This window comes from Odocoileus virginianus, chromosome 1 (assembly GCF_023699985.2).
Source record: "Odocoileus virginianus isolate 20LAN1187 ecotype Illinois chromosome 1, Ovbor_1.2, whole genome shotgun sequence".
In the NCBI taxonomy this organism is placed as follows: domain Eukaryota; kingdom Metazoa; phylum Chordata; class Mammalia; order Artiodactyla; family Cervidae; genus Odocoileus; species Odocoileus virginianus.
The window spans coordinates 95,074,136-95,146,224 of NC_069674.1; the positions used below are offsets into that span (position 1 = coordinate 95,074,136).

At 36.7% G+C, this 72,089-nt stretch overlaps 1 pseudogene; it reads right to left on the reverse strand.

The window, feature by feature from the left end:
• Positions 1 to 15,042: 15,042 nt before the first annotated feature.
• Positions 15,043 to 51,846, reverse strand: LOC110133942 (large ribosomal subunit protein uL6 pseudogene; annotated as a pseudogene).
• Between the last annotated feature and the right edge of the window lie 20,243 nt (positions 51,847 to 72,089).

The following is a 72,089-nucleotide window of genomic DNA, read 5'->3' on the forward strand; positions in this document are numbered from 1 at the left end:
TTTTTTTTTTGATGGAGGGGGGGAAAAAGCTGATTCTGTAGGTATATAGATAGGAATACAAAATTTTAAAGGATCATAAAATGCTATTAGGTTGGTGCAAAAGGTATTGTGGTTTTGCATTGTTGAATATGCTGTTTGATATTGGAATACATTCTTAAATGTGGTTAATACATTATTTTAATGTACATTACTTGCTTTAAGTTTTTTTTTGCTAATGACTTATTATTTGCTGTTTATTTTATTTTATTTTAGCCTGTAGAAGTGATGTTAGACAAAAAACAAATTCGAGCAATTTTTTTTAATTAGAGTTCAAAATGGGTTGTAAAGCAATGAAGGCAACTCTCAACATTAACAATTCATTTGGCCCAGGAACTGCTAACGAACATACAGTGTGGTGGTGGTTCAAGAAATTTTGCAAAGGAGACAAGAACCTTGAAGTTGAGAAGCATAGTGACTGGCCATCAGAAGTTCACAACGACCATCTGAGAGCATCATCGAGGCCGATTCTCTTACAACTACAGGAAAAGTTGCTGAAGAACTCAACATCAACCCCTCTACAGTTGTTTGGCATTGGAAGCAAATTGGGAAGATGAAAAGCTCAATGAGTGGGTGTCTCATGAGCTGACTGGAAATCAAAAATTCACCATTTTCAAAGTGTAGTCTTCTCTTATTCTATATAACAACTACGAACCATTTCTCAGTTGGATTGTGATGTGTGATGACAAGTGGATTTTGTATGACAACCAGGGATGACCAGCTCAGTGGTTGGACAGAGAAGAGCTCCAAAGCACCCCCCAAAGCCAGACTTGCACCAGAGAAAGGTCATGGTCACTGTTTGGTGGTCTGCTACCAATTTAATCCACTATAGCTTTCTGAATCCTGGTGAAACCATTACATCTGAGAAGTACGTTCAGCAAATTGATGAGATGCAATGAAAACTTCAATGTCTGCAGCTAGCATTGGTCAGTAGAAAGGGCCCAATTCTTCTCCATGACAATGTTCAACCACACATTGCACAACCAATGCTTCAAAAGTTCAATGAATTGGGCTATGAAATTTTGTCTCATCTGCCACATTCACCTGACTTCTCGCCAACCAACTGTCACTTCTTCATGCATCTAGGTAATTTTTGGCAGGGAAAATGCTCCCACAACCAGCAGGAGGCAAAAAGTGCTTTCCAAGAGTTCATGGACTCCCATGTGGATTTTTATGCTATAGGAATAAACAAACTTATTTCTCATTGGCAAAAATATGTTGATTGTAATGGTTTCTATTTTGATGAATAAAGATGTGTTTGAGCTTTGTTGTAATGATTTAAAATTCATGGTCTGAAACCACAATTACTTTCGTATCAATCTAATACTTTAAAATATTTCACCTTTTGAAAGTACTTTCACACACATTATCAATAAACTTTCAAAGAACCTGAAAGGTGGAGCAAGACAGCGATCTCTTTCATTGCCAGGGATGAAAACTAGAGAACACAAGAACCATACAATTTGCTCAGTCACAAAAGTAGCAAGTCCCAGATACCAACGGATAACCCATATTGCCCATCTCCTAGTAAACTGCTTTCACCCCACTGTGTCACACAATCTGTCAGATATATGTGCATTATTCCCTTTCCCATATCAGGTAATGTTCTAACTTGCAGTATACTTTCTCTGAGGGGCTTTTGGAAATTAGAGAAATTATAATCATGAATATTTAAGATTCATGGAATGTAAAAATCATTTTTATAAATATTAAATTGTAGGTGACTAGGAGTATGAAATAATTTTGGCCTAAGCTGCTAGCAATGATTAAACATAATTTGAAAGAGCTGCTTTTTTGAAATTCTACCTATTTTTAAACCCAGTACTTGGCAAGGCCCTTTTAATGTTGCCTTTTGTATTGCTTGCTTCCTCCTACCCATAAAATCTGTTACATTATATTGACATAAATCAAGATAGAAGACATTATGCTAAAAAAAAATGGTGTTAATTGGGGACCACACAAAGAAAAACGGTAAGAATGAATGTTGCAAGGATATTTTAAATCCAAGAGAAGAACTGGTTTTGCTGATTGTTGGGAATAGTCTGTCTGTAAGGAAGAGTGATTCCTAATGAGGATGGATGTATCACCTAAGTGTTTACGAAACAGCAGCAGCAAGGAAGAAATTGTGATGCATGTAGAGAGCCTTTTCTTTGAACCATGTCTGTTATAAGGCTACGTTTGAAGCGAGTAGAAAGCATTCTCCTATGTATTGTACAATAAGCAAATGGCATGATGGAAACAAATATCATCAAGCACTAAAAGGCTAGAAATTGTGAGTTCTTTGTTTTCCAAACAAAAGAATTTTCCACTGTCCAGTTGTCTGACAAGCAGTCACTGAATTTATTTCCATTTCATAATCAAGATGAATTGATGCAAGGTAAGAAAATTATTTAGTAGAGGGATAAACACATGTATGGGGTCAAGTATATTAACACCTAATGGTTTAGTTCAGATTTTACTGAAAACAATTAATACAAATAAAACAATAGATGTAAGAAAAGCATTTCTATCTACCCAACAGGAGTCTATAAATAATTATGTATATCTATTTGTTTAAAATGTAAACATAAATGTATAGAAAATTCTCATTTTCAAAATGAATATTGTATGTAAAATTTGCACAGAGGAAAAAATTATGGTATTCAAGTTTTTTGTCTGTCATGCTGTTATAAAAGGGTAAGAAATACTATTTCATTTCCAAATAACAATAATATCACCTTATGGTTATATGGTACATTTTGTCTGAGAGCTTAAAAGGTCAACTCAATGCAAGTTATAACAGGATTTTATCATTAAAATTAATGCCTTTTCTGGTGGTGAAAATTCAAAAGTGATAAATAGCATCTGATTTTTGCTGGGTTGGCACAATGCAGACATAGGAAATTTAAAAATTTGTTACTTTGTATTTTCAGATATTTAAAGAGATAAAGAGAACCATCTGGATACTTCTACAACATTTATATAAATTTTTCAGGAATCCAGTTTGAATCTTAAAGGTTAAAAACATGCCATATGTAAAAGGTTCAGTTCAATTTGAAGTATTCTTTTGAGATCATTTAAAATATTTTCTTGGATTTGAAAATCTATGACATGGATAAGTCTCCAGGAATATCAAAGAGGAGAATACTTACTGCAGTATAATCTGAAATTCTGACACATATCATCTATCATAACGTATTTCATTGATATTTTAATATATTCTCAATATATTGTTGAAAACAATAAATTCAAAATTATACTTCAGCCCCAAATTGGTGCAGCCACTATGGAAAACAGTATGGAGGCTCCTTAAAATAATGGAATTTCTATAGGATCCAGCAATACCATGCCTGGCTGTATATCCTGAGAAAATCATAATTTGAAAAGATATATGCACCCCAGTGTTCATTGCTGCACTATTTACAATAAATAAAACATGGAGGTGACCTAAATGTCCACTGACATGCGAGCAGATAAAAGATGGAGTATAGATACACGATGGGATATTACTCAGCATAAAAAGGATGAAAGAATGCCATTTCCAGCAATATGGATGGACCTAGAGATTACTAAGTAAGGCAGATAGAGAAAGACAAATACCATAATACTCCTTATATGTGGAATCTAAAAAAAGATGCAAATAAACTTATTTATAAAACATAAATAGACTAACAGACATTGAAAACAAATTTATGTTTACCAAAGTGGAAACAAGGGGAGAGATAAATAAGGAGTTTGTGATGAAAATATATGTAATAATATACATAAAATAGATAAACAATAAAAGCCTACTGTATAGTATACAGTGCTATACACAATTTCTTGTAATAATCTACAAGGGAAATGAATCTGAAAAGAAATATACATGTATGTAAATCTGTGTATATACACACACACACACAAATGGCCACCCACTCCAGTATTGTTGCCTGGAGAATTCCATGGACAGAGGAGCCTGGTGGGCTGCAGTCTCCTGCGTGACTAACACTACTGCTGTGAGTAACTGAATCATTTTTGTACACGTGAAACTAACACATTATAAATCAACTATACTTCAATTAAAAAAAAACACTCGGTCCCAATCACAGGGTTATCTGTGATCACAAGTCTCCTAATTAGTTTATCCATTGTAATTCTCTAGAAAAAGATATAGCAATATATTGTTTGTAAAGAAGATAAAAGACAAATGATAATATATTATATGTGCTTCCTGTAGTTATCAATTATCAATGATGCTTAGCACTGATTACACTATAATTTCAGATGACATTTTAAAATACATAAACATATTCTCGAAAGGTATATAACAACCACCTCTTAGAATTTCAGGTGAATAATGGATGCTAAGAATCATTCAATCTTTCACCCGATTTTACAGCTTAGGAAAATTGGAGCACAGAGAAATTGAAGAGACTTTCCCTTAGGTTATGCAGTATAAGTTGTTAGTAGAGCTAGTTCAAAAATTTAGATCTACTGATTCACTTTAGTTACATTATTCTATGGACTGAAGAGTAAATTAAGACATTTATTTGCGTTTATTAAGCAGATAGAAGTCTTAGAGAGCCATGACACTTTCAGTAAAGGACTGTAAGTTTTAATAATTTTTTGATGACTGATTTAATTAAATCAGTACTAACATTGCAACTAGCATCACTGTGACCTGAATAAACTGTAACTAAACTTCAGTGAGTAATACATACCCACTCATTCATTAAATCATTATAAAATATGTTTCTACTAAGTGCTAGGCAGTGTTCAAGGCATTCACAGCATAGGAGTCAACAGAAATAAGTCCGTTTTCATGAGATTAACTTTTTTAGGAAGAAATGACACAAAATAAATATGTTAGTTGATGATAAGCACTTTGGAAGAAAAAAAAAGCATTTTGAAAGTAAGCATGCCTAAGGCAGGATGGAGTTTCATTTGAATAGGGTGTAAAGAAAAGCCTCAGTTTAGAAGCTAAAATTTGATTTGTTAGCAGGACCCATGAGGGATAGCATTATTGGCAGCTGGAATACCAAGTGTGATGATCCTTAATAATAAGTATGCCTGATGTCCTCAAGAAACAATGAAAGATCTAGAGCAGTGGATATGCGAGTGAGCTATTTATAGAGAAGATAAGAGCAAGGAAGTAAGCAAGCCATGGATTGGTGAAGACTGTTAGGGGTCTGAGGCCGTGGAAATGTATTGGACTTTTAGATTTAAAGCCCTCAAGTGGTCTGAGCAGAGAAATTATCTTATCTTACATTTTAATAAGATCACTCCGGTTGCTGTGTAGAAGACAGATTTAGTGGAACAAAAGTAGAAGGAGGGAGAACAACAGGAAGTCAGTGCAAAGCAGACAAGAATTATACTCTAATTAAATTAATTAATTTAAATTTTTTAAAAAGTAGACAAGAGATGATGTGACACTGAAGATTATTACACCATGACTAAATTCTCTGCGAAATACATTTCCCACACTGTAATAGAACAGTCAGGAAACAGATGGATCATTAAAATGGGATAATTTGAGAAAATTTTAAAAAAAGAATATTTCCATGGGTGGATCAAGGTTTAAAGATGTTATCAACAAATAGTGTAATACAATGAGTCTAGTTATAACAGGGAAAAATACTACCATCTAGACCCAATGAGTGGATGCAATGGGCGCAAACTATCACTGGAACCTAAATAGCAGAGTATGGACCTAACAGTGTGGACCTAACAGAAGCAGAAGATACTAAGAAGAGGTGGCAAGAATACACAGAAGAACTATGCAAAAAAGATCTTGATGACCTGGAGAACCATGATGGTGTGATCACTCACCTAGAGTCAGACATCCTGAAGTGCAAAGTCAAGTAGGCCTTAGGAAGCATCACTATGAACAAAGCTAGTGAAGATGATGGAATTCCAGCTGAGCTATTTCAAATCCTAAAGTATGATGCTGTTAAAGTGCTGCACTCAATATGCCAGCAAATTTGGAGAACTCAGCAGTGGCCGCAGGACTGGAAAAAGTCAGCTTTCATTCCAATCCCAAAGAGGGGAAATGCCAAAGAATGTTCGAACTACCACACAATTGCACTCGTTTTACATGCTAGCAAGGTAATGCCGAAAATCATTCAAGCTACGCTCCAACAATATATTAACCAAGAACTTCCAGATGTACAAGGTAGACTTAGAAAAGGCAGAAGAACTAGAGATTAAATTGTCAACATACACTGGATCATAGAAAAAGCAAGAGAATTCAAGAAAAAAAAATCTACTTCTGCTTCATTAACTATGATAAAGCCTTTGACTGCGTAGAATAAAACAAACTAGAAATTTCTTAAAGAGATAGGAATACCAGACCACCTTACCTGCCTCTTGAGAAACCAGTATGCAAGCCAAGAAGCAACAGTTAGAACTGAATATGGAACAATGGACTGGTTCCAAATAGGGAAAGGAGTACGTCAAGGCTGTATATTGTCACCCCGCTTATTTAACTTATATGCAGAGTACATCATACAAAATGCAGGGCTGGATGAAGCACAAGCTGGAATCAAGATTGCTGGGAGAAATATCAATAACTTCAGATATGAAGATGACCCTACGCTTATGGCACAAAGCAAAGATGAACTAAAGAGCCTCTCGATGAAAGTGAAGGAGGAGAGTGAAAAAGTTGGCTTAAAACTCAACATTTAGAAAAACAAGATCATTGAAAGCAGACCCATCACTTCATGGCAAATAGATGGAGAAACAGTGGAATCGGTGACAGACTATTTATTCGTGGGCTCCAAAATCACTGCGGATGGTGACTGCAGCCATAAAATTAAAAGACACTTTCTCCTTGGAAGAAAATTATGACAAACATAGACATCATATTTAAGAGCAGAGACATTACTTTGTAACAAAGATTCATATATTCAAAGCTATGTATTTTTACAGTCATCATGTATGGATGTGAGAGCTGGACCATAAAGAAGGCTGAGCACTGAAGAATTGATGCTTTCAAACTGTGGTGTTAGAGAAGACTCTTTAGGGCCCCTTGGATTGCAAGGAGATCAAACCAATCAATCCTCAAAGAAATAAACCCTGAATATTCATTGGAAAAACTGATGTTGAAGCTGAAGCTCCAACACTTTGGCCACCTGATGTGAAGAACTGACTCATTGGAAAAGACCCTGATGCCAGGGAAAAAAGAGAGCAGGAGGAGAAAGGAATGACAGAGGACGAAATGATTGGATGGCATCACCAACTCAATGGACATGAGTTTGGACAAACTCCAGAAGATGGGGAAGGACAGGAAAGTCTGGCGTGCTGCAGTCTATGGAATCTCAAAGAGGTAGATAGGACTGAGCAACTGAATAACAACAAATAGCAGAAACATCACTTTGCAGACAAAGGTTCATGTAGTCAAAGCTATGGTTTTTCCAGTAGTCATGTATGAATGTGAGAGACCATAAAGAAGGCTGAGCACTGAAGAATTGATGCTTTTGAACTGTGGTGCTGGAGAAGACTCCTGAGGGTCCCTTGGACAGCAAGGTGATCAAACCTAAATATTCACTGGGAGAACTGATGCTGAAGCTCCAATACTTTAGCCACCCAAAGGGAAGAGCCAACTCATTGGAAAAGACCCTGATGCTGAGAAAGACTGAGAGCAAGAGGAGAAGTGGGTGAAAGAGGATGAGATGGTTGGATAGCATCACTGACTCAGTAGTAATGAGTTTGAGCAAACTCAGGGAGATGGTTGAGGACAGGGAAATCTGGCGTGCTGCAGTCCATGGGGTAGCAAAGAGTCAGATATGACTTAGTGACTGAACAACAACTACCAAGAGGAGAGCTATACAGAGAAGGCTTCTAAGTGGGAGTAATAGCCAAAAGGGACCCTGGTCACATGCTGGCAGAGAAGCATCCAGGGGAATTATTAACCCTATGTCACTCTATTGTCTCCCTTGACCAAACCCAAGGAGAAACCAGATGGCAAGAAATGCTTTGATGAGGCTCCCACAGGTTAGACCTTTAAGAATAGAACAATAAGGAGAGTAAGCACTTAAGCAACTACAGAAGTTGTCTTAACTCATTCCAAGAATGTTCACACACTGACTGTTAAGAACTTACTATACCTTAGAGAAAACACATGCAGAAATTTGAAATATATATATTTCTGGTAATAATTCATGCATACAACCAATTTATTAACATTGTTAATGTGTTCTTATTTTTGGCCAATGAAGTATAATGTTTAAATATTATTGATTTTAATGAAATTATTCCATTCAATAAATCAGTGAAAAATAATGTACATTTGCTCATCTCTATATGATCAAATCTGACATTGAGAAATTATTAGGAGGTACTGAACATGTGTCAAATATTTAAGAGATTTTCCAGAATATGAAAACATACTGAATTCACTCAAAGTTCTACTTCTCTTAACCAGTTTCTCTTTTTTCTGTCTTGACCCTCGTAGTACATGCATTTTAAACAGGTATTTCAGATGTTGAAAACCATCTCATTTTCCAAAATTAGGTAATTTTGCAAGGTATTTCCTTCTTCTGGATTAGTTCAGAGTAAAATTAGTACCTCTTGGACCCGTAGAGTTCTTAAACATAGAAAGTAACAGTTTACAAAAAATAAATATTATATCTTATAATGTTTTTTAATTTCAAAGCATTTTTGTATTTAAGAACTAAATTGTTAAGGAAAACATAAATAATAAAAAATATACACTTGGCTGAGGAGGGTTTTATGAAAAATTTTGAGGTCTTATGAAAAATTAGCTGCTGTCAGCCATCTAAACAATAAAAAACAAGAGTTTAACTCAAGTTCAAATGAGTTCATTTCTTCAGAAATCACTTCTTGTCTGTACAACTCAGTGAAGATTATTGTTTTATGGCAGAAAGACAATTTTCTCTGCTCTCTCTCTTGAATGTTCACATGATCTTCTGCTGTGGTTTGTAGGTGTATTTCCAATTATTAAGCAATTAAACTGATCCAGGTGAATATGAATAGAGAATGCATTTCACTGATAACTCACTGGAAGGTGTTATCTTTCATCCACTTCCTGTATTTAATCAACAAGTAATCTTCAACCCACATCACATGAAATATCTGATACTTATTTTTGCTTCTATAATAAAATATATTCAAGGTTCTGTTATGATGTGCAGTCATTACTTTCTTGGATAGTCCACAGAATTCTATTTGCTTGAATAGTAGTATTACAAGGATTATAATTGCTTATTTTTCTCTGGGAAAACACATTATCACTTCTAAGAGTAGAGTCAGCAAACTGATGTGTAGTTTGGGCTGGTGAGGTGTAAAGCATATTGCCTCAAAATCAGAGTTTTATTTCATTTTACAAAAGCATATATTGCTCACCATGAGGTTCTAACTACTTTATAAACACTAACTTAAAAAAAAAAAAGCCTGCAAAGAAGTTTATCATCCATGGATCATCTTTCTCAATCACATTTTATGAATAAAGATACTGAGGCTTAGGTGGTTAAATAACTGACCAAAAGTCATATAGCTTATAAGTGGGATATTGAATCAGTCAGTCTCCAGTCCCAACATGGGGGAAACATATCTTACTTCAGAACATTGTAAGGACTCGATGAGATATTTAAGTGCCATCAGCGAAATCTGCCTGAAACATGGCCAGGACTTAGTAAATATCAGCTACTGTTTGCTATTTTTATTTAAAAAATAAGTGCCAATTGTAAAGCAAGTTTGGAGAAAAAGAAAGTGAGCCAGGCTTTCAAACAGAGAAAAATTTATTATAGGAAGAAAGAAAGTGACTGGCTTTAGAGAAAAAACAGTGCTACCCTTTACAGCCAACATTTCTTATACCCTATCAATGGGAAATTGTGCCCCAAAGGGAGGGGGCCTTAATTTATCTTTAGCATGCAGCTGGGGTCTTATGATCATGTAGTCAGAGGGGCCTGATGGTTGGGTGGGCATGTAGTCTTGAGAAATTCACACCAGTGGGGAAAAATAGGTATCACCTTAAGGGAAAAAACAGGCTGCCACTAGGGCAATGTGGCCACTGTGACTTTATCGGTCACCACAATGGGCCATTTTTAAACTATGAGTCCCTTGTGGACACTAACACCAATATTGTCAGCTTTATTTTCCTTCCAGTTTCTTTACATTTAGAAAAGACTGCACTGTAATTTCCTCAAAATTCATGAAAAGGGTAAAGAATATACTTGACCCAGCACCAAGAACTGGAAGTCATTCATCTCCCTTTACCCATTGCCCAAGTTTAGAAGTGCTTTCATCTTCTTCCTCCTTTTGAGTGTCTGCTTTCCCTCTTCCTTAGGACTGGCAAAAAAAAAAAAAGTAGTGGTCTTCTGTGCTCAGAGTAAAAGGCAATGAGAAATTCACAAACAGCAACAAAATTACAACTATGACTCCTTGACTCCTTCATATGCAAAACTTATAAAAGCCTCAGGTTGTTATCAAGAAGTTTGGAATTCTTGGTGGCTCAGATGGTAAAGAATCTGACTGAAATGCAGGAGACCTTGGGTTCGATCCCTGGGTCAGTAAGATTCCCCTGGAGGAAGGCATGGCAGCCCACTCCACTATTCTTGCCTAAAGAATTCCCATGGACAGAGGAGCCTGACGTGTGAAGGCCACACTCCACGGTGTCGCAAAGAATCGGACACAACTGAGCGACTAAGTATACAAGCACACACGTCTTAATGTGATGCTGGAGAAGACTCTTGAGAGTCCCTTGGACAGCAAGATCAAACCAGTCAATCCTAAAGGAAATCAACCCTAAATATTCATTGGAAGGACTGATGCTGAAGCTCCAATACTTTGACCGCATGATGGGAAGAGCCAACTCATTGCAAAAAACCCTGATGCCGGGAAAGATTGAAGGCAAAAGGATAAGGGGCAGCAGAGGATGAGATGGTTAGATAGCATTTCCTACTCAAGCCGACTGGGAGATAGGGAAGGACAGGAGAGCCTGCGCACGTGCTGCAGTCCATGGGGTCACAAAAGTCAGATACGACTTGATTAGGAACTAAACAGCAACAACAAATTCTTAATTCAGTGCAAGAGGAAGGGGTATTACAGGTGATTTAAGCCATCACAGCGTCGCCATTGTTCTGATGCAAATGAAGACATTCAATATAATGACAGAAGAGTAAAAGACCATGAATATAAAGGATGTGCTTCTTGCCAAAATGGACCATTCAACCTCTGTGACCTTCAACAAGCAGATTAATCCAAAATCTCATTTTTTCTTATTTACGAAAAAGAAGACCTGATGCATTTTCTGCTCACCTTTCAGTCTATGAGCAGTATTAACTACTCTCCCTGTGTTCTGCTTCCTTCCCCAGGCAATGAAATGTGCTCAGTATTCTTTAAAACAAATGATGTAACAAACAAATAAAAAACTATTGTTTTACTCCACTTTCTTCTCCAAGATTTCTTGATTTCTCTCTGATTCATTGCCAATTTTTTTGAAAGGACTACAGCTGCCGCCTCTATTTCCTCATCCATCCTTTACTTTCCCACTTAGAGGCTCCTCCACTCTCTCTCTGGGTCTTCTCCTCTTCACAAAATCTGTTTCTACCATGGTCACTAATGACTTCCAAATTTCAAGTTCGGTGGAGATTTTCAGTCGTTAGTTGAGTCAAAGTCTCCATTGAACTTGAAATTTGACAAGACACAGCAAAGTCTATTCATTTGGGTAAAACAACCCCAGAAAATGAGGACACAGGGAGCAGTTAGGCCCCCACAGTATCCACAGGGCCTTGAGACCGAAGAGAGGGTGTTCAGTCCCTCACGCTGGAAAATCCCTTATATTCTTTTCATACTCTTGATTCAGAATTCAGAGATCTGTCCTTTGCTCCACTTTTCTCACACTACATACTCTGCAGAAATGATAATATCCACTACTCTGACTTCAGTTTCCTTGTATGTAGATTCTTTGAAATATCCTGGGCTCCAGTGTGGTTATGTCTTGCTCTAATGCCCAGGTGCCATCAGCTGCTGGCGTCCAGAGCAAAGAAGCCTATCACTCATTTCCTGATCTGTCAGGCTAATCATGCTTTTACTTCGTCCAACTCTGGAGACTTCTGTTTTGCCATGTTATACAGTCAGCAGTCTTTAGGAACTCACCTGGGCACCCTCTTCAGTTTCATGGCATTGTGGATACTGCAGAGGCATAACCACTCTCTTTCTCCTCATTTTCTGGGATTGTTTTACCTAATTCGATAGACTTTGTTGTGGGGTGCTAAGCCAGGTCACATCCCAAGTATCTCCTGCCTCCTTCTCTAGGCTTAAAGAAAAGCTAAGAAGTTCTGGAAAAAATTGGGAATATGGCTTGGCCCTTTTTCAACTGGTCATGTCACTGCTGTACATATCACCCGGGTGGCCACGTGTCGCACTGGCTGTCCCTCTAAGCGAACTTGAAATTTTCCTAATATGTAGCTGGGAAAGTGAGAAACAAACCCCCTTGTTCAGAACTCCTGAAAAAGTGTCTGGTTGTTTCTACTGTTGGAAACACAATGTTGTTGACTGAAAAAGAGAAGAGAGGAGTAAGAATATTGTTTTATTCTTCACTTTCCGTCTTCACACAGTCAGCTCCCCTCTGGCAATGGGATAGCTACTTTCATTTTTACATTCCTTAACTTAGAATTTGTTCTTCCCTTTGCTGTGGCTAAGATATAGATATCACTGATACAGATATAGGTTTGGGAATGCAAGGTCCATAGATCCTTTAGTGCTGGTTGACGGATAAAAGATGGTTAAATGAGAGGGAGAATTAAGTATGTTTCTAACTCTGGGGAAGTGTTCCAATGGGTAATACAGGCCCGTATATTGACCAGCATCTGTGGACTCTGTCCACTTGACCCACCAGACACTAGGGGAGAATCCGAAAGGAAACATTGCTAATGCTCTCTATGACACAAAAGGATAATCCAGGAGAGGTTTTTATGCATAAATCCACTACATCTCCAAAGACAATTTTAATGACTTCTATTACAGCAGTTTGAGATATGAAATGATATGGTTTCTGACTATTGCTTTTCTGTGGGATTCTGGAATCTGTGTTAAAGATCACTGAAAGTTTAAAAATAATATCTCTAAAACTGAATAGCTGTGGTCATGTTTATTTGCCAAAGGCATGGTTGATGATATAAAAATATGATCTATTTCAGCTGGCCAGGCAGTACCTTAATAAATGCACTGATTCATGCTGTGATTTCAGTCACTTGAGATGAATTTTTTTGATTAAACCCTTTCCTCCTGATTTCAACTTATTTTTGTCTTATATTTACTACTTTTAACAAATTTATGTAGACAACCTGTGTAAATGGAGGAAGAAGGATAAAGAAACCTCTTTTGCTTTGTAACTTTGCATTTTCATTTGTGTGCTGTTAAAATGGTTCAGAGGTGGTTAAAAAAGGGAAAGCATTTACCCAGAGGTTAGAACCTGAGCGAAAATGAGAAACAGTTGAGGGTATCCAGATAAATGGTTTTCTTATAAATATCCATTAGAATTATTCCATGTGAAAGAAGACAAAGATTTAGAAGTCTGATATACCAAAGGGCTCTAGAAATTGCTTAAAACAGATCTTTTCATGCTAAAAGTGGGAAATAGGGAGTGTTAAGAAGGCAGTTATCACCTGTAATCTAAATATCAATTGACTACACATGGTACCTACTGGATTCATAAACTATGAAAGTGAACTATTGCATCTGCAAGGAGTGAAAATAGCATATTCACCCATTCATTCAAAAATTATTTATTAATAATCTAATATATGACAAAGACTTTGGGGTTGCAGTGACAAACTATAAATTGGTGAGACATAAAATAAGGAATGAAATACATGGATAAACAAGATACCCAAAGATCATGGTAGGTTTTATAGGAGAAATAAGCAGATGTTGTCATAGAAAAAACAGAAGTTCAAAGTTGGGAATCTATTCTACATAGAATGGTCAGGAAATACCTCCTTCAGGGTGTGACATTTTCAGAGCTCTAAAGAATAAGAAGAGCCATGGAAAAGTGGTCCAGATAGAGGTGAGAGTGGATCCAAGGATCCAAGGCTAGAAAAGCTCCATTTCTTCAAAGAAGACAAAGAGTAACGCAACTGAAGAAAAAAAAAACTGGGGGGGGGGGGGGCACAATGGGTTAAAAACCCAGACAAGAATTAAAGCATGCAGTATCCTTATAGATTAGGATAAAGTTTAAATTTTATTCTAGAACAACAGAAAGCCATTAACAGGTTTTAAGTAAGGAAGTGATACGATCTGAATGATCTTTCAAAACTGTTTTGTGACAAAATTAGAAGGATGAAATGGGAAAGTCCTCAGACTAATTAGAAGACTACTATAGTAATACTGGCTAGAGATGATTGACACTTAGACTAAGGAGGAGCAAAGGAGTTAAAAGTGGATTGAATAGACATGTATTTCGGGGTTTGTTCATTTTAGTTCAGTAACTCAGTCCTGTTTGACTTTTTTTGACCCCATAGACTTCAGCACAACAGGCTTCCCTGTCTTTCACTATCTCCCAGAGTTTGCTCAAACTCATGTCCATTGAGTCAGTGATGTCATGCAACCATCTCATCCTCTGTTGCCCCTTTCTTCTCTTGCCCTCAATCTTTCCCAGCATCAGGGTCTTTTCCAGTAAGTAAACTCTTCCCATCAGGTGGACAAAATATTGGAGCTTCAGCTTCAGAGTCAGTCCTTCCAATGAATATTCAGGACTGCTTTCCTTTAAGATGGACTGGTTTGATCTTGTTGTCCAAAGGATTCTCATGAGTTCTCCAGCAAATTCGGAAGTAAAACTAACAAACACATCATTAAAGAAACACAATTTAGAGAGAATGTTGAAATAAGGATGATTCTTGGCTTGAACAAGTGATGGTTCCATTATAAAAACAGAAAACAGCTTGCAGATAGAGAGGGTAAACAGATGATCTGGATTTTTGGTTGGTTTCTTTAATAGAGCCTTTACTTCATCTTTAAAATATCACAAGGAGATTTTAGTAGTCGCCAAGCATCTTATTGTTTCCATAGGTAGACAACTCTTAGATATTATTCATCAGCCAGCTGAACTTTTCCTTTTTCAGAAACATAGATACCATACCCAAATTTTCTGATATTCTCACTTATAACTGTCCTGGCTTGCTCAATCAAAATAGCTAGGTTTGATACATGTTCAATGCCATTTTCTTTAAGAATTACCTCATCATTCTGAACTTGAGATGGTGAACAAGGAATGCCTAGTCTCATTCAAACACTGCGGATGTAACTTTCAAGTAAGAAATTTCTAATTTCAACAGGAGACTCATTCTAAATAATGAGGTTGACTGGCAAGTGGCATAAATCTCACCTTGTAAGAGGAGCCTAGTGCGACAGTCTTGATCATGTTCTATGCTTGACTATAGATAATGCAAGCAGTAACCACTTCCTTTCTATTTCCCTACCATTTGTCAGGGTAGAGTCTCTTCATTTCAAGGAATCTGAATTCTACACTGATGTGACTGAAGTTTCTCCACAGAGTTCCTACGGGGTCCTTGAAAATAACTGTACTTCCTTTCAGAGTGATGTCAAGATTTTCTGAAATATTAACAATCTGATGAAAATCATCTTCTTTCTTACAGTAGAGGTAGCAAAAAGTGTAAATAATCTCTTTTGAATGAATTATGTTTGAATTACCCTAAGGGAGATATCTGGAAGATAGCTGAATATATGTGATTGAAGCTTAAAGAAAAGATCTGGATAAAAGATACAAATTTGGAAGTCATCAGCATGGAGGGTAAATATTACTTATGGTCATAGTGAGGCAGGAGGTAGATGTACCCCCCCCCTCCTCCCAGGGTAAAACAACTGGAGATTCATTCCCTATTGACCAAAACTCCAAGAGGAGAATGTGAAGTGAGTGAAGTCGCTCAGTCGTGTCCGACTCTTTGCGACCCCATGAACTGCAGCCTCCCAGGCTTCCCCATCCATGGGATTTTCCAGGCAGGAGTACTGGAGTGGGTTGCCGTTTCCTTCTCCAGAAGAGGAGAATAGCAGGACAATTAAGGGAGGAGGCTGGGCCCTGCCCAGGCCACATATTTTGCATTCTTGAAGTCAGGAGACCTCCCTGACCACACATGCACAGAAAGCCCCCTTGAAGATCAAAGTGGAGTGATGTTAACTAATGTCAGGCTACCCACAGGCCTGTTCGGTAGAATCCATCTTGGCTAAGAGATGCATGTACACACATGGAAAGATCCTGAGATACCAAAGATGGACAGTGAACCAGACAAATCAAAATGATTGGCCAAAGGAAAACCAGAAGAAATGCCTCATAAAAGTAATTCAAACTGCCATGCGGGTGTGACTCAGGCACTCTTCCTCTGAGTCAAACCATGTGTCTAACCACGTGTTCCGTATTCTTCACCTTCTTAATAAATAATTGAGTTGCTTCACTACTTTCCACCTTTGTGGAAATTCCTTTGTGCAAAGCCGAAAGGCCAGGGCCCTTGTCACTGAACTGGTCTAGTGGCTAGGATCTAGTGCTTTCACTGACACAGCCCAGCCCCAGGCTCTGGCTGGGAACCCATGCCCCACTCCAAGCAATTGCAGGTTGAAGCCACTCAAGATCAGTAGGACTAGGTAAGATTATCTAAATGCCAGCTGTTAGATACCAGGGGTAAATCACACATGTGTAGAAATCCTAAAAGCCTTTTGAGGATAAAATCTGAAATGAAAAACCATTTTTGCTAAAGAAATCATCATAGAGGAAGACCCACACTGAATTTGGGTTTTGTTTCTTGATTCTCCTGTGTCTAAAATTTATTCTATTTCGTTGTACAAGGCTTCTGGCATTGTTCAAAGAAACTCCTGTGATTCTATCATTTTAAATACTATTTTCAAAGAATGAATTAGCATGTTAAATATGCTGGTGATTTACATGAGAGACTTCCTTGAAATAATTAATTCTACACATGACAAAGAGCTGGCTAATGAAAGTGTTGACAAAGGTCTAAGTCTTAGGTGTTGAATGACAGAATCAGCTTTTACAAAAATGCAGTTCAGAGTGATGACTTGGAATGTTAGAAATAAATGATATTAGTTTATAATAAAAGTTACATGATTCACAGACTCACAGGATGGGAAAGCAAACTTCTCTTTGCCCAGTGGGGTAAAGTGAGGATGAGGGGAAGGGATAGTTAGGGAGTTTGGGATAGACATGTACACACTGCTATATTTAAAATGGAACACCAAAAAGGACCTACTGTATAGTACAGAGAACTCTACTCAATGTTATGTGGACAGGGGAGGAGAGTTCGGGGAGAATAGATACATGTATATGTATGGCTCAGTCCCTTTGTTGTTTATCTGATACATTGCTAGTCAGCTATAATCAAATACAGAATAAAAAGTTTGATAAAAGAAATTTAAATATATCAGTTGAAACAATTATTAAAGTAAGAGATGTGAGCTACATCTCTATGTAATAGTTTGTTTTTTTTAATTTGGAGGTTCAAAAAATAAAGACTAAACTTCAATTAATGATGTGATATAGGTACTTAAAATGTAAATTTAAGCTGTGTGGTTATCAGTGAAAAGCAGATAGACCCGAAGTGTAAGACCATGCCATCACTTTCCAGCAATGGGTCTTTGGAATCTTAATATCTATGCCACTTGTCAAATTGTCTTAATAACAGTCTAGAATATAAGGAGCTTCTCTTAAAAATTGTTTGAGGGGATTTTTCCATGTTACTAAGCATACTGGAAAATTATTATAATAGTTGCACAATAGTCCATTTACTGAAAGTTCTAAACTGTCATTTCTTATCATCTTGTTGGATATTTAGAACCTTTTTATTTTACATTATTATCAGAAATTTTTATTTGTTTTGAATCTTAGCCCTTGGTATTCTGCAGAAGCCCTACTATATACACCCCACACACCATCTCTCTACTTGACCTTCTCTTTGAGGATGTTTAAATGCCCTCTACTCTTTCACTCTCATACCTCCAAGATCTCTTCTGCTTTCCCCCTCAGCAGTTGACCTTGCTTTAAAAAAAAAGAAAAGAAAGGAAAAAAAGGGAAAAAGCAAAGAGAAGAAAATGTTCCAAATTGCTACAATCAAGTCACCTATTTGTATCTGTGCCTATACATTCTGTTTTCCCTTCTGTTGCTTTGAATGAACAGCCTGTGTTTTTGTTGAAGGACATTTCTTCCACTTGTGCACCTGCTCAAGCACACTGCTCCAGGAATTTTTCTTTGTCTTGGACATTTTAATTTTCCCTCCTGACTAATTTATCCCAAAAGCACACAAGCATTCTGCTATTTCTCCCATCTTGAAAAAAATAAGAAAAAAAAATCTCAATACCACATCCTTGTCCACCTTATTTGCTCTCCTTTAGAGGCAAACTTCTAAGTGTTCTTTATAAGTTTCCTTCAGTTCCTTTCTTTCCAGTCTCTTGACTCCTGCCCAATTAGCATTTCACCCCATATGCTGCCAGAGCTTTCCTCAAGGTTATCACTGCCTCGGTATTTTAAGCCAATAACAAATTCTCCATCCTCATCTTATCTATAAGGCCAGCAGTACTAATAAGGCTCAGGATAGTCTTCTAAATATACTCTCTTTTCTCAGCAACCAGGTTTTCCTATGTTCTTTCTCTCTGTTTTTCTAGCTTCTCCTTCTCATTCAGTTTTGCTGGGTTTACCATATCTCATGACCTCCAAACACTAGAACGGCTCAAATCTCAGTTCTAACCTTAAAACCTCTTGAATTCATACCATAACTTCCCTATGATCTCACGCGTGAATTTTTTATGCTGAAAACTTCCAAATATATATCACAAGCTCAGACCTCTCTGGACTCTAGACTTAGCCATACAACTTTCTAGTACATATATCTGCTGAGATGTAAGTATCTCAAAGGTTAAACTTATGACCTGTACCTCCAAATGGGCTCTTCCCACAATCTTACTAAAAATCAATAAACTCAATCTCCCTAAAACCAATCAATAAATCAATACTCTGTCTTTCCCACTGCTCAGGCCTAAAAAAATAGTCATCTGTAAATTTTATTTGTTTGTTTGTTTTCTCTTATACTTTTTCTCTGTCAGCACATCCTTACCTTTCACCTTCAAAATATGCCTGGTATCTGAATATTTTTCATCATTTCCTTTACTCCTATCCTAATACAAGCTACCACTATCATTCACTTAGATTATCATAATAACCTTCTAGTTCAAGCATGTGTACTTTTTCCTACAAGGATGAGATAGTGAGTGTTTTAGGTATTGCAGGCCATAAGGTCCTGTTGCAGGTACTTAACTCTGCCAAAATTTGAAAGCATTCCATCAACAGTATACAATTAATGAATGTGCTGTGTCTCTGTAAAATGTTATTTATTAAAACAGGAAGGTAGCCAAATGTGATCTATGAGCTGTAGCTTGCCAACACCAATTCTAGTTTGTCTCCTTGACTCATCTTTCTTTCCTAATGTCTGTTGTCAACAATTCATGCTCCCCATTTCACTCATAGTAAAAGCCAAACTTTTTCATATGGCATACAAAGTTTCTAAACAATGTTTCCTGTTTTGCTCCTGTGTTTTAGCTACATTGATCTTTCTGATGGCCTTTGAACTTGCCACATGCATGAAGAGACCTATCTTTTCTCTTTCCTGTCTGAGAACCCATGAACTATAAAACTCACTCTCCACCCTCCTCAGGTCCCTGATCAAATCTCTTATTTTCAATGGAGCCTTTCCTCCCTAAGAAATCAACATCGCCCTCCTCCCAACATGCCCCATTCTCTTTCCCCGCTATATTCTTTTTCTACCCTCATCAGTTAGTATGCTAAAAAATTTTATTTTCATTTGTCCCTCCAATCAGAATATCTCCCATTAAAATACTGGTATATACATGAGGATATGTTTATTTTCATGGTTTTCTATTTTACCTCCAGAGTCTAGAACAGTTTCTGGTATATAGTTTAGAACTAAAAATTAAAGAGTTATTGAATGAAGCACTCCCTAAATGAACTCAGGGAGGGCAAGAGAAAGTTCTTGGCTTAGATGCAACAGAGAAATTACTGTATCACATGATAGAAGTTATTTAAAACTTCAAATGCAATACACCAAGGTTTATCTCTAAATTTTTTAACATAACATTTTGATGCCCTTTTTTCTCCTCTGTCTCTATGATGCTTAATTTTTTTGTGTCAACTTGATTGAACTAAGGGATGCACTGAGAACCAGTAAAACCTTATTTCTAGATGTTTCAATGAGGGAATTTCTAGAAGAGATTAGCATTTGAACTCAACCGAATAAAGCAGATGTCCCTCCCCTATGTGGAAAGGCATCGGCCAATTCCATTGGGGGCACACACAGGGCAAAAATGTGGAGCAAGGGTGGATCTGCTGTTGATCTGAGATACCCATCTTCTCTTGCCCTTCTGGTTTTCAGAATTTCTGACCCAGACCAGTACTTACACCCTTGTTCTCCCAGTTCTCAGGCTCTCAGACTTAGACTGAATTAAACCTCTGGCTTTCCTGGGTCTCCTGTTTGCAGGCAGCACATTCTAAGACATTTTGGCCTCCTTAACTATGTGATCCAATTCCTATAGCAAATCTCCTTTTACCTCTAACCACATCTCTATCTAATATATTTATTATTGGTCCATTTCTCTGGAGAAATTTGACCCAATATAGTCTCTACAATGAAAATTATTTAACAAGCTTTTAAATTTACCCAATACAGCCACATGTACATGCTAATGTGCATATTATTCTCAGTGTACATACTAATCTCATATTTTCTCTTATCATGCTCACACATGAAACAGATAGGTCAAATATTTTCTTGAGAGCAAAGAACTTCAGTGACCATTTTCAAGCTTTCTGTGTAATATAGCAATTATACCTCTGAATTTAATCATTATTTTCATTCTTGGCAGCTCCCACTAGATCAGGATGCTATTTAGTTTATGTCTAACTAATTTAATTAGTAATTTAATAACTAATTTAACTTGTGATACCCAAGATCTCCCAATTTCAGGTATGAGAAAAGCATAAAATGAATGAATGAATGAACAAATGAATGAATGAATAGTTAGTAGTGCTGGAATCAGGGCTTGGGCTCTCTTATTTCCAGTATGATATTATCTCTACTACAACCTACTCCCCTTATTGTGACTTCAGTAATCCTTGTTAAGGGTAGACAGTTCTCTGGACCACAAGTTGAAAAAACAAAGACAAAAAAAAATTACAAAAGCATTACACACAGAACTGCCCTTCTAATTAGACAAGAGATAATTCATGAAATGAGAATACAAGCCAACCATAGAACCAGTTTCACAAAGTTATTTTGAAAACAAATGCATCAGAAAATTAGTCATTGACTGAAAAAATAACCTGTACAAAGTAGAGAAGGGCTGGTAGATAAATCCCTTCTATGACTCTATAATAGTAATTCTTAAATGGATTTAGTTTGAGTTCTTAAACCCCTAACACCAGTTTCACACAGGATGCTTGTTAAGAATTCAGGATTGGTGACCCCCAGTCTAGTCTTCAAATTTTTGGAGAGCTAATCCTAGAATCTGAATTTTTAATTATCAGAGTTGTATACATAGATTTACAGGCAGAGCCTTGCTACTCAAAATATACTCTGAAACCAGCAACAAGGAGAGCACTCTGAAACGTAATAGTGATAATGCATATTCTCAGGCCTCTTCTCAAACCTACCAATCAGAGTCTGCATTTTAACAAGATTCCTGGGTGATTTGAATGTAAATTAAAATTTAAAAAGTATGACTCTTGAGAGCATCTTTCCATAAGCAATAAAACATAAAGAAACTATTATATCTCCTAACAGCTAGTCTTTCTTTACCCTTTCCCTTAATCACTTTCCAATGTTGCTTTAGAGTCCTATATGGAAGCTAGACCATTAATTTACATAAAATGGGGTTATGTAATACATAAAAACAGAATGTTCAAAGAGGAAAGGACCTCAGAGAGCACCTCCTTGAACTCCTTCATTCTACGGAAGCAGAAAAATCGGACCCAGAGAGGTCACCTAGGCTCATGGAGATAACTGATGGTTAAGCCAAGAATACACATCAGGCCCCCTGATTCTGATTTCCTGGCTGCTTTAATTACATGCCACTTCTTTTCAGAAAAATTTTACCCATGATTGGGATTTTACTAAAAATTTGACCTTTAATTTATACAATGTTTTTGAAAGTAAAGTCTAATAGCATGTAAGAGATCCACTGCTCTAGTCAAATGTTATATCATCAGTCATTCCAAAAAAGGACTAATTAAAAAAAAATGTACTAGGCTTCTCTATAATCAGGAAGATTATTTTTTAATCTAATTCATTTTTCAGAATAATTACTCAAAATCAATCACTGTCAGTTTATAACAATAATCAGAGAGGAGTTAGAAAATATTGGTGATATTGCAGGGTTCAATTTCTTCTCCAGATAGGAAGATCAAATCATTCCAGCAACTGGGAATTGCATTACAACTATTTCTAAATGGAATTTAGCTGCATCATTTTACATTCCTAGCCCTTTGGTCTCCAATGTTCAATTTACTTGAGTGAAAAATATATGCACAGTGGATAGAAGATGGTATTTTAGAACTAATTACAGCCCCTTTCAACTTCCTAAAGGAGGTTTTCTGAGCAAGCAAATGCCTTCCTTCATTTCTTTCTTTGCTTTTTGTCTAGTCAAAAAAGGAATGACAAGTAACTCAGTCTTGAATGATTCTCTTTTGAGCTGTGAAAGGGACAAGTAAGAAAGGAATGTGCCAGTAAAGCAATAATACAGGGAATTTGCATATTAATGATGATCTACTCATACAGGATTTGTTTCTCAAATAAACAACCTAAGTTATTCTGCCTCTCCACCCCAACATATGTGAAATCACTTAGCATAGTGCCCAGCACAGGGGTTCTAAATAAATTTTATTGTTTTTATAAGCCCTAAACCATAACATAAGCATTTCCTGCAAGTTATCTAAGCAGATGTTTCAAGTCCAGTTAACTCTTTCAGAAGAGAGAACATTACATAACTCAAAATGTAACTGTTTGTACTTAGAAATTGTGAAGTAACATCGGTTAGGACACAAACAGTTTTAACAGAGGAACACAACTGAGTGAATTCAGATTGTGTGCTGGGGGAAAAAAAAACAACGGTGCTGACTCATGGTCCATCTGATATTGTTTTTCTGGCCAAATGCTTCATTATATAAGAATTTCTTCTTTGATATGGCTACTTGCTGTTGACATTGCTCACAGTGACTTCAAATGTCACAAGGAGCAATGCCAGCACTGTGGGTTTCTATTTGAGAGACAGATGACTCAGTTGGTCTAAAAAGGTTTCAGAGGTATTAACCTTGGAATAGGATTAGATGGCTATTTGATAATTATTTTTAGTCTAATATAAGCCTCAGTTTCTTCTCTAAATTGAAGATACAAATATCTGCTTTAGAAGCTTTCTGGGAGGGATTAATATAAAGCTATGGGAAAGAATTGCATCGTGTCTGACCTAAGCTACACACTCATTAGTATTGATTTATTTCTCCCTTTACACATGCTGATCTGGTGACTTCTTGTCTATGCTCCTAAAAACAGTAAGAACTACAGAATTTGGCAACTTCTGTTCAATCCAAGGCAACTTACACATCTAAGAGTAGACCAACCCTATAACTGACAGAACTGCTACAAAGGATAGTCAGCAATAAGGAGGACAGTACCCTTGATTATGTCTAGCTCTATGTATGCAAATATATTTGGAATTTAACCAAAAAGCTGACACAATAAATGTGAATTTAAGAGTCTTATCTGCAGATAGTAAATGATTACCAGAGCTTATATCTTGCCAAGGATTTTTTTTTTTTAATATGAAAGTAATAGCTAAATACTTTGTCAGTAGAAAATATCAGAATCTGGAAGTGCAACCTAAGTGTAATTTTTCAGTGTTCAACAATACTCTCAAGTCAAACCTAGTAGAAGTAGATAAATGAAAGGAAATCCTCCAAGATTGAATTTAGCCATCTTTCTATTTGAAACACATGAATTACATTTAATTGAGCTAAGAAGATATACTATTTGATTGATGGTTTTAGTCAATAAGGCATTAGAACAATGACTCTGCCAAAATTTCATATTGGGAAATTGTGTACCCTACTAACATAGTGAAATATATTACTGAAGTCTTTGGGAGTATGTACTCAGGCTTGAAATTAAAAGACGTTTACTCCTTGAAAGGAAAGTTATGACCAACCTAGATAGCATATTAAAAAGCAGAGACATTACTTTGTCAACAAAGGTCCATCTAGTCAAGGCTATTGTTTTCCCAGTGGTCATGTATGGATGTGAGAGTTGGACTGTGAAGAAAGCTGAGCGCTGAAAAACTGATGCTTTTGAACTATGGTGTTGGAGAAGACTCTTGAGAGTCCCTTGGACTGCAAGGAGATCCAACCATTCCATCCTGAAGGAGATCAGTCCTGGGTGTTCATTGGAAGGACTGATGCTGAAGCTGAAACTCCAATACTTTGGCCACCTCATGCGAAGAGTTGACTCATTGGAAAAGACCCTGATGCTGAGAGGGATTGGGGGCAGGAGGAGAAGGGGGACAACAGAGGATGAGATGGCTCGATGGCATCACCCACTCGATGGGCATGAGTTTGAGTAAACTCCTGGAGTTTGTGATAGACAGGGAGGCCTGGCGTGCTGCGACTCATGGGGTCGCAAACAGTCGGACACGACTGAGCGACTGAACTGAACTGAACTCAGGCTTGATAAAGTACCCTGAATTTAATTCAATAAAACTTTTTTTTTGGCTAGATTTTTATCTGTTAATAAGAGAACCTCAACAGGAGATACTTGAATATTTAAGCTCAGCCACTCAGTCATGTTCAACTCTTAGTGACCCCATGGACTACAACACGCCAGGCCTCCATGTGCGTCACCAACTCCCGGAGTTTACTCAAGCTCATATCCATTGAGTCGGTGATGCCATCCAACCATCTCATCCTCTGTCGTCCCCTACTCTTCTGCATTCAATCTCTCCCAGCATCAGGGCCTTTTCAAATGAGTCAGTTCTTCACATCAGGAGACCAAAGTATTGGTGTTTCAGCTTCAGTGTCAGTCCTTCCAATGAACACTCAGGACTAATTTCCTTTAGGATGGATTGCTTGGATTTCCTTGCAGTCCAACAGACTCTCAAGAGTCTTCTCCAACACCATAGTTCAAAAGCATCAATTTTTTGGTGCTCAGCTTTCTTCACAGTCCAACTCTCACACCCATACATGACCACTGGAAAAACCATAGCTTTGACTAGATGGAGCTTTGTTAGCAAAGTAATGTCTCTGCTTTTTAATATGGTGTCTAGGTTGGTCATAACTTTTCTTCCAAAGAGCAAGCATCCTTTAATTTCACGGCTGCAGTCACCTTCTGCAGTGATTTTGGAGCCCCCAAAAATAAAGTCTTTCACTGTTTTCAGTTTCCCCGTCTATTTGCTATGAAGTGATGGAACTGAATGCCACGATCTTAGTTTTCTGAATGTTGAGCTTTCAACCAACTTTTTCACTCTCCTCTTTCACTTTCATCAAGAGGCTCTTTAGTTCTTTGCTTTCTGCCATAAGGGTGATGTCATCTGAATATCTGAGGTTATTGATATTTCTCCCAGCATCTTGATTCCAGCTTGTATTTTATCCAACCCAGAGTTTCTCATGATGTATTCTGCATATAAGTTAAATAAGCAGGGTGACATTATACAGCCTTGATGTACTCCTTTTCCTATTTGGAAACAGTCTGTGGTTCCAAGTCCAATTCTATATGTTGCTTCCTGACCTGCATACAGATTTCTCAAAAAGCAGGTCAGATGGTCTGGTATTCCCAATTCTTTCAGAATCTTCCACAGTTTGGAGTGATCCATACAGTCAAAGACCTTGGCATAGTCAGTAAAGCAGAAATAGATGCTTTTCTGGAATTCTCTTGCTTCTTCAATGATCTAGTGGATGTTAGCAATTTGATCTCTGGTTCTTCTGCCTTTTCTAAATCCAGCTTGAACATCTGAAACTTCATAGTTCATGTACTATTGAAGCCTGGCTTGGAGAATTTTGAGCATGACTTTGCTAGCATGTAAGATGAGTGCAGTTGTGAAGTAGTTTGAGCATTCTTTGGCATTGCCTTCCTTTGGGATTGGAATGAAAACTGACATTTTTCAGTCCTGTGGCCACTGCTGAGCTTTCCAAATTTGCTGGCATATTGAGTGCAACACTTTCAAAGCATCGTCTTTTAGGATTTGAAATAGCTTAACTGGATTTCCATCATCTCCCCTAGCTTTGTTCATAGTGATCCTTCCTAAGGCCCACTTAACTTGAATTTTTGCATACGATAAAAATCAAAGTGTACTTAGTCAAACTAAGGACTGGATTCTTGAGGAACACAGCAATAGTTAAGTTGCTACATGAATGTAGAATGTGTGATACCTGTACATCATCAGGATACTCAGAAGCTTGAAAAATTACCTACATCATAAATAAAGGCTTGACTATACTGTGAAAATTATTTAATTCATACTGAGGGTAAAAAAAAATATTAACCTGAAAGAAAAAATCTTTGGAAGATGGGAATTTTATTATTTTGCTAGGTCTGTCATAACAAAATATCACAGACTGTGTGCTTAAGCAACAGAAATTTATTTCTCACAATTTTGGAGTCTAATATCCAAGATCAGGGTTTCAGCAGATTTTATTTCTCCTAAACATCTATTTCTGCTTTATTGACTATGCCAAAGCCTTTGACTGTGTGGATCACAATAATCTGTGGAAAATTCTGAAAGAGATGGAAATACCAGACCACCTCACCCACCTCTTGAGAAACCTGTATGCAGGTCAGGAAGCAACAGTTAGAACTAACTGGACACGGACCAATAGACGGTTCCAAATAGGAAAAGGAGTACGTCAGGCTGTATATTGTCACTCTGCTTATTTAACTTATATGCAGAGTGCATCATGAGAAACACTGGGCTGGAAGAAGCACAAGCCGGAATCAAGATTGCTGGGAAAAATATCAAACCTCAGATATGCAGGTGACACCACCCTTATGGCAGAAATAGAAGAGGAATTAAAAAGCCTCTTGATGAAAGTGAAAGAGGAGAATGAAAAAGTTGGCTTAAAGTTCAACATTCAGAAAACTAAGATCATGGCATCTGGTCCCATCACTTCATGGGAAATAGAAGTGGAAGCAGTGTCAGACTTTATTTTGGGGGGCTCCAAAATCACTGCAGATTGTGATTGCAGTCATGAAATTAAAAGATGCTTACTCCTTGGAAGGAAAGTCATGACCAACCTAGATAGCATATCAAAAGGCAGAGACATTACTTTGCCAACAAAGGTCCATCTGGTCAAGGCTATGGTTTTTCCAGTGATCATGTATGGATGTGAGAATTGGACTGTGAAGAAAGCTGAGCACCAAAAAATTGATGCTTTTGAGCTGTGGTGTTGGAAAAGACTCTTGTGAGTCCCTTGGACTGCAAGGAGATCCAAGCAGTCCATCCTAAAGGAGATCAGTCCTGGGTGTTCATTGGAAGGACTGATGCTGAAGCTGAAACTCCAATACTTTGGCCACCTTATGTGAAGAGTTGACTCATTGGAAAAGACCCTGATGCTGGGAGGGATTGAGGGCAGGAGGAGAAGGGGACGACAGAGGATGAGATGGCTCAATGGCATCACCGACTCGATGGGCATGAGTTTGAGTAAACTCCGGGAGTTTGTGATGGATGGGGAGGCCTGGCATGCTGTGATTCATGGGGTTACAAAGAGTCGGACATGACTGAGCAACTGAACTGAACTGAAGACTTCTTTTCTTAACTTACAGATGCCAATCTGCTTGGTATGTCCTCACATGCAGCTTTTTCTCTGTGCATGTTCACCTGGATCTCTTTCTCTTCTTATAAGAATATTGATCATATTGGATTAGGGCTCTAGGGGTCTCATTTTAACTTAATCACCTTTGGAATCTTGAATAAGGTACAATAAAATGATGGACACTAGCATAAAATTTTGTGAAGTTTTAACAAAACCTCTGCTTTAGTTAATAATACTATATCACATGTTAAATTCCTGTTTTGTTAATAATATCTTTTATATTCTCAGAATGGGATTAGAAGTTCCAAGGCTCATTCAAAAATTTTTTAATCACATAGATGGGCACAGTGAAGGACAGAAACGGTATTGACCTAACATAAGCAAAAGCTATTAAGAAGAGGTGGCAAGAATACACAGAACTGTGCAAAAAAGATATTAATGACCCAGATAACCCCATGGATCTTAATGACCCAGATTGCTCACCTAGAGTCAGACACCATGGAATGCAAAATCAAGTAGGCTTTAGGAAGCATCCCTACAAACAAAGCTAGTGGAGATGATGGAATTCCAGTTGAGCGATTTCAAATCCTGAAAGATGATGCTGTGAAAGTGCTGCACTCAATATGCCAGCAAATTTGGAAAACTCAGCAGTGGCCACAGGACTGGAAAAAGTCAGTTTTCATTCCAACTCCAAAGAAAGGCAATGCCAAAGAATGTTCAAACTACCACACAATTGCACTTATCTCATGCTAGCAAAGTAATGCTCAAAATTCTCCAAGCTAGGTTTCATTAGTGCCTGAACCGAGAATTCCCAGATGTTCAAGCTGGATTTAGAAGAGGCAGAGGAATCAGAGATCGAATTGCCAACATCCACTGGATCATCAAAAAAGCAAGAGAGTTCCAGAAAAGCATCTATTCCTGCTTTATTGACTACACCAACGGCTTTGACTGTGTGGTGTGGATCACAAAAAACTGTGGAAAAATTCTTCAAGAGATGAGAATACCAGACCACCTGACCTGCCTCTTGAGAAACCTGTATGCAGGTCAGGAAGCAACAGGTAGAACTGGACATGGAACAACAGACTGGTTCTAAATCTGGAAAGGAGTATGTCAAGCCTATACATTGTCACCCTGCTTATTTAACTTATGTGTAGAGTACATCATGTGAAATGCCAGACTATATGAGGTACAAGCTAAAGTAAAGATTGCCTCAGATATGCAGATGACACCACCCTTATGTCAGCAAGTGAAGAGGAACTGAAGAGCCTCTTAATGAAAGTAAAAGAGGAGAGTGAAAAAGTAAGCTTAAAACTCAACATTCAAAAACTAACATTATGGCATCTGGTTTCATCACTTCATGGCAAATAGACAGGAAAACGATGGAAAGCATGAGAGACTTTATTTTCTTGGGCTCCAAAATCACTGCAGATAGTGACTGCAGTCATGAAATCAAATCACGCTTGATCCTTCGATGAAAAGCTATGACCAAACATAGACAGCATATTAAAAAAGCAGAGACATTATTTTGCCAACAAGTTTCCATCTAGTCAAAACTATGGTTTTTCCAATAGTCATGTATGAATTTGAAAGTTGGACCATAAAAAAAGCTGAGTGCCAAAAAATTGATGCTTTTGAACTGTGGTGGTATAGAAGACTCTTGAGAGTCCCTTGGACTGCAAGGAGATCAAACCAGTCCATCCTAAAGGAGATCAGTCCTGACTATTCATCAGAAGGACTGATGCTGAAGCTGAAGCTCTAACACTTTGGGCTTTGATGAGAAGAACTGACTCCTTAGAAAAGATCCTGATGCTGGGAAAGACTGACTGTAGGTGGAGGAGAAGGTGATGACAAGAGAAGAAGATGACTGAATAGTATCAACGACTTGATGGGCATGAGTTTGAGCAAGTTCTGGTACTTGATGATGGACAGGTAAGTCTGGCGTGCTGTAATTCCTGGAGTTGGCGAAGAGTCAGACATGACTGAGTGACTGAACTGAACTGGAGATAATGAACTTTGTAAACTTTTACCAGTAATACTGGATGCCAAAATACATGGAACTGTATCAAAATTTTGAGTGAATGTAAATTAGAAATTCAGCATTCTATTCATACTAAGTCAAACAAATAAGATCAAAATGCTATATATTTTTTTAGCTAGGCAAATATTCTTAAGTAGAAAAGCTTTTGTATACATACATATATATGTTATATGTATATACTATATATATATGTAATGTATAATATATATATTTTAGAAAACTTAAGTTTTAACTTAATCACCTTTTGATTGAATTAAGATCAGCCAATCAATCTCATTTAATTTTAATAACCTCTTAAAAGGCCCTGTTGCTAAATAAGTTACATTCTACAGGACTCAGGGTTAGAATTTCAACAAAATAACTTGATTGGTGTGGGAAGAGTTTGGAGGTGGTGGTGGGTTTGGGGACATATTTCAACCCATAACAGGAATATATCTGTGTGTGGCCAGGTCCTATTTCTTACTGTGAATTTTGTGCTGTTAAACTGATTTCCTTTTTGAAGCAGTCATTAGGAAATTCTAGCATGTTTTGTTATATATTTATCATTTTATTATCACTCTTGCAGGTCTGCAGGTTAGTTATTAATGGGACATAGATGTCTGACCTTTTATTATGACTAATATTTTAGTAAAAATCTTTTACTTGGAATGGAGTTAATAACTGAGCATAAAACTGAATAGCACATCTGGCATCCAAACTTCCTTTAAGATATTCATTAGAACAAATTGACAGGTTCAAACAGCACAGTATAGTAACTTCCTATTTTATCCAAATCAAAGGCTAGAAGGAATAGTGTTGTTAGAGAAATCTAATTGCTATTGTTATATAAATGTTGACTTTGGAAGATTCTCAAAAAGAAATTTAGTTGGTATTTCTGTATAGATTTAACTTCTAGTAAATTATGTCATATTATGAAATGTGAAACTAAAGAGAATAGTAAATTCATTCAGTCCTCCATAATTTTAGAACCCTAAACAGTGAATTTCTCTAATTTCCTTTGCTATGAAATAAAGAATAAGCTTAAGAAGCATTTCCAAACTTTGCTTCCTCTGGAGAAAAAGTAATTTAAATGTAAGATATAACAAACTATTTAAAATATTTGCATTATCTTGTCTGAGCAGAGCTGTAAGTGTAGTTTCATAGGAACTGTTGGTATTCCTCTAATCTTCTGTCTGATGCACTAGTTTCATCTTGACACTAGGTCTATTGACTTCCTCCTATAGCACATGAGGAACGTACAAGACACCATCCATCTTCCTGGGTTTCCCTTCATACAAATCGGGGGTCTATCTTCTAAAAGACAAGAAAGGAGTTTCTTTGCCTTTCCTGAGACATGCTAAAAAAACTTTTACTCTAATACTGCTATGTCTTATCACATATTTCATTTTTAAATCTCTATTTCGTTCTTTTCCTATTAACAGTACTTATTACTAAAAGATTACTATGAGAAAAAGTTTCATTCTGAGAACACATTGAAAACTAGTAAAGGTCAAGTTTAGAAGATTTATAAAATGATCACAAATAACTCATGCTGAGCATAACTTTGTAAACATCCAGGTTTTTTTTTTGTTTGTTTCTTGGCCAGGGATCAGATAGGAGAATCTTTTTATTTTCTTATTTATAAGTGGCTATTTAGTTGCAAGCAATAAAAGTAAACCCCTTAAAAAAGTAAAAGAAAAAAAAACAGTTTAGGATACTTAGCAGTTCACAGAATTGAAGTTTAGCATGCAGTTATAACAAAGAACAGAAATCAAGGCAGCTCTAGAGAGTTTAATCTCATATAAATTGAGATGCAGAGACTGGAAATACTAGTAAAATTGGGATTTGCTAGAGATAACTGGATAATATATTTACGAAGATTTATGGTAAAAGAATGAGAAAACAAGCATCACTTAACTAAAAAGCTATAAAATAATCCCTTGTTTAGATCATTGGAAGTAAAAGGTGGAAGATTTGACCCTATAGAAAGTGCAAAAATAAGCCTGGATCATCAAGATGGCCCAGAGTTCTAAGATTTTCTTCTAACTTTCAAATCATGCTGAATAGAAAGAAGCTTTGGAAAAGTTAATAGCTAAAATGGACCAACTAGAGCTTTATCATCATTTTTAAAAGATATGAATTAATAAAAAGAGAAACCATGCAACAAAACAAGACAAAATACAAGATACAACACAGCTTTCAGCTTCTTCATGCCATTAAGATTCTATGTATTACTCAATAAACAAAAAGTATTTACCCAGCCAACAATAATCTATTCATGTAGGAATACTGATATTATTAAAAAATGATTCAAGTCCATCTAAAAACTTTCATCTATTTATTATATTTAAATTTATGTGGGAGTTTCCCAGGTAGCTTAGCTGGTAAAGGATCTGCCTGCAATGCAGGAGACCCAAGTTTGATTCCTGGGATGGGAAGTTACCCTGGAGAATGGACAGGCCACCCACTTCCGTATTCTTGGGCTTCCCTGGTGGCTCAGGGGTAAAGAATCCACCTGCAATGTGGGAGATGTAGATTCGATCCTAGGGTTGATATATGGTATTATCTAATTCTATATCATAAAAATCCTGGAATGTGAAGTCAACTGGGCCCTAGGAAGCATCACTATGAACAAAGCTAGTGGAGGTGATATAATTCCAGTTGAGTTATTTCAAATCCTAAAAGATGATGCTTTGAAAGTGCTGCACTCAATAAGCCAGCAAATTTGGAAAACGCAGCGGTGGCCACAGGACTGGAAAAGGTCATTTTTCATTACAATCGCAAAGAAAGGCAATGCCAAACAATGTTCAAACAACCACCCAATTGCACTCATCTCACACACTAGCAAAGTCATGCTCAAAATTTTCCAAGTCAGGCTTAAACAGTATGTGAACCGTGAAATTCCAGATGGTCAAGCTGGATTTAGAAAAGGCAGAGGAATCAGAGATCAAATTTCCAACATCCATTGGATCATTGATAAAACAAGAGAGCTCCAGAAAAGCATCTATTTCTGCTTTATTGACTATGCCAACACTTTTGACTGTGTGGATCACCACAAACTGTGGAAATTCTGAAAGAATTGGGATTACAAGACCACCTGACCTGCCTCCTGAGAAATCTGTATACAAGACAGGAAGCAACAGCTAGCACTGGACATGGAACAGCAGACTGGTTCCAAATAGGGAAAAGGGTACGTCAAGGCTGTATATTGTCATCCTGCTTATTTAACTTATGTGTAGAGTACATCATGAGAAATGCTGGGCTGGATGAAGCACAAGCTGGAATCAAGATTGCCAGGAAAATTATCAATAACCTCAGATATGCAGATGACACAACCCTTATGGCAGAAAGTGAAGAAGAACTAAAGAGCCCCTTGATGAAAGTGAAAGAGGAGAGTGAAAAAGTTGGCTTAAAACTCAACATTCAGAAAACAAAGATCATGGCATCTGGTTCCATCATTTCATGACAAATACATGAAGAAACAGTAAGAGACTTTATTTGGGGAACTCCAAAATCACTGCAGATGGTGGCTGCAGCCATGAAATTAAAAGACGCTTGCTCCTTGGAAGAAAAGTTATGACCAACCTACACAGCACATTAAAAAGAAGAGACATTACTTTGCCAACAAAGGTACATCTAGTCAAAGCTATGGTTTTTCCAGTTGTCATGTATGGATGTGAGAGTTGGACTATAAAGAAAGTTGAGTGCTGAAGAATTGATGCTTTTGAACTGTGGTGTTGGAGAAGACTCTTAAGTATCCCTTGGGCAGCAAGGTGATCAAAGCAGTCCATCCTAAAGGAAATCTGTATTGAATATTCATTGGAAGGACTGATGCTGAAGCTGAAACATCAATACTTTGGCACCCTGATGTGAAGAACTGCCTTATTTGAAAAGGCTTTGATGCTGGGAAAGAGTGAAGGCAGGAGGAGATGGGGACAACAGGGGATGAGATGGTTGGATGGCATCACTGACTCAATGGACAAGAGTTTGAGTGAACCCAGGGAGCTGGTGATGGACAAGGACGCCTGGTGCGCTGCAGTCTATTGGGTCGCAGGTTGGACATGACTGAGCAACTGAACTGATATCATATAAAAGTAGAAAACTATGAAAAACTATTACAAAGATATATTTTAATTACAAGAAAAAGTATACAAAGGATGACTCTGGGAAAAAACTATAAGAATATAGAATAAATGGTCCAAAATAATGTAAAGCATAATTGAACAACATCTCTGAAACTAAAGTTGAAATTGAATTCTTAAATGATATAGCACATTATGTAAACATATGTTTTTAATATTTTTAGCTCCTTCATAATATCATTCAACTTGGGAATATAGTAGAGTAATATCTTAAAATAATTTTTACAGAAAGGATGGTGGCATATCCTTTACATATAGGCAATTTGTCTTTCAAAAATACAATAACCAATAGGCATTATTTAGCAAGTTGGGACACTGGGTATATATTATATATGAAAATTATATTTTATGTTAAACTAAAATATTAATGAAATTGAAGAATCATAGAATGGATATGTTGTGATGAACAGATTTTAGAACTATAAAGCTAATAATAAAGGAGAGAATTAAGGTTTCATAACTGTAAGTAAACAGTATGTATCTTGAAAATAGAAAAATAGCATAATTAAATAATATAGAGATAGAAGAATTAGAAAAAAGAAGAAAGAAATAGAAGAAAGAAGAGAAATAAATTTAAGTGAGATAATATTCTTTTAAGTTTTATCAAGAATTCAATACACACTACAACTTAAATATTAAGAGAAACACAATAATGAATTTATAACTTTAAGTGTCTTCGTGGAATTCTTTTATAAATTGATAAAATTCTTTAGATACTTGTATATTACAGAGGAATATTTATCAGAAATTAAGCAACTCTAATTTGATCTTATTTTCACTTTTTAAGTACATTTATTTAGTGGCTTACACTGAAATCAGGTATAATGCAATCCCAGGTTTTCAAATTAGTTGTCTTTATAAGCTTTTATACTTTCATAGAGATATCTGGAACAATGTTACCCAGTTGTTAACAAATGATTTTATTTCAAATACATTTAAAAATCTTTTTTCCATTGCATAATTGGGACTACCTTTTTTTTATAACTGCATATCATCTTAATGGGAAAGTCATCATTCTTTCCAAAAAGTATGCTCTGTATAATATATATTTAGATAGAGTATTTAAAATACTAACTCATAAATTATAAATTGGAGGGAATCATAGTATCTGTCTTACAGTTGACATGAAGATTTTTGCAAAAACAGAATACTTCCTTGAATGTAGTAAGCAAGCAATATGCATTAGCTACTCCTTCAGCTAGGGCTTCCCCGGTGGTTCAATGATAAAAAAATCCACCTGCAATGAAAGAGACATGTGTTTGATCCCTGTATTGGGAAGATCCCCTGAAGAAGGAAATGGCAACCCACTCCAGTATTCTTGCCTGGGAAACTCCATGGACAGAGGAGCCTGGCAGTTTACAGTCCATGGGGTCGCAAAACAGTGACATGCCTTAGAGACTAAACAACAACTCTTTCAGCTAATCATATTTATGCTAGGAGAGCTGTCATTTTTACTTAAGCGGAAATCTGATAAATTATAATTTGCAAATGCTACTTATATTTTTTCTCTTGAAAAATAGAAATAACAATAACTATTAAAGCAGGACTGTGGGAGGGATTCACTCTTTTGTACCAGCTCATTGTACTCATTTATAATTAAATACCTGCTGTGACTAAGTGTTGTGCGAGGTACTCTAGACACAGTAGTGAACAAGAGAGATTGCATGTAAACATTCAAGGTTTCTCATCATTAGGGAAAATTCTCTATGGTAAATCTTGTAACATAAAATTTCTTGTCCTTATCAATACAGTCAATATATTTTAATGTTGATTGTGAAAGAATTCAAATGTTAAATGACATTGTTATTAAGCTCATTTGCATCCATTAATTTTAAAATTGTATAAATTAATTCTGATATAATTTCCAGTCATAGTTTTTGATTATAGCTTATAAGCATCAATAAGCTTTTAATATTTAATACTGACTCAAATGACTTACATCCTCATATGTCCCATGTCATTTCCTTCAGAAGACCATGAGTGTACGCTAAAGAAAAATGACTTGTAACATCAAGAGATTTCCACTTCCCAACAACCAATGACTTCCCAGTAGAAGCTACTGCATATCCTTACTACAACTTACTTTTTGACAAACTATCTTAGTGTTTCATAAATAAATTATATAATTAGGGTAGTGCATTTTTTTAATAAAAGAGTGTTACAATATACTGGCTCTGAAAATAGTAGATTACCAAATATATAATGTCAAAACAAAAAATTCCAATAATGAACACATTCACTAGAAATTATCTCTGTTTAACAATGAGTACGGGCTTCCCCGGTGGCTCAGACGGTAAAACGTCTGCAGGAGAAGGAAATGGCAACCCACTCCACTACTCTTGCCTGGAAAATTCCATGGCAGAGGAGCCTTGTAGGCGACAGTCCAGGGGTTCGCAAAGAGTCAGACACGACTGAGCGACTTCACTTCACTTCAATAATGAGTATGAACCACTATCGTGGGCTTCCAACATGGCGCTAGGGGTAAAAGAATCTGCCTGCCATGCAGGACACAGGAGACATTGGTTCTATCCCTGGGCCGGAAGATCCCCCAAGAAGGAAATGGCAACCTGCTCCAGTATTCTTGTCTCAGAAATTCCATGAACGGAGGAGCCTGGTGAGTACAGTCTATGGAGTCACAAAAAGAGTCGGACACAGTTGCATTTGCATGCACTAATATAGTCCTTAAAGGTCAAACTTTAAATTATCTTAAAAATAGGTAACTCTTTAGGTAAAAAGTTGAATACTTAAGCTAAATATTTGTAAACCCTCACACATATAGTAAGAAAATTATATTTAGGTGGTTAGGTCTTAAATATTTAATGACAGTAATTTTCCAGCTTGATACAATACGTGATTCACATAAATACTTTATGACTAACAGTTTAGAGAAATGATGTTACTTTTGTAATTACAATTCACTTCTTTATCTTTTGATAGTGAGTTTTATTGAGTATGATTGAAAATATAAAATTCATAGGCTAATTCTGAAATGTTATTCCAATAAAGTAAGTTCACCCTTGAGAGGAATTTTACCAGAATGATAAACTGGTTTTAGTCAAGATGTGAAATCCAGGTCATTAGTCAAAAGTGATATTCTTCTTGGTTAGCCAAGAAGCTGTTGAAATTGGGTAAGCCAAGAAAAACTAAAATGTTAAGTGAATAGAGAATCAGGAACATGCAAAGCCTACAGTAGAATGTCTTGTCATACCAGCTAGGTAAGAAGTGTAAAAACTAACCCAGCAATAAGATTGCTGAAGAGAAGTCTTAACAAAATGTTCCAGCTGAGAAAAAGATATAGCAACCAGAAAAGAAAGCAGGCAGTACAAATTGCCTCTGAAGCAACTTTTACTGCCTCCAGAAGGAAATGTTTTCATGGCTGTGGCATTTTTTTTTTTTTTTAACCAAAAGCAAAATATTCACTCTAGAAGTTTGGCACTCTCAAATGCCTCTTCTGGGAACACAGATAGGTAAAGATTTTCTAAATATCAAATTCATAGCACATAAAAACTTTGCAGGCAAATGTGACAATATTTTATGATGTCTGCCACACATGCAAACTTTACAAAATAGCATGAATATACAAAAAAGATTTTTCCCTAACAGTAATTTTTGACGACAGTGATTAGAGATTATTTTAATAAAGAACCTAAATAGTCAGCAAAAGACAGTTGGCTAAATTGATTAGGGCAATGCTATGTAATCTTAAGAACTCCTTTGAAAAACTCCATTAAATTGATATATGTACGGACAAAGATGACTATCATGTATGGTGAAAAATGCAAATTGCACAGCTAAGTGTATAATGTGACTAAGTTATGTATTCATATAACTACACATATATACTTGCATATTTATGATTGCATATATTTGTGTGCATAAATTATAGATATTGTGTATACAGATATAGATGTTCAGAGCAGAGTGAATAGGTAGATATTGAAATGTGGGGTTGTGTTTTGCATATTCAGTGTTTATCTCAGTCAAGGTTGAGACAAGATCTGAAACTTTTAACTTTCCCCTCAAATGATATTTATTTCCTAAAGCTTTAGATAACTTTTTACTTACAGTATTGTAGAGAAAAAGAAGGGAAAACAATGTATGCAGCGTAGAAAAATAATTTAATAACCCTCATGGGACATTTCTGTCTTCTTACTCAATTCTCTTACTTGTCATTTGTCTTCTCCCCCTCATCTTCGTCTCCAATCTCTCTCTCTCTTTTCCTCATTCTCTTTCCTTCATTTTCTCTCTCTCCTTCTCTCTCTTATACACATACTCTTTCCCCCCAAGGCTCCTTTTTCATCCCCTCCTATTAGTCTCTGAACCATTATGTTTTAAGGATTTTTCATTATCTCATGTACAGGAACAATGGGTATAAATAGGTCATATTTCATAAATGGTTATCTTCCATAAATGGGAAAAATAACATTGTAATATATAAACATAAACATGTTTTAGAAAATCATGGCATGATATTCACCAAGCTATTGATAATAGTTATAGAAAATTTCGGGGAGTACAGTTGAGAGCAGGAAGACTCATAAACTATATATACATGCATGCCTGGCTTGTTCATATGTTTGTAGCAAAACTACACTATTTTACTTTGCAATAAAATACACTATTTTGTATTTTTGTGTAAAATAAATACTTTAATCCATTGTTTCCACTCATCTGTGTCATTCTTATGGGCTCCTATCCTATCTTCTACCTTTAATCTTATCTCTTTCAATATACTGTTAGTGGTATAACCAGCATGATTATTTTTAATGCAAATTTGATACTATTGCTCATGTTATACTTCTAAATGAATTGTTTTGATCTTAGGATAAAGGTCAGCTTTCTTAAAAGAACTTATAGTCTTCTTATGAAATATTATTATCTTTTTCCTCTTTAGCTTCATCCATTGTCTTTCTATTGTCATATTTTTCACTTTAGTTCTTTTAAAGGTCAGTCCTTTCTTCTATGATATTTAATAATTTTCTTCATTGCTAAAATTTCTCTTTCCCTTTTCTTCCAAAGCCCTCTATTTCCTACTGAAATTCTATTCAGTCTTCAGGATTATACCTAAATGCCCTTTCTTTTATTAATTCTTCTCTGAATTCAAAAGTCCCAGTAAGTGTAGTGTGCCTCATATCTATTCCTACAGCACAATGAATCTTTGCTCTTATCACCCTTATAACACATTACTCTTTTAAACTTTTCTATATTCTTCATTAGATACTAAGTTCCCTGAGAAAAATCATTCTATGCACTTTATTCAATGCTACATCTGAAATGCTTGGCTTGTAGGAGGTGTTAAAATAGATGTTTCAATAATAATCACTAAACCAGTTGGTAAGTAAATTGCATGTCTATCACTATTCTTGTAATAAATAATACATCAGACTTGCTCTATCAGCCAAAATGGGATAACTTGTATTAGACTAGCCTTCTCTTAAGAGCAAAGGTAGGGACTTTCTAGGTGGCCCAGTGGTTGAAAGTCTGCCTGCCAATGCAGGGGACAGAGGTTCGATCCCTGGTCCAGGAAGATTCCACATGCCATGGAGCAACTGAGTCTGTGCACCACATCTACGGAAACCGCACGCCTGGAGCCTGTGCTCCTTAGCAGGAGAGGCCCCTGCAATGAGAAGACCACGCAACACAAAGAGCATCCCTGCTCGGCACAACCAGAGAAATCCACATGCAGCAATGAAGAGACAGCACAGCCAAACATAAATAAAAAGAGCAAAGGTAAACTTTGAAAAATACAAAAAAAAAAAATCTTTTCAAAGCATAGAAAAGTGACTATGGTGCTCAGGATTTGAGAGACAAAGGTCCTAGACAGAAAAAAAAAAAAAATTGTATTGAAGAGGGCTCTCTATTCACCACTGCTTTTTTCCTCTGAACACTGTTTTTTTTGTTTGTTTGTTTGTTTCTAATTTACTCACAGAGCATAGCATTCAAGCAGAAAGTTGAGGCTTGGAGGGTGGGGCAGTCTTACTGAGTAAGAAAGTCAAGGTGGAGTTTGAGGCTCCAGTGAAGCAAGAAGGTACGAGCTAAGATGCTCCTGAGATATGGAAGCAATAAAGATGAGTCCATTATTTTACACAGTCTCCCTCAAGGAGTTTGGGTTTCCTCAACTGTACATGCACAAAGGAAGTATTTAAAAGGCAGCTGCTATGAGGATAAAATAAGATTTGGAAAATATTATGGTGTTAATGAGACAAAAATTGAGTTTGACGTCCAGCAAAGAAGGAGAACATTTCTAAATGCTTCTGAGATCTTGAAATTATCTCAATCACTTGTTGGACAAAGACAATTTTATTACTAGAGGAAAATTAAATGCTATCCTAGACAGGCATACTTCATCCTCATTACCCAAGGATTTCCTACTTGTAAATTTGCTTATTCATTAAAATTTATTTGTATCCCCCCAAAAAACCAGTGCTTATGCTTATAGTGTTTTCACAATAATTTGTGGACATGCACAGAGTGGTAAAACTTTTACATTGCCCAACACCTATATTCTTAACTGAAGTCAAGCAAGGTAATACTCTGATTTCTTGCTTCAGCTCTCAAATTACAGACAAACTTCCTTTCTGTGAAAATGTTTTTGTGATTTTTTGTTTTCTGTGATTTCTTTTTTAAAATGACCCCCAAAGCACATAGCTGAGTGCTGTCTAGTGCTTCTAAGTGTAAACAGGCTATATTTGCCTGATGGAGGAACTGCACGTTAGATAAGCTACACGTAGGCATGAGTTACATTGTTATTCCCAGGTGGTACAGCGGTAAAGAATCCGTCTGACAATACAAGAGACATAGGAAACCAAGGTTCAATCCATGGATTGGGAAGATCCTCTGGAGTAGAAAATTGCAACCCACTCCAGTTTTCTTGCCAGGAAAATTCCATGGACAGAGGAACCTGGTAGGCTACAGTCCATAGAGTCTCAAAGAGTCGGGCATGATTGAGTACGCACTTATGAATACTGTGCCATTGGCTGTGAGTTCAATGTTAACGAATCAACTATGTATATTGGATATTGTTTTCTTTCAACAGAAACACACATAAAACAATATTGTATATATAAAGAATCCACCTGCCAATGCAGGAGGCATAAGAGATGCTAGTTCTATCTCTGGGTCTGGAAGAAATCTTGGAGGAAGAAATGGCAACCCACTCCAGTATTCTTACCTGGAGAATTCCATGGACAGAGGAGCCTAGTGGGCTACAATCTGTAGATTCTCAAAGAGTTGGACAAGACTGAAGTGACTTAGCATACACATATCCGTGTACCTTTAGTATCTTGAGAGTATTGTGACAAAGGCCCCCAAGAACCTAATTTTGTATTTCCCCTAAGAACATTGGTTCAGTGTTCACTAATTCAGTGACTCTATTGAACACAGCTATCAGAAATAGTGAGAATTGACAGTACCACGATTCACATGCCCTGAAATTTTTTGTATAAAACATTAGGTATTTATTCAAAATTATAAGTTGAGACAGGAAAATAATCAAGAAACTAGAAGTAAAAAAAATATATATATAAACACATACTAACATGAGACTCTTAGATAATCCAAATATTGCAGTTATCAGAGAACATAATTTTGTTATGAATATTGACTTTATCATGATTATAATAATAAACACTGGGAAACCTATATAATACTCAACCATCCCCTATGAGTACCTATAGACTTCATTGTGTTAATGGCACTTTGCCTAACAGTTTAGAAGGTAACACTTAAAATAACGATATTAAATTGCCCCTATAATGTAAAAAAAACAAAATGTGAATAACAAGCTGGAATTCATAGATAATAATTAAATAGAAACTGAAAATTTGAAAAATAAATACATAATTAATAGATGTATTCAAGAGCAGACTAGACACAGCAGAAGAACTAGGTAATTGAAAAGGTGGTGAGTAGAAAAGTATCTAGATTGAAGCAAATACATGAATAAAGAAATGGAAAATACAGAAAAAGAGATATATTGGGTATAATAAAAATTATTTTGAAAATTTTAAAATGAGATGAAAATTTTAAAAAGAAAAATATAAGTATATTGGTACTAAGAAAGAAGAAAGAAAGAAAACAAACGAACTCAGTCGTGTCCAACTCTTTGTGACCCCGTGGACTGTAGACTGCCAGGCTCCTCTGTCCATGGGCTTCTCCAGGCAAGAATACTGGAGTGGGTTGCCATTTCCTTCTCCGGGGATCTTCCCAACCCAGGGATCAAACCCGAGTCTCCCGCATTGCAGGCAGACGCTTTATCCTCTGAGCCACCAGGGAAGCCCATATTGGTACTAATTGTAGTATAAAATGTAGTAAGAGAGACTAAGAGGCAGAATATTAAAGTAGGTATTGGTCAAGATTCTAAGTATTGACCAAAATGATGAATCATAACTTGTCACACATAACAAACATTCTTTGAATTCCAAACATGATCAGTATTAAAAAAAAAAGAATTATACTCAGGTACATACGTCATGGTAAAACTGCTATAACCCAGTGACTAAGAGAAAAATGAGAGAGGCAAATGAAGAAGGAAGGGATCATTGTCAAAGGGCTAACAGTGAGAAGAACAGCTGCATCTTTAAAGAGAACATTGCAAGCCAAAAAACTATGGAATGAGAGCTTTAAAGGACAGAAAGGGAGTAAATGTCAACCTAAGATTTTTATTCAATAAAAATATCCTTTTAAAATGAATCAACAGTTTTAACATAAAACTTTTTTCCATTAAAAAAATTGAGAAAGTTTATTTAGTTGAAACTCATATGAGAGAAAAAAAAAAAAAACCTCCAAACAGCTTTGTAGGGAAAAGAAATGCAATTTTAGAAAAAGGTATTATAGTGTACAAATAAATAAAGGCTACCAAAAAGAGACATTTCCATATAAATCTAAATAAATTTTGACTGTTTAAAACAATAGTAATGATTTGTCACTATTTCAAATATATGTGGGGGTCAGGGAGATCTCCTGGAGAAGGAAATGGCAACCCACTCCAGTATTCTGGGCTGGAGAATCCCATGGACAAAGGAGCCTGGTGGGCTACAGTCCTTGGGGTCACAGAGAGTCAGACACGACCAAGCAACTAAGCACAGCAGCAGCAGCAAATATATGAGAGAGCAAGATGCACGGAAACACAAAAACCAAAGCAGAAAAGTAGGAATGAAAAGAAATTGTTAGAGATATTTATAACTATCATAGGAGAGATAAAAGTGCCTAAAATATACTCATATAACTATGAATGCTATAATCTCTACATTTGGTAATTCACTTCTAATAAATAATAAACAGTGAAATTGAAACTGTTAGAGATCTGAGTCTAGGTCATAATAGCTGATACAGTTTTTATTGGTTTCTCTTTCTCATCTCAGTCTATATTTCTCTAGGTGCTTTCCCCAGAAATCCAGGCATCATGCCATGGGGAAGCCACATACAATGTCCCTATATTTGTGTTTCTGTCATATTTCCACTTGAAATTTCAGCCAATAGGATCCTAGCATCAGTCTCCAAATATATATACACATATATGTAATATATTATATATATATATATATTAATAAAGTATTAGATGATTTCAGTCATCAGCACTCAAGTTGGCCCAGGTATTTCTGAATGGAGCAAAGACAAATTTGCCCCACCTAGTCTTACCTAAATGACCAATTTCTAAGGAAAATGAATGTTGTTTTTGTAGATAATAGAATACCAAGTGTTGCAAAGAAGAGGAGAACTGGAACTCACATAAGCTTTTAGTGAAAATATAAATTGGTACATCCATTATGAGATTCCCTGGTGGCTCAGAGGGAAAAGTGTCCACCTGCAGTGCAGGAGACCTGGGTTTGCCCCTGGGTCAGGAAGATCCCCTGGAAAAGGAAATGGCAACCCACTTCAGTACTGTTGCCTGGAAAATCCCATGGATGGAGAAGTCTGGTAGGCTATAGTCCATGGGATCGCAAAGAGTCGGACACAACTGAGCGACTTCACTATGAAAACTATTAGTAATATGTGCTACAGAGTAATATACAAATATCCATGACCCAGTATTTTGATTCAAGCTGTATGTCCAAATGAAACACACACACACACACATATATATATATAACATATATTATGCATATGTATGCTGAAAGACATACATGTGGCAGAATTTTTATAATATTTAGAAACTGGAAACAATCTATAAGTTGTCATGGGTAAATTAATTGGAGTTTATCCATACAATATAATACATTGTAATTCATATAATATGATATAATGTTACTATAACATAATATAAAATAACTAATGACACATTCATAAGCCAGATGAACTTTATAATCATGTATATATGATATGATTTTAAATATTGGAAATAGTATTTGGTTAGCATCCCTTTAAAAACAGAAAACAAGCAATCCTAGTTATTTCAAACAAAGTGCTTTTAATACAGGGAGTTAAATACAAAAGTAATGAAAAGGCTTAGAAAACAATAAAAGGAAACTAGGATACTCAGAAAACTTTAGAAAGTTTTTTTTTTTAATTAATTTAACCTGAAGTCCAAGACAGCTATGCTACTGAGCCTGCCTAAGGAACCACCACCAAGAATGTACAAAGGAAGCCAAAATGCTAAACAACCTGTGGAACTGCAGAAGTCCATTTATACTGCTGCTCTGGACAGAGCAGAGCCTCTAACACCTCGTCATGGAGACTGAGAGCATGCTCATGGCTGCCGTGTGATCAGTGACCACCTGTGTTGAGCTGCTGAAGCTGCCCCAACAGATAGCTAGGTGTCTGTCCTTGCCTGTCTCAATTATTGTTCCCTGAGACTCTACCAGGAGCAAATAAAAAGTGATTCTCCCTTTCTTCAAGCTTTTGGTCTTCCCAGTAGAAGAATTTAACCAGAAACCTACTGCCAAGGAGATCTGTTTAATCTTACTCCTAGCTCCCTGCAGTATGAAAACTGATGGGGAAAGTCATTTAGTTATGTCCAACTCTTTGCGACCTCATGGGCTGTAGCCCACCAGGCTCCTCTGTCCATGGAATTTATAGGCAAGAGTAGTGGAGTGGGTAGCCATTCCCTTCTCCAGGGGGGGGATCTTCCAGACCCAGGGATCGAACCTGGGTCTCCCGTATTGCAGGCAGATTCTTTACCACTAGTAAAGAAAGCCCCTCCTGCAATATACCAAGGAGGATAAAGTGCAGAGTAACCAGTACAGTCCATTCTGTTATGCCCATTCAACCAGGGGATTTACTATAGCATCAAAGTGTTGAAAAGGCTGGGAAATAAATTGTGTATAATAAAACTGTTCAGATATTAACATTAATAACTCAGGAAACTAGTTATTTCCCCTAGGTCAAGAGAAGTAAAAGGGAAAATCATATCACTCAGTGCCCACAAGTGCCATGCTCTTGAGGCTGATGGAGCCAGTAGACTGCCTGTGGGAATTAAGAAAAGGGAGGATTCTGATTCACCTAACCAAGAGAGTGGAGGTGCTATTCACTGAAACATGGAGTGTTAGAGAAACAGAATCAGCTCTTCTTGGCAGAAATGTAAAAAACCTACATTCCCATTGGTGCTGCAGTGGACCAGAAAAGTGAAAGTGTTAGTTGGTGGTATCTGACTTTTTTGTGACTCCATGGACTATAGCCCAACAGGCTCCTCTGTTCATGGGATTTCCCAGGCAAGAATACTGGAGTGGGTACCATGTTCTTCTCTAGGGGATGCTCTTGACCCAGGGATAGAACCCAGGTCTCCTGCATTGCCACCAGGAAGTCCCAAACCCACAGGCATAGCAGAGGGGAGCGTGCACAGCCAGAAAAGGTGAAGGACAGCTGACAACCTATACAAGGGAAAGGTTTTGCTATTGAAACTATATAAAATATTAAGCAATTAACATAAATTGGATTACTAGAAAGTCAATATTTTCATGTTAATTTCAAATCTGTAGCTATTAAAGTTTTTAGAAATATAAATATTAACAAGCATTTGAAATTATTCCAATGACAATGTACATTTATGTACACAACAATAACCAAATTCCATGCAGGTTGCTGAGACTAGTGTTTGCCCTAGAAATTATAAACAGAACTAATGTGGAAATTTAAATATAAACACTGCGGGTCAAGAGGTAATATGAGATACTTAGTGGTTTCACTAGTTAATCTCCATGAGAGAGTAAATATCTTTAGATAATGATTTAAATCATGTCCCTGAACAAGCAGCTCTATGATTTAAATATCTAAAATCAGCAGTTTTCCTGTTCATTTGCATTACCCAGAAAGACTTCTTCCTGCTCATAAAAACACTTTGAAAGTAGGTCTTTCTGACCTTGAATGTCTTTTAAAACTATTATTCTATGATATTGGGCACTATCATCAGCATAAGACACGACGTACCATGTCAACTGTATTATCTCCACAAGCATTTATTGAAAACCTACTACCTTACTATGCTCCATCTGTTGAGGGAGACAAAAATAAAATAGTAAAATTGATCAATCTTTCTGCCCATAAATATTTCTTTGTTTCTGTTTTTTGTTTTTGTTTTCATTTATTTTTATTAGTTGGAGGCTAATTGCTTTACAATATTGTAGTGGTTTTTGCCATACATTGACATGTATCAGCCATGGATTTACATAGATATTTCAATCCAGTAGATAATTGACTACTATTTTTTAAAAACTCAAAGGAAATCAGTGTAACTGATACCTGGATTGTAGTGTTTAGAGAAACTTCTCTAGTGTTCTTGCCTGGGAAATTCCATGGACAGAGAAGCCTAGTGGGCTACAGTCCATAGCCTTGCCAGGAGTCAGATGCAGTGAGCAATGCTAAATGAGCCTGGGGACATATCACATGGCTAAGGGAACAATACTGAAGATATTGATCTTAATATATTTATCTTTATCTTGAGAAAGATAGGATGATATTAAAGAATATTTAATTACCTAGTGTCAAGATCAAATAAGTGTGCTTTGAAAGATCACTTTAGCTGCATAGTTAGGCAGAGAGACATTGGTGGAGGTGACATGGACAAAGTGTTCTGGGAAGGAGGACAGATTGGAGAGACCTTTAGTGAGCAAAGGATTAAGGCTGGCAAGACTGAATGAACATCCACACCAAACACTAGAACAAAACACCTCATACCGTCTCACATGACTTTCATTCTCACTGTGACACCAAAAGGAGTTTCTTAAAGGCCCTCAGTCATACTCTCTCCAAAATCAACAGATATTTCTTGGTTTTCTTTCTTATTGTTCTCTGTAGCTATTAATAGGTTATCTGAGTCTCTCATACTTCTCTGATCTGATTGTTCCCGATATTGAGCTTTCTTGGAGGATTTACTCTAAGCCAAATCTTTGGCCAAGTTTCCTGTTTTCATTGATCATAACACTCACCCTAGGTACTATAGTTAAAACCTTAGACTTGTTTTGAGTGACTTTTCTCCTGTCAAATTGGTTGACAAGTTCTATTGACTATTTACATCTAAAATATCTCTTTCTCTCATACTTTTCATTTCTACAGTCTCATTCTACCTGAGTTAGTTCAGTCGCTAAGCCATGTCTGACTCTGTGGCCCCATGGACTGCAGCACGCCAGGCTTCCCCGTCCACCACAAACTCCCAAAGCTTGCTCAAACTCATGTCCATCGAGTCAGTGATGCCATCCAACCATCTCATCTTCTGTTGTCCCCTTCTCCTCCTACCTTCAATCTTTCCCAGCATCAGGATCTTTTCCAATGAGTCAGGCAGGTTGCCAAAGTATTGGAGTTTCAGCTTTATCATCAGTCTTTCCAATGAACATTCAGGACTGATTTCCTTTAAGATTGACTGTTTTGATCTCCTTGCAGTCCAAGGGACTCTCAAGAGTCTTCTCCAACACCGCAGCACAAAAGCATCAATTCTTTGGTGCTCAGCTTTATTAACGGTCCAACTCTCACATCCATACATGACCACTGTAAAAACCATAGCTTTAACCGTACAGACATTTGTCAGCAAACTAATATCTCTGCTTTTTAATATGCTGTCTGTTTTTGTCATAGCTTTTCTTCCAAGGAGCAAGCATCTTTTAATTTCATGGTTACAGTCACCATCTGCAGTGATTTTGGAGCCCAAGAAAATAGTCTGTCACTGTTTCCATTGTTTCCCCATCTATTTTCCATGAAGTGATAAGGCCAGATGCCATGATCTTCATTTTCTGACTTTTGAGGTTTAAGCCAACTTTTTCACTCTCTTCTTTCACTTTCATCAAGAGGATCTTTAGTTCTTCTTCACTTTCTGCCATAAGGATGGTGTCATCTGTATACCTGAGGTTGCTGATATTTCCCCCTGCAATCTTGATTCCAGCTAGTGCTTCATCCATTCTGGCATTTTGCATGATATACTCTGCATATAAATTAAATAAGCAGGGAGACAATATACAGACTTGACATACTCCTTTCCCAATTGGGAACCAGTCCATTGTTCCATGTCCAGTACTAACTGTTGCTTCTTGACCTGCATACAGATTTCTCAGGAGGCAGGTCAGGCGGTCTGGTATTCCCATCTCTAAGAATTTTCCACAGTTTGTTGTGATCCACACAGTCAAAGGCTTGGGGTAGTCAATGAAGCAGAAATAGATGTTTCTCTGAATTTTCTTGCATTTTCTATGATCCAGTGGATGTTGGCAATTTGATCTCTGGTTCCTCTGCCTTTTCTAAATCTGGCTTGAACTTCTAGAAGTTCTCAGTTCACATACTGTTGAAGCCTGGCTTGGAGAAATTTGAGCATTACTTTGCTAGCGTGTGAGATGTTCCAATGGTGTGGTAATTTGAACACTCTTTGGCATTGCTTTTCTTTGGGACTGGAATTAAACTGACCTTTTCCAGTCCTGTGGCCACTGCTGAGTTTTCCAAATTTGCTGGCACATTGAACACAGCACTTTAACAGCATCATCTTTCAGGTTTTGAAATCACTCAACTGGAATTCCATCACTTCCACTAGCTTTCTTTGTAATGATGCTTCCTAAGGTCCACTTGACTTTGCATTCCAGGATATCTGGCTCTAGGTGAGTGATCACACCACTTTGATTATCTGGGTTATTAAGATATCTGGGTCATTATCTTGGTCTTTCTACCTCACCTACTTACATTTCTATGGTACCTTCCTCCTCACTATTCCCACCAACTCCAAATCTACCCCTCTCCATTTCAGTTTACACATGATTGACATACTAGCTGTAGATAGCTTAATTCTGTGTTCAAAAATATATAATTTCTCTGAAAACAAATCTTCTACACCATTGACTACTATACAATTTTCTATGTCCCCTGATACTAACTACATTCCAATCTTGATGGAAACTGCCCGCTTATACTAGCCATTCTAAGTTTACCAGTCCATATGTCCACGTTCTGTAATACAGTATTATTTATGTTTTAAAAAGTACATGCACATATACCCATGAAAATATATGACAACACACGTTCCATCACTGAATTGAAATCTATGGCTCGGAGGAGAGGTGAAAGGGAGATATACTTTATTGTTGAATCATTTATGTTTTGTACTGTGCAATGTATTGTATGTCTTCAAAAATATTCAAATCATCCTTTCAGAATATAAAGATGAAATGGTGCCATTTTATCTCAATAGGCATAATATTTAAAGGTCAAATTTAATATTCAACAATATTCAGGCAGTGGAAATTATACCTGCCTTTGCAAATAAAATCAAGTTACCTTAAATGCAAAAAAAATTGTGCTAAGCAGTGTTAGGAAACACAGAGAAAATATGTGATTGCAGCCTTTCATGGAACTATTCCACCTTAGAAAATCTAAAACCAATATCATCCATTTAGTTTACTCCTAAATTGTACTGGACCCAAGATTTGCATTTATATGTAGTTAGTTGCATATGTGTGTGCACATGCTTAGTCATGTCTGATTCTTTGTGAACCCATGGACTGTAGCCAGCCAAGCTCCTCTGTACATGGGATTTCCCAGGCAAGAATATTGGAGTTGCCTTCCTCTAGGAATCTTCCCAACCCAGGGGTCGAATCTGCATCTCTTGTGTCTCCTGCATTGACATGCAGATTCTTTACCACTGTGCCACGTATTTACATGAAAGGTGAGCAGTAGAGTGAGATAACTACCCGCTATGCCAATCTATCTCCTTTTCACTTTTTCAGTATTTATTTGGTTTTGTTTATATTTTTAGATAACATTTCATTTTCCCTCTGGAAAATCAACTAATTTCTTTTGTAGTCTGAGATGGACTATGGTGTTGGAGAAGACTTTTGAAAGTCCCTTGGACTGCTAGGAGATCAAACCAGTCCATCCTAAAGGAAATCAATCCTGAATATTCATGGAAGGACTGATGCTAAAGCTGAAACTCCAATACTTTGACCACCTGATGTGAAGAACTGACTCATTGGAAAAGACCCTGATGCTGGGAAAGATTGAAGACAGGAGGAGAAGGGGACAACAGGATGAGATGGTTGGGTAGCATCACTGACTTGATGGGCATGAGTTTGAGCAAGCTCTGGGAGTGGGAAACGGACAGGAAAGCCTGGCGTGCTGCAGTCCATGGGTCTGCAAAGAGTCAGACACACCTGAGTGGCTGAATTGAACTGAGTCTGAGATGAGTTGATCCCAGCTGGCTCAGTTGTATGAGTTTCCCTAACAGGGAAACTGAGAACCAATTGACTGTGATCAATTCACTGATGGACAGAAAGTGGCAACATGTCAGTCCCTAGGGTTTTGCTGCAGTGTTTAAAGAAGCAGCAGGTACTCTTTCTGTGTTATTCAGCAAGTAGACTACAAGCTTAAAATTGCCCACTTTTTAAATTGGGTTGTTTGGGGTTTTTTGAGATTCAGTTGTATGAGCTGCTTATATATTTGGTTAATAACCCCTTGTTGGGCTTTCCTGATGGCTCAGATGGTAAAGAATCTGCCTGCAATGCAGGAGACCTGGGTTCAGTTCCCAGGTTGAGGAGATGCCTTGGAGGAGGAAATGGCAACCCACCCCAGTATTCTTGCCTGGAGAATTCCATGGACAAAGGAGACTGGCAGGCTACATTCCATGGGGTCGCAAGAATCAGACGTGACTTAGCTAACACTTTCACTTTTTCTTTCAACCCCTCTGTTATATCATTTACAAATATTTTCTCCCATTTTCTAGGTTATATCTTAGTTTATTGATAGCTTCCTTTGTTGTGCAAAAGTTTTTAAGTTTAATTAGGTCACATTTGCTTATTTTTGCTCTTTTATTTTGCCTTGGGAGACATATACCAAAAAAAAAAAAAATTGCTACAAATTATGTCAAAAGCATTCTGCTCATTTTGTCTTCTAGGAGTTTTATGGTTTCAGGTTTTACATTTCGGTCTTTAAACCATTTTGAGAAGTTGGGTTTTTTGTTTGTTTTGGTATATGGTGTGAGGAAATGTTCTAATCTCACTGTCTTTCATGTAGCTGTCCCGTTTTCCCAGCACCACTTATGAATGGGACTGTCTTTTCTCCATTATATATTCTTGTTTCCTTTGTCATGGATTAATTGGCTGTAGGTGCACGGACTCTCAGCATGCATCTATGATGCCCTGCGGAGGCATTACTACAATCAGGGATCCTGGTAGTGTCCGAGGTACTCCTTGATTATGTACCAACAATGACAGCTGCCTCCTTCTCCAGGCTCCGCCTCAGGACCTGGTTGCCTCGATATCCCACATCTGAGTCTTTTTCTTGGGCATGACTGCAGCAGACCCAGTACCACACTGTGATGTGGAGTGTGTGGGGCCAGAATGTTTGTTTGGCTCAGGCTGAGGTGTGCAGCAGGCGGTCTTGGGACAACCAGCAGCCACCAAGGCACACTTCTCCTCCTCATTGCCTCTGGGACTAGCCTGATCATCCATAAACTTGTGTTCCTCTCAGGAAGAGTCCAGGCTTCCCTGCAGCCCTTCCATCTGTCCCAGCAGTCCTCCAACCGGCCAAAGCACATTTCTTCTCTGTAGGACCCCAAGTCAGAGGGGTCCAACCTGTAGCTTGAAGTGCTCACTCCCCGGGGTGAATCTCTACCCATATAATCATCATTTTCCCCCCAGTCCCCTCCGAGAGGTACTGGGAGGTCCTGGTCCAATCACTTTCCTCCCCTTTCTATCTGACTATGTGTCTATCTTTCATACGGCCTTGGTTGTATACGAGTCCTTCTGCTGGTTTTCTGTTTTCAATGAGAATCATTTCACATGTAGATGCATTTTTGATGTATTCATGGTGGGAGGTGAGCTCCACATTCATTTAGCCCACCATCTTTATCCTGCCTAGTACAGTGCACTACTTTTCATTACATTTCTTTCAATTGTAATGAAATGTTTCATTAATTATTTATTGAAAAAATTATTTACAATGATTAATTCTGCATTTGTTACTCCTACAATGATTGATTCTGCATAGGTTATAAACTCAGCGACAGCCGGGATCACATCGATGCTGTTTTACTCGTCTCCACGGTCCCAGGAGATAGTCAAAATGAATCAAATATTGAATCAACTTCCAATAAATGTTAAAATGCTTGCAGAATTGTATTTCAGATTCTGTTGTACTAAACACATTCGAGTAATGTTGACAGTAAGTTGTCTCTTACTTTTGTTATTGTTATAAATTAGCTCAGTATTCTGTATAGAGATCAGCACCCAAAACAGAATGTCAAGATTAGAATTTCTGACCAAGTCACCTTGTTTGAGTCTCATCTTTAGTAAGAACAATCTGAAGATCAACAGCCACAAATGAGATTTTAAAATTATTCTAAAAGTTCACTGTTCAGAGAAAAGTCCCATTTTAAAAAGAAATATTATATATGCCTCTAACATGTTTTGAAATGTTAGCTTAAAAAAGGTGTAATTTCTAGTATTGTTTTCATAAATGTGAAGATACTTTGATCCTTGAAAATAGATCCATAAGGTTATATTTATTCCTTAATGCTTGCCTAAACTCCATTTATATAAATAATTTTATTTTTTGATTTTCAAATACCAAGTATTTTTCAATTATGTATGTCCTTATTGGGTTTGACTAAATTGTGATTTTTGGAAACAGAAATAAGTACCATGCTTCATGTGATAGCATGTTCACCATTTATTTCAGATAAATTTTGCTTGAACTTATATTTATTCTGGGAGTTAAGGAAGGAGAGCAGATGAATATTAAATGTATTCAGCATAAATACTGCAGAAAGATTCCTATGCAATTTGTTTGCACACTTTTAAAAATTTCAATATATAATCATAAGTGCTGATTGAATCTTTTTTCACTCAAATGAATTTTAATAATAAAACTCCTTTTATCTCATTATTCTTTATGCTATCCACCAAATACGAGAATGAAACTATAGAGAAAAAGCTTATTACCATCCAAATATTTCAGCATTAGCAAGGACCATTAGAATTTTACAATTTCTATAACACATTTGCTTATTTAAAGTTACAAGTAGAGTTTCTTTGCTTATTCAATGGATTTGGCACTCTTATCAAAAACAGCTGCCAAAGATGTTTATTTCTGGACTCTCAATTCTCTTCCATTGTTCTGTTTGCTTATAAAGACCAATATATATACATATACCCAACCACATTGTTTTGGTTACTGTAGCTTTGTAACAAATTTTAAAACTGGGAAGTGTGAGTCCTCCAGATTTGTCACTTACAAATATTATTTTGATTATTTGGACTCATAAGTTCCATATGAATTTGAGAACCAGCTTTTCCACTTAAACAAAAAAATGTAAAATCATTAAAATTTTCAGTCTTTCATAATTGTAATGTCAGCTCTGCTGTGTCATGTTAAGTTACTTCAATTGTGTCCAATTCTATGTGACCCCATAGCCTGTAGCCCTCCAGGCTCCTCTGACCATAGGATTCTCCAGGCAAGAATATTAGAGGGGGTTGCCATGCCCTCCTCCAGGGGATCTTTCTGACCCAGGAATCAAACTGGCCTGTCTTAAGTCTCCTGCACCAGCAGGCAAGTTCCTTACCACTAGTGCTACAGGGGAAGTCCCAATGTCAGCTGCAGGTTTTTCCATATAATGTTTTTTGTCATGTTGAGAAAATTTTCTTCTAGTTTACTGAATATTTTTACATGAGAGGGTACTGGATTATCTTAAGTGCCTTTTTTCTTTTTCATCAATTAAGATAATTTTTTTTTTTCTTTTCTTCATACCAGTAATGTGATATATTACATAGCTGTGATTTTCTTATGTTGAATCACTTTAATTCTAGGATAAATCCCACTTGGTCATATTATGTAATCTTTTTAATGTGATGTTGGATTCAGTTTGCCAGTATTTTGTACTTATATTTATAAGAAAAATTGTAATTTTCTTTTATGTCTTTAACTGGCTTGATATCACAGTAATGCTGGCCACATAGAATGAATTAGGAAGTATTACCTTCTTTTCTATCAAACATTTTGTAGAAATCACCAGTAAAACCATCTGGTCCTGGACTTTTCTTTATTTAGAGACTTTTGATTACTAAACCAATCTCTTTGTTTCTGCTCTGTTGAGATTTCTTTTTCTTCTTAAGTCAGTTTAGATTTAATTGTCAGTATAGTTTGTTTTTAAGAATTTGTTGATTTCATCTATGTTCCCTAATTTGTTGACATACAGTATTCATAAAATTCCCTTATAATCCTTTTTACCTTTGAAAAGTTGGAGTTAAGTACCCACTTCCATTTCTTGCATTAATTATTTGTAATGTTACTAAAAAGTAGTATTCAACAAAGTCTCAATTTTATGTTATTCTGTCCAGTAAATATTAAAACAATTAAGAACTTTTATTTTGTCATTCAGTGATGCAAAAATATATGATATTTTTACCTCAGTATTCCTAAGGAAATCATCAGAAATTCATATATTAAGTGAAAAAGATGTTTGTTTCAGAATTCTTTACAATAGTAAATACTTATAATCTAAATTACCAGCATTAGGTAATAAATAATACTATGGAATCTCTTTGAAATGAATTATTATATAAATAACAAAAATGTAACATGATAATGTATTTATTGAAATGAAAAATCTCAAAATATATATTTAAAAAATTGAAGGAATACAAAATGTTGAAATGTTGTATAAAATACAGAGGTAAACCTAAGTTTTTGAAGATGCCATGGGACAGACTTTCTGCTCTGATTTTCCTAGATCTTACTGTCAGAGAGAATTCCAGATGAGCTAAAGATCTGAATTCAAGCTCTCTACCTTTGGGAGAAAGAATTGAGTCAAATGAAAAATACTGAATTTCCATAGACTTGGAATGAGTCATGGCTCTATGAGCTGGCTAACCTATTTTAGCTTGTGCTTGCCTAATTAGTATATCAGGTTATTGGAGGCACAGTATTTTCCCACATTTTCAAAATTATACCTTGTAAACTTTACCAGCCTCATTCAGTCCTTCAGAATAATAGTCCAAATTGAAACTGTGGGTAGAGTTGAATGAGTAGAGTTTCTTCAGTAGAAAGAGTTTGACTTTGGTTTATGCTGATTTTTAAAATTTTGAATACTTAATTGTTGGGATTTAAAAATGTTACTATGCCTTGAGGCCTAATGGAATGTAACACAATTATAATAAACAGAAACATAAAATTATCTAATTATGTTACATGTTTAGAAAAATGCAAAAATATGTTCTTATATAGATTGCATCAAAGCCAGTGAAGCTTCCAATGATCCTGCCTCAGGCCACAAGTCTCTGGGGTTATATCCTCCACCCTGAAGAGACAGATAAGAATGGCATATTATCTCACAGTTCTGCTCATTCTGCCGAAACTGCTCATCCCTTTTCTTCTTAGGCACCCTTCTGACATAAGCAAATCTAAACCTATATGACTGATGCTATTCCCACATTCATAAAACCCAGAGAACTTCCTTCAAGAATGATTTAGATTTATTCTGCTAACAAATTTGTTATAATTTTTTAACTCTCCTTGTGAGTCCCAAGGAGATACTATGAAAAATACTTAAATAGTACTACTATTACTACTGCTGTTGCCACTACTAATAAAACAGCAAACATTGGAAATAATAAAATAAAGAGGCAAAAAAAGTCTTAGTCTGTATGATAGATACTGTGACTACCAAGCGTCCATCTGGTCTACTAGCTTTCAATTCTGGACCACAGAGAGCAGAGAATGAGCTATGTACAGTTTTTTCCTTTAAGAAACATCAGTGTTAGTATCTATCACACTTACAAAGCTCTATAGTGGCTTCTATAAGACCTGTAAACTGAAGAAGTCCTGCCTTCCAGTTGAAGACATGGTGCTTTGACACAAAGGCTTGTCTTCTTAAAGTACTTGAGTCAAAGGCCAAGAAAAAATGGCTTTTACTTAACTTGCCAAGGGAAATGCAGGTCTAGAATTTTATGGCATTCAGATGAGTCCAGGAATAGGGAGAGGTTCCTAAAGAGAGGCCGCAGAGATGACAGTGAAAACTGGGGCTGAAAACAGTGAACTTGTTCTAAAATTTTCCACTTTTCCTTCATCCAACTGCATTTAACATTCAAAGAATGAGCTCTCTAAGCCAGGGCTATGGACATTCTAATATAGTCTAAGACAGTATTTGTGTGATTCAATACTTTTTTCCTCATTTGTTTGCTCTGTTCATCCCCATAGAAATTTTGCAGGGTTTACATGAGAAGCCCTGTTGCAAAGTATCTGTTGTATATAAACCAAGATATCAGAACAGTATATCTGGCTGGTGAGGTCACTACATGGGTGATTGATTGGGATCATAGCCTTTCTAACCGCTCTGCAACAGCTGAGCAGTTGTTTAATTGACTGCTTCATAAATGGTTTCAAGTATCCAAACTGAATAGTGTGAGTTTAGCAAATTCACATCAATGTAGACAAAGAATCAAACCTAGGTGATTGATCTAAATGAGTTTGTACGATTTAAAGAAAAAGAAAGCACTAATTTTTGAGAAGTATTATATGTTTGTCATTATGCTGAGCAATTTGTTTCTCATTCAAAGCCTGTGAAGTAAATTTCTATCCCCATTTGACTCTTGGAAAATTTATACTCACAAGAGTTAAGAAGTATCTCTGAGGTTACATGCTTTTTTAAGTGACAGAACCCAGATTCAAACTGATCTGTTGCTTCCAAACCTAGTATTCCTTATGTCACACTGTGCCATACCATTTCTCACTAGCCAACTAGTTAACAGTGTTAACTGCCAACTCAGAATGGCATTATTAAAATGAAGATGATGGAGCTAAAGCCAAGTTTAGGAAGGTACATCTTTCCAGAATTCCCATTAGGAACAAAAGAGCAAAAGAGCTGATTTTTTAAAATACCATGAGCTAAATACTCGACATGCATTACCTCATTCCTCTAAGAATTCTATGTGCTCTTACCATCAATGTCCATCTTACATATAAAAAACTAAAAGACAAAAGACAAAGAAACCTACATGTCTTTTAACCAGATCATGATAACAACCCAAAGCCAGAACTGTTAACCATTTTGATGGAGGGTGGGTTGTATGTATTTGTATCCTTTTTATAATCCTTTCATAGTAAGTATTTTATTAAATACTGTTTCTTGTCATTACTTTCATTGCCTCTTTTCATGTACTATTATTGAAGTTTCTTGACAAAAACAGAGCAGAGATGTCTTCTTTTTAATGCCCGAATGATCACCACAAACAAGAAACTGGATATTGACCTTTATCTTTCCCAGTTAAGACTAGGCCAGCATTGGAACTGGACAATGTAATTTTGTCCAAATATCAATTTTTGTACATTCTACATTCATAAATTAAAGCATTTTTCTTGATATAAATATGTTGACAAGTAGAATCTTTAAATTAAAAAGGCATTTTAGTAAAGATTGGGAATAAAATATTATTTCACATTGAGGTTAGTGAAGCCAAAGTAGGCTTTTAATACTCCATCAAAGGTTGAACCCATGTATACTTAGAGAAGGATAATAATTAAATTATCCTATTAGTTAAAAATAAGAGATGTTATTTGATGTTATATATTTGCTTAAGTTATATATTTGCTTAAGTTATATATTTGCTTTATTTTGTGCATGCTCTTTAAAATCTACATCTTTATAGTGACCACAACTTTCTACTATGGTCTGCTCAATTTATTTAAAAATCCTCAGATTTCATTTATAGGGGTAGTTTTATCACTGAAACTGTATAATGGAGAAATAAAGTAATAGAGTATGATATAATATAAGGCACAGTCAGATATCAGTCAACAATGATGTTAGCAGGATATTCAGAACTTTTTTAATAATACCAGGAAAAAGTAAATGAAAATTACACTAATACAAATCTGCTCTGTTTTAATTTACCAATGAGTCAGAATTAACCTCATTAGTCTTTTTCTGAAATAATGTACAATCTTATGTATAATCTTTTCATGCAAAGAAGGCACAATAAAGAACAGAAATGGTACGGACCTAACAGAAGTGGAAGATATTAAGAAGAAGTGGTAAGAATACATAGAAGAAGCTGTACAAAAAAGACCTTCATGACCCAGATAACCATAATGGTGTGATCACTCACCTAGAGCCAGATATCCTGGAATGTGAAGTCAAGTGGCCTTAGGAAGCATCACTACAAACAAAGGTAGTGAAGGAAAACTGGATGAAATTCCAGTTGCGTTATTTCAAATCCTAAAAGATGATGCTGTGAAAGGGCAGCACTCAATATGCCAGCAAATTTGGAAAACTCAGCAGTGGCCACGGGACTGGAAAAGGTCAGTTCTCCCAATCCCAAAGAAGGGCAATACCAAAGAGTGTTCAAACTACTGCACAATTACACTCACCTCATATGCTAGCAAAGTAATGCCCAAAATTCTCCAAGCCAGGCTTCAACAGGATTTCTGGTTTAAAAGAAACGGATAACCCCAACAGAAAGCAGTTGAGAGCCCATGATAAGTTTCAACAATGCTTATTTGATAAACTTTTGTCAACATGATGTGATACGCTATAGTTGAAGAAAGCAAGACTTACAGTCAAAAAGACCATTTGCAAAGATAAGGACGTATCTGTTCTAGAAAGAGTGACAGCTGCAGATACAGTATGTCTGCTGCATAGAGTTCAAGGGAAGGTGCCCCAGTTTATTGACTGCAAAGGTAGCTTTATTAACCTTCCTGACATTTCCATTGTACTGTGAATGACTTGAAGGGAAAGACTGTCTTACTCATAGCTGCAAACCCAGAATAGGCTGGTACATCCTAGGAACCCAGTTAACATGTACAGAAAGGAAAGAATTAAACAAACTTCTGCTCTTGATGAGAAACATAGACTATTCTGCAGAAAATTTATAATCAAGTTTTTTCGACAATTGGATATACTGACCCTGGTGAGGGTCTGGTGAGGGTCTGATAGAGAAAGAAAGGAATAAGTTTTTGAAACAATTATAATAGTTTTTAAAAAATGATTGCAAGGTAATGGAAATATGGCATAAAGTTTAAAAAAAATTAGGGGAAACACTGAAGACATTACAAAGGTAAAGTCTGTATACATTGTATACATTATACAATGTATAATGTATACATTGACTATATATTATACAGTGTATACATTATACAATGTATACAATGTGTAATGGATACATTGACTATATGTAACTTTTAAGAGAATGAAGCCAAACACAAGAATAAGAATGACTCCTCAATACTGCCCTATAGAAAATCTTTTTCCTTCGCTCTAAATTTATAGTTCCAACTACCCACTCTGACAACTCGCTGAGACAATTCTGTCTCATCATTCCCAAATTAATTTATCTTTAAACACTTTTTCTATATTCCCACCCACATCAACAGACAACTTCTTTTGTTTCCCAGTCTTGCTTTGGGACCAATACCACTGTCTCCCATCTTCCCAAAGAGGCCTCTCATTAATCTCATGTAAAAAAGTTCATTAGACAGAAAGCAAGTGTTTTTCATTAAGTAAGGGAAGAAAAACTTGTGGATGAGTTAAGTTTCTGATTGCCAGCTTTAGCTTTAAAAGTGTAAAAAAGTTCACAAGTGCTTATGTAGGGAGGAGTAGAAGAGAAAGGAAAGATATAAAAGCAAAAAAGAAATTCATTTCAATGTATAACAAAAACTACTGTAATGATGTAAAGTAATTAGCCTCCAACTAATAAAAATTAAAAAAAAAAATGGACAAAAACAATGCACTAGATTCCCAGGTAACAATAAGGGTCACAAGCAGACAAGAGATTTGCCATTTCCCTTTCCCTTTAGTTATTTGGCTTAAATGAAGAAAAGATGGGGTACCAGGATTTGGAATGTTAGTCACTCAGTTGTGTTCTTCGACTCTTTGTGACCTCGTGGACTATAGACTGTCAGGCTCCTCTGTCCAGGGAATTCTCCAGGCAAGAGGGTTGGAGTGGGTTGCTATTCCCTTTTCCAGGGGATCTTTCCAACCAGGGATCAAACCTGGGTTTCCTGCATTGCAGGAAAATTCTTTACCATCTGAACCACCAGGAAGTTGAAGGGGAGTACCTAAAGGCCATCTGTGAAAGTATAAAACTCTTGCTCTTAACACAGACAAGATGACTTGCTCTATAAAGATAGGAGTCTTGAGAAAAGATCATTAAAAACTCTAAAATTGGTGTTTTGCTAAAACCCTAAAAGAATCAAACCACTAAGGACCACCTATCTTAACGGCTGTTAATGACTTTGTGATATATATGAACCTCAAAATAAATATAATAAATATAAAAGGAAAAAGGAGAAGAATGATTCTAAGAAAGAGGAAATATAAAGAGAGAATTACAAAGTTTGGACTGTAATCATCAGCATCAATGGCTTTATTGATATTGTCAAAAACTTCATAAAATATGAAAAAATTTTAGTTATTATAATGCCAAAAACATAAAACATCTAGGAATAAACAATATATGTAATATGTAAGAGCATGGAAGAATACTAGAAAGCAGCCCATAACACTTATATGAAAGGAAAGTGAAAGTCACTCAGTCGTGTCCGACTCTTTGTGACCTCATGAACTATACAGTCCACGGAATTCTCCAGGCCAGAATACTGGAGTGGGGAGCTGTTCCCTTCTCCAGGGGATCTTCCCTATCCAGGAATTGAACCCAGGTCTCCCACATTGCAGGCGGATTCTTTACCACCTGAGCCATAAGTGAAGCCTATATAAAATATATTTCAAAAGAATAAAGGAATTTTATTTTTTAAAATAACTAAAACAGTACCCTTTTGACCTCAATGCATTGGTTTCAGAGATTCTATGAACTTCCTGAAGTGTCAGGCCAAATTTTCTGTGTTTGACATTTGTGCATATTTTTGAGGGAGAGGTTTTATCTTTCATAAGGTTTATTAAAGTAGTTGTAATTAAATTTTTCTTTAAAGTTTAGAATGTTAAACTAGGGGAACATGTAAATGGCATTTACATAATATTGAAGTAGGTAAAGACTCCCTAAATTTAACTGCAAAAGCACATGCCCTAAAGCAAAATATAGATGTATTTGACTATATAAATATTAAACAATTTTTAAGAAAAAGAAATTGTTAACAAAATTAAAAGTAAAATTCTGCTGGAAATAATTACAGCATAGACAGAGAGGTAGCATAAAATGGAGCTGAGCACACAAGTTTGAAATGGAATATACACACACACTCACCCCTAATACTACCTTATCATCACTAGCAGAGGAGGCAATGGCACCCCACTCCAGTACTCTTGCCTGGAAAATCCCGTGGATGGAGGAGCCTGGTGGGCTGCAGTCCATGGGGTCGCTAGGAGTCGGACACGACTAAGTGACTTCAGTTTCACTTTTCACTTTCACACATTGGAGAAGGAAATGGCAACCCACTCCAGTGTTCTTGCCTGGAGCATCCCAGGGATGGGGAGCCTGGTGGGCTGCCGTCTATGGGGTCGCACAGAGTCAGACACGACTGAAGCAACTCAGCAGCAGTAGCAGTATCTTTACTAGCTATGTGACTTTCCAAAGACTGTGTTCTTCTCATTCTCTATTCAAGTCTAAAATAGTGATTACAATACTATTTAATAGGATTATTGAGAAAATCATATAGCAATTTTATTTGTAAGTTCATATGACGGCTGAGCGGGCGCAGGAGGGTGGAAAGGAGCTACTCCATGTTCAAGGTCAGGAGGGGTGGCCATGAGGAGATTCCCTTCGTCCAAGGTAAGGAGCAGCAGCTTCTGGAGCAGCCGTGAAGACATACCCCACGTCCAAGGTAAGAGAAACCCAAGTAAGACAGTAGGTGTTGCGAGAGGGCATCAGAGGGCAGACAGACTGAAACCACAATCACAGAAAACTAGCCAATCTGCTCACAGGACCACAGCCTTGTCTAACTCAATGAAACTAAGCCATGACATGTGGGGCCACCCAAGACAGACGGGTCATGGTGGAGAGGTCTGAGAGAATGTGGTCCACTGGAGAAGGGAATGGCAAACCACTTCAGTATTCTTGCCTTGAGAACCCCATGAACAGTATGAGAAGGCAAAATGATAGGATACTGAAAGAGGAACTCCCCAGGTCGGTAGCTGCCCAATATGCTACTGGAGATCAGTGGAGAAATAACTCCAGAAAGAATGAAGGGATGGAGTCAAAACAAAAACAATATCCAGTTGTGGATGGGACTGGTGATAGAAGCAAGGTCCGATGCTGTAAAGAGCAATATTGCATAGGAATCTGGAATGTTAGGTCCATGAATTAAGGCAAATTGGAAGTGATCAAACAGGAGATAGCAAGAGTGAACTTCGACATTCTAGGAATCAGCGAACTAAAATGGACTGGAATGGCTGAATTTAACTCAGATGACCATTAGATCTACTATATAATGTGGGCAGAAATCCCTTAGAAGAAATGGAGTAGCCATTATGGTCAGCAAAAGAGTCTGAAATGCAGTACTTGGATACAATCTCAAAAACGACAGAATGACCTCTGTTCATTTCCAAGGGAAACCATTCAATATCATGGTAATCCAAGCCTATGCCCCAACCAGTAGTGCTGAAGAAGCTGAAGTTGAATGGCTCTATGAAGACCTTTTAGAACTAACAGCCAAAAAAGATGTCCTTTTCATTATAGGGGATTGGAATGCAAAAGTAGGAAGTCAAGAAACACCTGGAGTAACAGGAAAATTTGGCCTTGGAGTATGGAATGAAGCAGGGCAAAGACTAATAGAGTTTTGCCAAGAGAACACACTGGTCATAGCAAACACCCTCTTCCAACAACACAAGAGAAGACTCTACACATGGACATCACCAGATGGTCAACACCGAAATCAGATTGACTATATTCTTTGCAGCCAAAGATGGAGAAGCTCTATACAGTCAGCAAAAACAAGACCAGGAGCTGACTGTGGCTCAGATCATGAACTCCTTATTGCCAAATTCAGAGTTAAATTGAAGAAAGTAGGGAAAACCACTAGACCATTCAGGTATGACCTAAATAAAATCCCTTATGACTTACAGTGGAAGTGAGAAGTAGATTTAAGGGACTAGATCTGATAGATAGAGTGCCTGATGAACTATGGATGGAGGTTCGTGACATTGTACAAGAGACAGGGATCAAGACCATCCCCATGGAAAAGAAATGCAAAAAAGCAAAATGGTTGTCTGAGGAGGCCTTAAAAATAGCTGTGAAAAGAAGATAAGCAAAAAGCAAAGGAGAAAAGGAAAGATACTCCCATTTGAATGCAGAGTTCCAAAGAATGGCAAAGAGAGATAAGAAAGCCTTCCTCAACGATCAATGCAAAGAAATAAAGGAAAACAAGAGAATGGGAAAGACTAGAGATCTCTTCAGGAAAATTAGATACCAAGGGAACATTTCATGCAAAGATGGATTTGATAAAGGGCAGAAATGGTATAGACCTAACAGAAGCAGAAGATATTAAGAAGAGATGGCAAGGATACACAGAAGAACTGTACAAAAAAGATCTTCATGACCCAGGTAATCGTGATGGTGTGATCACTCACCTAGATCAAGACATCCTGGAATGTGAAGTCAAGTGGGCCTTAGAAAGCATCACTATGAACAAAGCTAGTGGAGGTGATGGAATTTCAGTTGAGCTATTTCAAATCCTGAAAGATGATGCTGTGAAAGTGCTGCACTCAATATGCCAGCAAATTTGGAAAACTCAGCAGTGGCCACAGGACTGGAAAAAGTCCATTTTCATCCCAATCTCAAAGAAAGGCAATGCCAAAGAATGCTCAAACTACCACACAATTGCACTCATCTCACACACTAGTAAAGTAATTCTCAAAATTCTCCAAACCAGACTCCCCCAATATGTGAACTGTAAACTTCCAGATGTTCAAGCTGGTTTTAGAAAAGGCAAAGGAACCAGAGATCAAATTGCCATTATCTGCTGGATCATCGAAAAAGCGAGAAAGTTCCAGGGAAACATCTATTTCTGCTTTATTGACTATGCCAAAGCCTTTGACTGTGTGGATCACAATAAACTGTGGAAAATTCTGAAAGAGATGGGAATACCAGACTGCCTGACCTGCCTCTTGAAATACCTGTATGCAGGTCAGGAAGCAACAGGTAGAACTGGACCTAGAATAACAAACTGGTTCCAAATAGGAAAAGGAGTACATCAAGGCTGTATATTGTTAGCCTGCTTATTTGACTTATATGCAGAGTACATCATGAGAAATGCTGGGCTGGAAGAAACATAAGCTGGAATCAAGATTGCAGGGAGAAATATCAATAACCTCAGATATGCAGATGACACCACCCTTATGGCAGAAATTGAAGAGGAACTAAAAAGCCTCTTGATGAAAGTGAAAGAGGAGAGTGAAAAAGTTGGTTCAAGCTCAACATTCAGAAAACTAAGATCTTGGCATCTGGTCCCATCACTTCATGGGAAGTAGATGGGGAAACAGTGTCAGACTTTATTTTGGGGGGGCTCCAAAATCACCACAGATGGTGATTGCAGCCATGAAATTAAAAGACGCTTACTCCTTGGAAGGAAAGTTATGGCTAACCTAGATAGCATATTAAAAAGCAGAGACATGACTTGGTCAACAAAGGTCCATCTAGTCAAGGCTATGGTTTTTCCAGTGGTCATGTATGGATGTGAGAGTTGGACTGTGAAGAACACTGAGCACTGAAAAATTGATGCTTTTGAACTGTGGTGTGGAGAAGACTCTTGAGAGTCCCTTGGACTGCAAGGAGATCCAACCAGTTCATCCTAAAGGAGATCAGTCCTGGGTGTTCATTGGAAGGACTGATGCTGAAGCTGAAACTCCAGTACTTTGGCCACCTCATGCGAAGAGTTGACTCATTGGAAAATACCCTGATGCTGGGAGGAATTGGGGGCAGGAGGAGAAGGGGGTGACAGAGGATGAGATGGTTGGATGGCATCACCGACTCAATGGACGTGAGTTTGAATAAACTCCGGATTTGGTGATGGACAGGGAGGCCTGGTGTAATGCGATTCAGTCAGACATGACTGAGCAACTGAACTAAACTGAACTGATGACTCACATTTGGTATGAATCAGCAAATATTAAATACGAGGGTCTTCCCTCATAGCTCAGTTGATAAAGAATTTACCTGCAATACAGGAAACTCGGGTTCAATTCCTGGGTAAGGAAGATCCCTTGGAGAAAGAAATGGCAACCCACTCCAGTAATTTTGCTTGGAAATCCCCATGGATAGAGGAGCCTGGCAGTCCGTGGGGTCAGAAGAGTCAGACATGACTTAGTGACCAAGCCCCAACAAGTATTAATAGGGGAAAGATGCTATATATGTGGTATAGGTAACTGTACAGGATTCTCTTTAAACATATGGAAAAAAAAAAAAAAACACCTTGATGAAAACTTGGCATCAGACACGAACAGAAATTCTAGTAAAGTAGTGCAAGTGGTGAAAATCCTTAGAAACAATATACAGCCTCACACTCAGAATAACAAACAGGTCAGTACAAGTTGCTTAGAGTTGGTTCTAAATTGAATCTAGTTCATACATTATTAATGGATAATGTGTAGCATATGATAAGTATTTAATAAATAAGTATGAAATAAATAGTTCTTACTTCAATATTATTAGGTAATGAATTTATCCTACATTAATGTTTTGGAAGTTAAAAATAGAATAAATCATACAAATAAATAAGATTAAAAGAGAAATAATTCTAAAGGAATTAAATGACAAGACAGGATTTAAAAGAAACTCTAAAAAAAGATCACAAATCACAATGGTAGAATGACTTATAACGACTCCAAGTTACCACACACTAAATATTTATAACAGATGCTTAAAACAGTAATGTAGTAGAACATTCCACAAAGAAGAAGACGGGTGGTAGGAAAGGAAGAATCAGTTGGAATTGATCACTCATATAACTTGAATGAGTTTGGCAACATCCGTGTTTTGGAGAGTTCCACTCCTAGGGAAGGTGGGGAATCTCAATTTCTTTCCCCTCTCTTACTCACCCTTGCCCTTGACTCATTCTTCTTTCAGCTCATATTGTCATCACAGGTGTTGAAGCTCTACAATTAAAATAGGGTCAACTGTGTCACTTGCAGATGGTAGACAGCCCAGTTTCTCCCCCGGCTCACCTTCCACTAACACAGCCTCTTTCTTCATATGTTCAACTTTTTTCCTGCCTTGGTTCATTGTGAGAAGGAAATTAGATGCCATATGTGAACGCACTTTAAAGTTACAGTGCAGTAGAATATTTTAACATTATAAATAACTGCTTTGAAGTTATATGATTCAAAAACATGTGCCCCTTGAGGTTTGAAAAGGTTCTTTTTAAGGACTCAAATGCCTGTGACTCTCACTAATGCTTAACCTCATCATTTGTCTCACAGCAATGCATTATCAACCCCTACTTACACCTACCTGGAGAACTAGTATGCCAGCCTTCCACTGAGAGAGTAGCATTTCAGGGACCTCCCAGCTGACCAAGAATAAAAATTTTAAAAAAGGATAATGAGGCCACAAAACTGCTAATACTCCTACACAGGGAGATTGAGTATAAACCAAATAAGCTTAGATGTCTCCTATGTTTTGGGTCCATTCAATTAGAAGAATAGCTTCCCCTGGAGTAAGAATAGGGAAGGCAAGCAAAGGGAAGAAAAGTAAAATATGTGGAGCCACACCTCAACAGCAAGAAGGAGTTTCACCGTCCAAAGCACTAAGACAGGAACACAGTACTGAATGTCGTCACTCAAAGGAGACGGAGGAAGAAGATCCCTTAACTATATCGCTTAAGCCAGTCTCCTAACTCCCAGACTAGCTTCCCTTCCCCTAAGGAATGCCACTTCCCATTAGCCCCTGTTTGTTAGTCTGAGTGTTTTACAAAATGGACCACCTCACACAGGAATTTATGAAACAGATTTTTGTCGTAAGATTGGGCCACAGTAAGCAGATGGGGTAATGTGAAGCTTCAAGTAACAGAGAGATAGAGAGCTCATTCTAAATTATTCATAGGAAATACACCTCCAGACTGCAGAAATATCCCACGTGAGATGAACCCATACCACACACACCTGCCCTATTTTTATTTTTCACTTTGGCTTGGCACCTCACATACACAAAGTCTCTCCGAGATTACAGTGGTTTGGTTGACTGCCAATGGCTGATATTACATCATTGAAATGAGAACTGCATTAGCCATGCCTTTTATGTGCCCCACATAGAGTGGAGATGGCAGAATATATCCCTAAATATATATAGCCTACATCTGGCTGTGACAAGATACAAATTTCTCCGGCACTCTGAGTTGCATTACTTGAAGTGTTAATTTTCATGTGCTGGGATTTTTTTTTAATGCAGCAAATTAATTTTCTCAAGCAGTAAAGTGCAGTTGATAATCTTAATAATATAAAACTCTCCTCATTATTTTTCCAAGTTTAATTTTGCCCTATTTACAGCCCATTTAGATAAAGCAAATTAAAGAGGCCATTCTTTTTGCATGTGTGTGTGAAACTGTATACTAGCATGTAAATGAGGAATATCTCAGCTTGGTAGCAATTATTCATACTGAATGTGTATTTATGTCTATATATTTACAAATGCATACGTATCTCATTGCCACTTTGCAAAAATATACCTGAACTTATTCTTAGGTGGTCTCAAGAAGACATTTCTCTTTTAATTTCTCTCAGAAGTAAAAAAAAAAAATTGTCTAGCTTCAGAATGTTGCTTACCATTACTGGTTGTGGCCTTAGGGACTGTTACTTTTATTACCTTTCTGAACTGTACTTCAAAGGAACTAATTAATTGATGCTCTTAGCAACCTCATCCTGACAAAAACATATGATTCTCAAATGTTAAACATGGAACCTCTGATGAAACTGTCAGGAAAAAGCTGAAAGTGGTTATTAATATGGCTTTTGATAAATATCTGCTCAGCCTCACACTGTGCCTCGTCTGTTTTCATTGTGGAAAGTAGTTAATCTGATTGATGAAGATCCCGGTTCATATTGTCTCTCATGCTGAGTTTAATAATGGTACTTTTTTTTCCCCAAAAAATTCTTATTTTCAAGTGAAGATGTTTGTGTCTTCTCATTTGATTGTCTTCAGGAACACAAACTCTTAAGTGGGGTCCCTGGGACTCCCTAAGAAGGAAGGAGTTCCTTACTGTCACACAATCCCATAAACACAAGAAATGGGGCTGGTTTCCTGGCCCTGGCTCTTTGCAAACGTGAGAGCTGATGGGGTTGCTGTCAAATACTAATGCTAACCCTCCAGGCATAGAAGAGCAAGCCCATCAGGACAAATCAGGCAGGCAACACAGATAGGCTACAAGCCTTGGCTCATTATAATTATCCACCATCTCCCATGAACCATAACTTTTTCTTATCATAATTCAAATAGTTTCACTATTAGATTAAGCGCAGTCGCAGCAATGTCTGACACAGTAAAGGGCTGTGCTCCATGGCATCCAGGTTCTAACTATGGTGGAGACTCTTAAGTCTTCTTTTCCCACCTGAATTGCTAAAGTGTTGGCCTACATCACTGTCCCCAGCTTAGTGGAAAAGAAATTCTGATGCAAGAAGATAGTTCAAAACTAGCCTGATTGGAAGCAGTAAGAGATCAGTTTTGAAATAATCTCTTAACGTCAGAGTAATAAGCCACTATGAAAATTCAAGCAAAGATGGAAAACTTCTTTTTTGTGGTCAGTGATTCAGATGGTAAAGAATCTGCCTGCAATGCAGAAGATGTAGGTTCAATCACTGGGTCAGGAAGATCTCCTGGAGAAGGAAATGTCTACCTACTCCAATATTCCTGCCTGGAGAATTCCATGGACAAGGGAGTCTGGTGGGCTACAGTTCATAGGATCTCAAAGAGTCAAACATGACTGAATGACTAACTTCCATTTCTACTTCCATAACAAACATGACCAAATTATGAATCAGAGCTTAAACAAGAAAGAGAGCATGGTGCTTAAGTCTCCATTCTTTTCGTAATAGGTCTACAATCACACAGGCAACTATGCTGCTGCGTTCAGTTCACTATCACAGATCAAGCAGAACAACTGTTTGTCATTTTATGTGTTGATGCAGAAGTCAACATGCTTGTGAACCATCTAGATCTGTAACTTGCAAACTTGAAAGCTATGCATTCTCACTTGTTCAGCAGTATCTTTTCTGCATCAGTTAATAATGGGTTGTTGGATAAGAAGCTTCTCTTCAATTTTCTAAATGCCCTTCTAAATGCTAAGTGTGTATCTGTTCATAAACTTAATATATATGAACACACATTTGCACACAGTCTCTAAAACAATGTGTATCTTAAGGAAATTAATACTTATTTTATATTAATCAATATTGAGTGGATAAGGTCAACACACTGTGAAATGAAACTAGCCTCTTTCTTAAACATGTCTCTTACTCATTAGGACTTTGCTCTTCATATTAATCTTAATCATCTGGCTTAAGATAATGATTGCTAGTTTTCCCACTATGGAGTCATTTCCATCACACTCTTCCTTCTACAATTTATTTTTTGGAAGGAAGTCCCAATGTACATTCCATAATAAGTGGGTGGGGAGTTATGCTTCACCTCCTAGAGGGCTAAGTATCTATAATAATTATCAGGAAATTTTCTGCCTTGCAGGTCTGTCTGTTCTCTCCATATATTCAATCATCTATTTATGTCAATACAGATTAATATATATTTGCTTTATAATTCCAGTTATAAATTAACTATAATTTTTGCTCAAGTTATTTCAGCTTTGGCTAGCAGAAGTGCTTTGAATTTCTATGTCATTTTGACATACTTCTGTCACTGCAGATCTTGTGGTTTTTGCAGGGAGTGGGGCACACTTCCTTACATTCTAATACTACAAAGATGTTCCAGAATCATTTTGTATAGTTCCTACATCATCCCTAGAATCAAGCTTATATCCAAGGATATCTAGTACTATTTTTGGAGACTGGTACTAGAAACCAAGATCTAAGTATTAGGATTATTAGAAATTATGCTTTAATTGAAAATCTCTATTTTAAAAACAAATTATTATTTTGTATGCCTCTTACGATATCATCTTAAAATAATTGGGCAAGGGGAGCAGTGTGAAACGTGAGGAAAAATTTAAATCATGTATTTCAATGATATGACAGCACACAAAACCTATATAAATATTTCTCCTTGTAGAAGAGCACTTAAACACTGAAAAACTGTATCTGGCCAAAAAGAATGTTTTGAGGTATTGTTTCATTTTACCATTTGACTGTTTTCTTAAATTAGATGCTTAAATGGTATTCCATATTTTAATTGCAAGTTAGTAGAAGAAGTAGGGGGTAGTGGATAAGGCAAGATGAACATTAGAGACTATCAGAGAAATTAAAAACTGAATTAAAGAACCTTGATAATGCCTTTTTAAAATTAAAATCAGTAAATTTAGTTGCACTATAAAGATATTATTTTACAAAAAGATAATTTGGAAAATGTTTCTTTAAAATTAATTGTTTCTTAGCTAAACATACAAAATTCCATTATCCTATCAGATTATTTTTAAACCTTGAAAATATAAAGTATGTATCAGTGGCATCAAATTCTTTAGTTTCATCCCAGTTAAAACAAACGTTCATTCAAGAATGGGGAATTTATCAAGTCATATAAAGGACCAGGATAGTTCATTCAGGAATCAAAGAAGTTTTCTGGGTTTCATTCTTAATCTTTTTTTAAAAAAACAAAAGTACAGCTGAAGATATATTTGTTATTGTTGTCTTTATCGCTAAGTCATGTCTGACTCTTTTGCAACCCCATGAACTATAGCCTGCTAGGCCCCTCTATCCACGGGATTTTCCAGGCAAGAATACTGGAGCAGGTTGCCATTTCCTTCTCCAGGGGATCTTCCTGACCCAGGGATCAAACCCAAGTCTCCTGCATTAACAGGCAGATTCTTTACTACTGAGCTGCATGGGAAGCCCTGAAGATATATAGAGAAATGAAAATAGACAGAACTAGTATTAAAAGTTTATTAAGAATGCTGTACACTGTATTTTATGAATACTTAGCTGAATTAATTGGTAAGACAGAATAAGAAACAAAGAGATGACTCTGAAGAAGATAAAATTTCTTACAATTCATTTGAACTAAAAGTGTTTCTTAAAAATAGTATGTATTTTAGTTCAAAATATTTTTGTTCTGTAGAGTTTCTTTAACTACTTTGTGTATACAATATGTAAATAGTATTAAAATATACAACATACATATTTACTGATTTTATATTATTTAACATATTGAATTATAATTTTGCATTGTGTTTATTCTCTCAATCAGATTAATCCACTTTCAATGATATTTATGAAGAGCTTACTCTGATAGTTTTATATAATGATTAAGAGTACAGGCTCTGCAATTAAAATACCACATTCAAATTCTGAATCCACTGCTTACAAAGTGTATATTGACGTTGAGCAAGTTGATTCACCTTCCTAAGTCTTAATTTTCTCTTGTAAGAAATGATATATAAGGATATGCTATTAATATATATGTATGTGATATATAAATAGATATAATCACATGATATGTTACCATCATAGTTCTAGATGAGAAAATGCCATGTATATTCTGAAGGTTCAATGCTAACATCATAGTTACTGCCCTCGGTGAGTTTTCATTCTATTGGATAGCAGACAAGTAAAAAGCTGTTTTTAACATACTATGGTGAAGACACAAGCAAAATGTGA